Source organism: Lathyrus oleraceus, chromosome 7 (genome assembly GCF_024323335.1).
Source record: "Lathyrus oleraceus cultivar Zhongwan6 chromosome 7, CAAS_Psat_ZW6_1.0, whole genome shotgun sequence".
Taxonomy (NCBI): domain Eukaryota; kingdom Viridiplantae; phylum Streptophyta; class Magnoliopsida; order Fabales; family Fabaceae; genus Lathyrus; species Lathyrus oleraceus.
The window spans coordinates 99,355,244-99,427,027 of record NC_066585.1 but is presented as its reverse complement, the minus strand read 5'-3'; the positions used below and the strand labels follow the sequence as shown (position 1 = coordinate 99,427,027).

The following is a 71,784-nucleotide window of genomic DNA, read 5'->3' as shown; positions in this document are numbered from 1 at the left end:
TTTTTTGTTAGATTTGAAATTTTTGTATACTTTTGTAGGCAAGTGTATTTTTGAGAAAATTACTCTTTCAAACTGAATAATGAGAAAATTACTCTTTCAAACTAAACTTTATTATGATTTATTGCCGTTAGATAATAGGGACATATATTTCTCGTATAATTTGGTTTAATAAGTCCATTATTTGAAATAGATCCTATAATTGAGATGTTTTTTTTTCTCTAATCTAAAACTTCATAATCTCAAAAGGTATGCATTCATTGCCTCTGAACTATGATTGTTGCATTTGTTACACCTCTGAATCTTGTCATCCTTTTCGTGTTGTCTTGTTAAGGTAGTGATCATTTTCGTTTGTGGGTAGAATTGGTCATAATTGTTGGGGATGAGTGGTGACTGGAATATGGGTTGATCGTAGGTGGAATTGGCCAGAACCGTTGGGATGAATCAGGTAGTAGAATCATAAGATTTTAAGATCGGGATCTTGTCAAAACCCACGAAAGTCATCTATTTATCATATGTTCCATTGCACATTTTAAGTTAACCAATGCAATGTACTGCACAATCTGAAAATAATGGTTCCCAAGTTTATCTCACTGTGAACCCAACCTCTGTTCATTAATGGCAATGGACCATGCAGTGAAATTTTGGCTTCACAATTTGCATAAAGCATTTTGTACTGGCTAAGATAAATCTGCATTCAGGAGCAAGTGTAAAGTGTGTATTTTTGGTGCTATGTGATTTGAGTTTATGCATTTTTGTGTGAAATGTTAGCTAATGACCCCAAAATTTCCTTTTAACTACAAGTGAATGTGATCAAGATTGCTACGAGGATCAAATTAAGACAATCGCTTGATTCTGTTATAAAATGCTAACCCATACGTACAATGAACAACTGAACAGGTAGATGGAAGTTAATTTCTAAGTGTCTGTAGACATGAAAGTATCTTCGTCCAACAATGCTTCAAGATCAACGAGGTTATCGAATTGTCTTTGTCTTGTTTCTTCTGAATTGTTAGAACTCCAATCTTGCTTTACCTGCAAAGGGCATATGCAGAAGAAATTAAATGACGTTAACTGCTGGCATTTTGAACGTCCTGATGATTTTGCATGGCTTCAGGTGGGAATAATAGAAACATCCAAACTTTGCATTCTTGATGCACTTATTTTTGTAGAAATATAGATAAACTAGTAAAGATCCCATGCAAGATTCTGCAACATGTCATTAGAAAAATACTTCTCTTACAACATATAGAATACCTGGTTTTCTTGTATATCAGTTACAACATTCAATAGTCTGTGGTATTGGTCTCTTGCATCTGGATACTGAGCCATCGACTTCACCCTAGCAAGTGCTTTCTCCAACCTTTTCTCAGTTTGCTTTCTGCCTTCTTTCAAAAAATCGTAGTCATCTTCAGTGGAAGATGATACACCTTGTACCGTAGCTCCCTCGGAGATGGCCTCTGATTTGAATCCACGCAAACCACTACCTTTTCGACGCCAACGCAATATAATCTTTTCCACGATCCCAACCGACCAAATTATCTTCCCATCGTTTTTCCTAACCTGGTGACCTCTCACGTGAGCCTATAACAACAAGTTACAGGTTAAAATGAAAGCTTGTATTAACAAACACAACGCAAACAAAAATAGTAACATCACTTGCACATGCAATGGTTGGAAATAAATGTACCTGAATTTTTACAATTCGCTGTCGTATAATCAAAAAATCTTTTCTGCCTTTCCAACTGCGAAACTTGTTCTGAATTCGTGTTGCAGCAACATGAACAGGCTCATCACGTTGTCCAAACTTGTGCGACTTGGCATTCGCTGCTATCAGTGAAAGAGCGCGTTCATCAGATATTCCAAATTTATCAACACCATGTTCCTTTTGCTGTTTTCTCTGAAACGATTGCACTCTGAAAACTTGATGAATACGAGCAGCAGCTTGAGTTGCATTGCACACTGCAGCCAATGAATCTTTCATCGACAATTCATGTGATATTCTCTCATTGCTAAGTTGAAAAGTGTTATGTTCATGGACTCTTTGTACTATTTTTGCTCCAAAATTTTCTCCCGCTTCTCTTTTTAAATCAATAGACTTGAGTTGTGCACTCAGGAAAGATTCTGCAAGATAACCAGCAATTCCTTTGTGTCCATTTGCAGAAGCTAGGTCAGCTGGTGTTCTACCAGAAGGATGTTGTGGACATGGGTCAGTAAGTGCTCCTGGTGCTGCTCCAAGAGATATGAGGGAAGCAACTGTTCTCTCCCTGATAAAGAAAGTAAGATGTAACACCTCAATGAAAAATAAAAAAACTGACAATTATGAAAAAACTTAGGTATTTCCAACCTTTTCATCATTCAACCCAAGATGAAATGAAGCACGTCGAGTATCAACAAGTAATCATTTTAACCGTTGCTAGGCCTATTTCACATATTTTATTTTGAACTATCACTCTTGCAGAGATGTATTTGTTGATGTATTGTCAAAGTATATTGTGTTGGATTTAATAATGAACTATAAATTCAGTTTAGATGAAAAGCATTGAGATGCTGACCTGCCACAAAAAGCTGCCCAATGAAGAGCAGTCCATCCATTAACATCGCGAAAGTTCACATTCACACCAGCAACTATTGTTGGTTCCAAGGCCCAATCGTAGCCAAGAGCAGCTGCAAAATGAAGCACACCTTGACCACCTTCATCTAATACATTTGGGCCTTTTCCATCTTCGGTTGTTTTCTGAAGGAGCCATGAATATAGCTTATCTTTTAGAAGATTTTGAAGCAGCTTCTCCTGTACAAGTTCTGGAGAAAAATCTCTTTCTAGAGTATATTTCAGTATTTTTTCCCACTCATCATCCTCCCTCCCAAACAATGAACGGATTTTACTTCTCAGTTGAGATTTCTCATTCACACTAGTTGAATCTAAACTCTGAGGGAACTCTTGATCCTGCAACAACAGTTCTCCAAACCGTTTATTAAAAGTATCAAGACTGTTGCTGCTACTGTTCTCACCTGCAGTGTTGGCTTCTTGAGTACAATTGACTCGAAAATCAAATTCACGCACTTCACTGCATGCTAACCTATTAGAACATGTTACATAGAAAGGAACCCTGCCAGCCTTGTGTTGTGGAGTATGACAGCAAAGAACACCGTTCCCAATTATCTCCGCTGGCACTTCTACCTCGCCAAACATGCATGACCATTTACAGTCTTCTGCTTCATGCTGACTCCTTAAGAATCGTCCTGAAATGAGAACCTGTAAAAATTGTTATTGGACATGTGATTAGTATTTTAGTCAGCAGTTAGAAATTAGTAGTTGTGAATGCCTATAAATAGGCTTTGATGTAATCACTTGTATTAAACTTTTCCATCTGTATCATTTTACCATCATCAGCACAGTACACTTTTTGACTTTTCTCTCTTCTCCTTCCATGGATACCATGTTTTCTAAAAATTACTTTTTTATATGTAAATGATGAAGTAGATAATCAGAATATAGCTAACAGATGAACAAAAAAGTAACAGATATTACAACATAAGATCAAAACTGATGGCAAGTGCAGAAATCAAAATAGTATACCTTAATTTCTGAGTCTTCAAATGTCCAACTTGGGGAATAATCAATGATTGTGAAAAGCTGATCGTAGCAAATAGATGGATCCAAGACATAGTTGTCTAGGCGCACTTGGGAAGGAATAGTTATACCGTCAATTCCATTTTCACTTTCGATTGTATCCCAATAAGCACTGGAAGTGGATTGCTTGCTCGATTCTTCGACATCTCCTAGTTCTTTACTCATCCATCGGTTGAAACTGTCAACCTTCTTCAGACCCTCTTCTGCCACAGATACATGCAATAAACTCTTCTTTGAAGTGAAACAAATGTCTTGTATTCCATCTACTCTTCTACCGACTTCTAGATCCGATTTTAACATGGGTTCTGCTTGTAAAAGTATTTCGTGAGGGATATTTTGCATAACTTTGTGGTGTTGGTGTGGATGAAGAAGGAACTGTTCCAAGGATTGTTGAAAATCAATTTTATTAACTTCCTGCTCATTGTCACTATAACTAACCTCACATGTTGAGCCTGAACACACATTATCTTTGGGCCAACTGGATGTGCTTAAAGAATTAAAACCAGAATCCTGATCACAAGGAAAATTAAGCATTGAGCTACTAAAAGAGATTGATATAGAGAATTAAAAAGTTACATGTCTAAGAATTACTCATGCATAAAGCAAAAGCTCATTCCTTGATTCGTCTTTTATTTTTAAAGAAACATGAAACAAGTAATTAAGCAATCGGTATCAATTAAGTATTTACAGCATCAAACCAATTTGAAGCATACGTTTATTATTCAGATTACTGTATAACATGAAATAATGCAACAAATGAGTATCACATGGATATTATGTATCAATTTCACTTGCAGATATGGTTGTTTCCTAAAGTACTTAAACACACTAATATCTTAATGACACAAATTTCTTTCCAATATCAGTATAACTAGTTCAATACCTGCCAATTTCCTTTATCTTGTAAAAGACTTCTGTTCTCATGGTGTTTAGTAATGCCGATGCTTAGATGTTGCCCTATTACTTCATATCCTTGAGAAGTACTATTTGTTCTCATGTCACTGAAATGTGTTTCAGGAAAAAAAGGCTGAAAAGGCACATTATGACTTCCGACATTATTTTCGAAGATATCTTGCCATGATGAAAAGCCAAGGAGTTTTGAGGGATCATATGTCAACCCTGCATTATTAATAACAGGCAACCTTTCTTGATCATCTATCACAATTTCAATTTTACAATGAGTACGACATGTTAGGTAAGATCTTGCCTAATCATAAGGACAGCATTTATGGAATATATAAAATAACAATTAACATTGATGAACTATTAGTGTAGAATTTCGTTACAATATCATTCAATCATGCATTGCTACGTCACTAAGTTTGATTCTTACAACAGTTGCCTAAAAAGTCAACCTCTTTACCTGACATGGCAATGCATGATTAAGTGATAGAAGGGAAATCTGTAACCAATTAGTTTACACTAACTGTACATCAAAATAAATTGTTGATAACAATTTAAATTGAAGAAATTTACCTTTGAGTGGTAGAGGACAGTTAAAATCAGCAAGTTGTTGAGCTTTAATCTTCGGAACAACAGGGTGTTGCATCTCAAGAAAAGAGTAGAAATCGGAATTTGCATGGCTATTGAATGCTATAAACATTACATCAAGTTACAACATTAAAATAGACACAAGAAAAAGTGAATGAAGAACAAAAGCATAAAAAGGTAATTTAAAACGTTCTCGGGGCACAAAAGTAAAATAGTTCGAATTGTAAATAAAATGAAGCTATGCTTTAAAGACATACCTGATTCAGCCTCTTCGTAATCTGATGATGGTTGAGCACTATTTGTGCTAGACGGTAAAGAAGTCTCCATCTCTGTGTTGGGTATAGCCTTGTATGTTTGTTGAGCGTAAGGAGGATTGGATTCTTCATTATCTTTGGAACATATTAAAGTTGCCTTGGTTCCCTGATTATTTGGAGCAATGAAGCAATACAGTTTAATTTTGGGGAATACAGTACTTATGTTAGTTTCCATGTTTTAATTTCTTAGTTCATATTTAATTGTTACAATAAAAGTATATGTCATTAGTTCATTGTTCCTTAAATTGTACTAGTGATGTAAAAGTAGGAAATTCTTTTTGAGATTTTCATCAAATAACAAGTAGGCAAAAGGTGATAAAAACAGTTGTATGATTGCATCATTTTACCTTGACTTCCCGATAATGGACTAGAACAATGTGCGAGAGTTCACTGTAACAAGGTCAAATACAAAGAGCAAAAAGAGAAGCTCCAGTAAGAAGTACTTCCAGAGATAGGAACCAAGAAAAACAAATCAGAAATTTCTTGAAGCATGTACAATTAATTTAAACCGATACATGTGAAATTGTGAAAATGTGATCAACAATACTGAACCATTAATGCTTGGTTAATGCATATCATCTTCAAGCATGAACAAAATCATCCAAAAAGGAAGAAGAAAAAGAAGTATAGGTTTTCTTCATTGGCTCTGTGACATTTCCAATCTGTGTGGGACAGTGGGATGCAATGCAGAAACTTAGAAGTAGCGGAGAAATAAATAGTGTTTGGATAAACAAGTTTGTAGGCATTTATTCAATTAAAGCTTTAGCATATGGGAGCTTATGTATAAGTTGTTTATACAATTGAAGAGGAAATAAATATAAGCTTCCTTAAATGAAAAATAAAGATGAACTCCACATATACTATGTATAACTTGTTTATATAAGTTATCTGTTTCTTTCTTCTTCTTTTGTCTTAGTAATGTAAAGTCCGATTAAAAGGTAGGCAAAAGTCAGACTAAAGACCGTTTCAGCTTAGGATCAAGCTTGAGTCCTCCCGTTCGATTTGACCCTAACCACTTAAGCCCAATTATAATCCAAAAACTTTAAAATATAGAATATTAAATAAAAAGAAAACTTACTCCTCAAGCATCCAGTAAGTTCGTCTTTGAAAATTTTGATTTTGTTCTCCATGAGCGTAGTAGCAGTGCAACACCTCCACACTCCCAGCCTGTAAAAACATTATACCTCATTCAACTGAATCCATATCAATACACAGTCTACTTCCCAAAGCAGAATTGATTTTAAAACACATTCCAGAACACTAAGATGTTGGATTATTGAATCAATTTCAATACTCGCGGTCCAAAAATTTAAACCAACAGACCACTCATAAACATGTTAGTTTTTCTTATTCTGTAGCGTATGCATGACTAACCGATTGTAAGTTTCGGAAGAATTTATGCATACCTTGAGTCTCTCGTGAGCTTCCCTAACAGTTTTTCCATCTTTTTTCTTCCTCCAGTTATGTCCATCTTTTCTGAAGTATCTCATCACCTTCCGATCAAATAGGAAAAGTGAACCACCTAATATAAACCAACGAAAACATCATAATTAAGACCTAAATTCTTCTGCAGGAACCTATTATAGAAAGTAGAATCAATCATACTTGGAGGCATATTTGCAGGCTCAGAAGTAATCTGAAAGTGGTTATAATTAGTGAGAATTTGACAAATTTCAGCTGGACGCAACCATCTATATTGTGCTTCTGACAAAATTTGCTGAATATCTGTCACGATCGATATCATTTTGTTAATCAATTACAGAGGTTTAACATAGAATTAATCAGAAAACGATTATGAATAGAAATGAAGAAAACGTTACCGAATTGATTAGGTTGAAGGTAGCGATTGTTGTGAGCCATTTGGACGATGAAAACACATGCAGAAGAATGAAAAATTTGAGAAAGGAGAGAAAAGAAAGGGAAAGATAAAGGTCGAGAGTATATATATATAGTAATGGTGAAAGCTGAAATGTTAACGCGGTGAGAGAGGGTTAGAGTTACTAGGAGAGTGTGAGTGTGCTCGGCTATCATCCATCGACGCGGGAACTTTTTTTGTCAAAGTCAAATCCATACTTTGACTCAGTTTTTTCGTTGGTTAATCGCTTTTCCGAGAAGCTTCTCAGGTCATATCATTTTCTAGCTTAAATTGATGAATCAGAAAGATGCAGAGTCAAATAAAATAAGAGTTTAAGTGGGACCGAGAATAATAAATAATAAATTTCTTTTTTATAGAAGAATATAGAATAGATTTTAGTCTATTGTTTAAATAATTTAATTATAAAATATCATTCCATTAGTATATCTTAAATTGTTGGAATAATATAAAATGAATTGATAAAATAAAATATACTGGATTTTATGAGTTTAAAGGATATGCATCATAAAATAATTTTACACTATCATCTAATAAAAATGTATTATTGTATCATATCTTATAAATAATTTTAAAAAATTTATGGTCATTGATTCACAATGTATATTTTAGTACATATTCTATTTTTTTATATTATTTATTTTTATAATTTAAATAATAAAATTTAATTATCTATCATTTCATTCTATCATACCATTAATTCAAATACAAATTTAAAATATTTTTTACATACCATTAATTCAGATACAATTTAAAAATATTTTTTAAGAGTTAAGATATATGAACTTTAAGAGTCTCGGTGAAAGACTCAATGAAAAATATTTTAGTTTTTAGTGAGTCAACTCTAGAAATATTCAAAATTATTTGATATTCAATTAAGTAATTTCAATTAAACGTATAATAATTAGTTCAATCGCTAATAAATTGGTTCATAGTCTTAAATATGTTATGGGCTAGTTAACTGCTTATAGACCAAGTCAATTCATTTAAGCCTAATTTTCTTTAAAAATTCGTTGCACATTAGGACATGCCACACATGAGCATGACTCCCTCTCAATCATAAATGTTGATCTTTAGGCAATTGTCATATGCGCTCTTGTGGAAAAATTGAAAAACGGTTACAACGGTCTCTTCTATATAAATTGTCCTAAGTCATGTTTAGGGATGATTCAACTTACACATTTGCAAAGTTTTATTTCAATTTCTTGTTGTTTAAGCATTGAAGTGCTAAATTTTTATGGTTATCCATGTTTTTATGGTGTTCTTTATCATCAGATCAATCATTTTCTTTTCTAGCACAGAATAATGATGTCATATGTGAAAATTGTCTTTTGATTCTTTGAAATCTCCTCAATTGCATTAGCGAAACTACTTTTAGTTGCTATATCGGGCAACTGTAACTGCTTTATGTTATTTCATCAATGACCGTTTCAAAGTCAACTCGTGGTCAGAAAGCCACCTATGTGTGATCATCTGTTCAGATCCTTTAAGATAACATTGGATCAATTCTTTCTCCAACAAGTTACGATCTTTCTCTCCAGCAAGATCCATAGTTTTCAACAATAAATCTTTTGTATCAATCACGAGTTCCTCAACATTTTCTCCAAATAAGAATTATTGATCAAAAGCATTTGCTCCGAGAAACTCGTCTTCCTCTACCACATGTTCAATTGCATCCGCAACATGTTTAATATCCTCCAATGTACACTCTTTTTCCTCCACCTTGTGCTTCATCTTCTTCCCCTTATATTTTAGTTACTACTCCATGACATTACATGGATGATGTAATAGACAAATATGGAGAGGACAAACTACATTAAAGTCACATCATTGATGTGCTCATCTGTGTACGCTAGTTCAAATTGAGATAGAACTTGGAGAAATGCTTGTTCAGAGTCAAGGTCAACAAGTACCTCGACTTCTACCTCACTAAAAGAGGAATTAAAATAAATCTCGTAAAATGTGACACTCTTATCAAGATGTACACTCCTTCCACCAAATAGATAATAACTGAATGGTATAATCACTACCATCAATTGATTTATATCCAGGTCCGTCAAACACGTCTTTCCGTTCTACAAACTCTTGACGAATAAGGTACAATTTGAATGGACACTAGAAGGCCAACAAACCTTCACACAACTTAGGCATACTTTCTCTAAACCCCCAATCTTCTCGAGAGTCATGGTCGAGGATACCTTATTCATCTACTTGACAGTCACAACAAAAGAATTCATCGTCGTCCTCGTGGGAGAGGTATGCACCAACTAGAGTACATTTTACTTCAACTTCACGGTCTTAGTAGGATTTGAAACCCATTATGAGAACATTAAGAAAATTTTCGTATCTTTGGTGGTAGAATCGACAAAATTGAGTTGTTATTTCTTAGTCCACTAAAGAGTGATGGTCCAAACTGACCAACAGTTAAAACATGTACTATTTAGGCTAGATATAACACAAAAAATGACAAATTGGCCCATCGATATTTCATAGTTTTTATATCTTCTTTGAACTCGTGAAAGCCCTCAAAGTGCAATTATTTGCTTATTCTATTGATGAAATCACTCCAACCACAAATGAACCTTCAAGAAGAGAACAATTTTCCTTGACTAATCATCAATTGGAAAGTAAAGCGAAGTTGGTCTCATACTCGAGAGCGACAAAAGGATAATAATATAACTCTCTATCCGTTTGAATTTTTCCACCACCAACAACCAAGCTGGGTATGCAACTTTCATATCCAAACTCACCTTAACATCACAAATAGGAGCAAAAGAGTTCGAACTAACATGCATTCCCAACTGGTGATTAACACTGCCGCAAGCATACGATTGTGTGAAGTAGTATAAAAAGTTATAGAACCTCAGAGACTAATTGTTTAATTACTGATTTCTATCCTATAAATGTAAATATAGAACGTCCTAATATTTGATTGTTTTCAGTTTGACAAAAAAAATTAATAGATACAAATTTATAATGATAAATAGGACTTATGGTACATGAATCTCTGTCTCAACATACCCAATTGACTTTCCGATTCAATTATGAGAAACTAGATTGAGTTATAGAAAATAGATAAAAGTGTATAATACCTAATCACATCAGCGTATTGTACTCTCTTAGGTGAATAGTTCTTCTAGTTTCGCTAGCCTAAAATATTCATCTAAGAGTGTTGTTTTGCACAACTATAAATATGTGACTTTCTCATCCAAGTTTGAGACACCCTTTCAATGTCGTCTCAAACTCAGTTGATTAAAAATCCACTCTTGGTACTGATGCATACCCTTTAAGTATATAATCAATATCTGAACTGCCTTGGCTTTCACAAACGAGCGTAAAAAGTTTAAGACACCTAAATCTAAAATAACGTTTAACCATAATTTCTCATAATTGATTTACAGATGATTCAAAAGGGGATGTGTCATGAGACAAGTCTCGTGACCCTTTGTTCTTAATAAACTACTTACATGATTAAAAACAAAGCAAAATAGGCGTTCATATAAAAAGCGTTCATGATTGAAAATAAAAGTAAAACGATAATGATAAGTAAGGAATAGATATAACCTAAATAAAACTAAGTAGATTTTGATTAATAAAGGAAAACTCGAGTACACAATACTTGAATAAAGTTGCAGGAAGAAAAATAGTATTGAAAATAAAGCTAAATTTTGAAGATAACAAAAACTAGAATCTATAGAGTAATTGTTAAAAAGATGTTCATCATCTATCTTAGTTTAGTTTTGGTGAAGACAAAAGTTTATTAAAGAAAAAGTTTGGAATCAAGAATGCATAAGTTTATGGATATTTTTGAAGTAAAGGAAATTGATCTTGAGGCTAGGGTGTTCAATTGTAATTCATTATGTATAAACTTTAGTGCTAAAAAAATAATACTCATTTTCTTATCTAAAGTTATCAAATTATCATGCAGAAAAATATTTAAAGCAGATGCATAAAAAGCTGAATTTTTAAAAAACTGTCTTCACTTTTTAAGTCAGGTCCGTTGCACTTTTTAAGTGAATTCTGATTAACGGATTTAACAAAACCTGTTGCTGTTTGAAATTTTAAAAATTGTTTGAAATTCAAAAATCGTTCTACACTTGTTAAATCAGGTATTTGTTTAACCGACTTAAGAAGTCCTATACATAATTCAAAATGATGTGCTTTTCGTGAACCATCATCATTTTAAACTATTGCAAACCTTCATGAAAATGTCTTAAACTTTTGCATCAATTCATAGAGGTTTCTTAGGACGTTTTTAAGGCAAAATACATTAATTTTTAAATGATATCTTTTATTATTAATTTTTCACATCAATTCAAATAATTATCCAAGTGTTCATTCTTTTTACAAAAATATTGAAACTTTGTGCATAACTTTAAAATCACTCAAAAAGTTTTATAATATACTCTCAGAACTTAAGGGTTATATATATATATATATATATATATATATAATTATATATATATATATATATATATATATATATATATATATATATATATATATATATATATATATATATATATATATATATATATTGTATATTGAAATGGAAGAAGAATTATTTATTCTTGAAAATTGTCTGAGAATTATCTTTTAGTCAAAAGTATCATTTTGTTGTAAATTGATCAACAAGTATGTGGTAACAATTATTTGTAAATAGAAAGTGATGTGTTTTTTAAGTGTATGTGATATTCATCATAATGTTGCTGATTATTAGAGAAAGATTCTTTGAATTTGTTTGATTCAAAGTCCATAATTTTTGTTGGTGTTTTTGTGAAATCGAGGAAGTGGTGTGGTTCTTTGTTGTTGTTAGAAGATTGTAGGAGAATTCTCTGTGTGAGGCTCGTTCAAATATTTAACAATAGTGAAAATTTCTCACGGGTTATGAGGGGACTAGATATACCCTTGGTTGATAAGGGAAACTAGTATACATCACTGTGTTCATTTACTTTTCCGCTATTTATTTTTCTTTCTTATTCATTCATCTATTCATAATTCTAAAAAATGACAAGAAACAAGAAAAATGCTTAAAATCTCTAAAAATACCATTAAATTTGATTCACCACCTCTTAGGTTATGCACTAAATACTAATAATTGGAATCCGAGCATATTAAGGTAACACATTCCTAAAAGATCCATAATGGCTTCCACAAATCCTGTTTTTAGAGACGGTAGTAGCAACAACAAACCTCAATTGTTTTGTGGGGAATGCTTTAATTTTTGGAAAATTCGTATGAAGACACATCTCGAAGCACAAAGAGAAGAAATTTGGGATGTTGTAGAAATTGTACATTCATTCCTACAAGTGTCGTCAACGGTGTTGATATAGGCAAGATTAAAAAAAATTGGAATGAAGATTATAAGAAAAAGATTCTCTATTATAAGAAAGCAATAAACTTACTTCAAGCGTCCCTAAGCATGATAAATTCTTATGTGTCTCTCAATACACAACAACAAAAGAAATATGCGTTAGTGACCGTTCATGAAGGTACCGCTGAAGCAAAAAGATCAAGATTGAACACTCTATGTCAAGAGTATGTATTTTTCAGAATGTAGCCCCGAGAATCAATACTTAACTTGCTAAAAAGATTTGTGCATTTGACCAATCACTTGATCGCTCTTGGTAAGACTTTTTCTAACAATGAACTTAATCTTAAAGTACTTAGATCTTTGACTAGGGAATGACAACAAAAAGTGATGAGGATATCAAAAAAGAAGAGTTTATCCAAAATGACTTCCGCAACATTGTTCGAAAAACTCCAAGAGCATGAAATAGAACTTGAAAGATCGGAGAAGCATGAAATTCAAGTAAAATATTCAAAAGATATTTCCTTTAAAAAATAGATAAAATTGGACACTACCTACTTTCATCAGTGCATTGCTCCTATTAGTGACGAATAATCAGTTTGCTTTTGCACGACCGTATTATTTTTTGATGAGTCATTACTTTTGCCTAGATATATGTTTTCTCAAATTCGTCCAAGCGCTTTCGTTGTTTTGGACTAGGTTGTTTAAAAAGTTATGCTCCGGTATCGACACATATCCTTTCAAACTATGATCGATACCTGAGAACCACTTATTTTTGTAACGAAGTTGAAATGCATGAACTCAAATAATAAAATAAGTTTAATTCAAATTCTAACAATCGATAGTAACATGTCATATAATAGGTCATGAAATAATCCCCATAACCCCTAATCCATAGTGACCTACTCACTCATGGTGAGGGAAAACATAATCGCAATGATGTTCATCATTAAACTCATACCAAACAACTATAACAAGTGAACAATAAAGAAATAATGAATAATAAAACCTAAATTATGATTAAACTTTGATCCACAAATTGCTCCCTTAAAGACTTGAGTTACATAGAAAAGAGAATAAATAATACGTAGAATACTTGGAATGAAAACTGTGATAAAAGTTGGGATATTCAAACTCATAACAGGCTATGAGTTTTATAGCAAAATAGTAAAAGTGCATAGAATCCTTGGCTTAATGAGAATTATTCAGATCTGAGACAAATCAAATATTGGCTAAGAGCCACAATAAAAAGATGATCAATCTAATTAATGAAACAATGAAAACTTGACAACTTTCTCTTGCCTCCCTACTACAGGTGGCCATAGCAGGCCTTTGACTTTTGTGCCAATAAGCTTCAAAGGGGGGCGCCAAGGGTCTTATTGCTAGGGCCCGTAGCATCCCCCTGGTTTTTGTATGGGAGAAATTCATCTTTTGTCGTTTTGCCTGTATTTGATTCCTCTTTTGTCTTGGATGCTCATTAGACTCTAAAATTAGCAAGAAAGCATAAACCAAAGCATAAAACATGATAATTGAAAGTAAATAGGATGAAATACAGTAAAATACTAAGGGAAAATGACAAGAAATAACGGTGCAAAGACCACTTATCATGGGTGATTGTATCCATCCGATACTTAACCCTGAAATATCTGCTGCTAGATAGCACAATGGGCACCATTCAGAGAGATCAGCAAGTGGCTCGTGAATGCTATCTGAGCAGTCTAGAGACACCCAGAGAAGAGCCTGCATTGATTGATGTCCATCCTTCCAAAGTACAGATGCTGGCTTCGAGGGTTATGACCCCAGATTGGATGCGGAGGTGGAATGACTCACACCCATAGAAGAATTGAAGGAAGCCTAGATAAGTACTCACATTCACCAAGTCACAAAGATGAAAATTTCCTTATCTATAGGGGAAAGTGGGAGATAGTCAACCAACTTAGAAAACACGTCGACCTGTTTGCTTGGGTCCCCTCAGACATGCCAGGTATAGACACCAAAGACGTAAGGAAACAAAAGGTAGGTGAGGAAAAAAGGTCTGCCATTGATGAAGAGGTGGAAAAGCTATCCAACGCCAGATTCATCACAAAAATAAAGTACCCACCTGGCTATCCAACATGGTCATGGTACGAAAGGTCAATAACAAATGGTGCATGTGCGCTGGCTTCACGAGTCTGAAAGCTACCTTCCCTAAGGATCCACTTCGTCGCCAAAAATTGATCGTCTAATCGATCAGTCATCAGGCTATCGTATATTAAGTTTCATGGATGCCAACTCGAGATATAACCAGATCCAAGTGGATCCTCTGGATGCGCCTATTACCTCCTTCATGTCAAACCACGAAAAGTACTACTACAACGTCATGCCCTTCTGCCTCAAGAACGCTAGTGCCACCTACCAGTGACTCATGGATGCAACTTTCGTCCATCTGATTGGGCGAAATCTAGACGTATGTGTTGACGATATAATTTTCAAAACAACGAAGAGGCATAGTCGCGCTGACGACCAAGAGGATATCCTACAATCAGTAAGGATGTATGACATGTGCCTAAACCCCGCCAAGTGTTCTTTCAAAGTCCTGGAAGGGAAATTTCTAGGTTTTATGCTGACTATGACAAGTATTGAAGCCAATCCAGACAAGTGTCAAACGTTCATTGATATGATGAACCCCACTAACGTGAAGGAAGTGCAACAACTCACGAGACGCCTTGCCTCCTTGTCTCGTTTCCTCTCCTGTGCGGGCGATAAAGCTTTCCTTTTCTTCATCGCCTTAAGGAAGAAGGTGAAGTTCGAATGGACCACTGAGTGTGAGGAATATTTCCCCAAGGTTAAAGAATTACCCACTTCACCCCCAATCCTCACTCGCTAAAATGAGGACTCACCTTTATTCCTCTACCTCTTGGTCACCGAGCGGGAGATGAGCTCGGTCCTTGTACAAGAAATAGACAAGGCAAAAAGATTTGTGTATTTCACAAGCAAAGTGTTTAAGGGCGTTGAGATACATTACCAAAAGATTCAAAAACTGGCGTTAGCTGTTGTTATTGCGGTGAGAAAGTTCAACCCATACTTCCAGGGGCACAACATCCTGGTAAAAACCAACTACCTCGTCTAACAAGTATTGAGGAAGCCCGACCTGGAAGGAAATATGGTATCATGGTCAGTAGAAATCTCGGAATACGACATCTAGTACATTCCAAAAGGGATTATCAAATCTCAAGCCCTGACCGACTTTATAGCCGAACTCAGCTTGTCCACCGACGAATATCCACCTTCAAAATGGGCGTTATATACGGACGACGCCTCCAACGTAAAAGGACGAGGTGCATGAATAATGGTCGAGAGGTCGAGTGACATAGTTATTGAGCAAGCATTGAAGTTCAAGTTCACCGACAATAATAATCAAGCAGAATATAAGGCTCCCATCTCCGGTATGATCCTCTCCTTAGAAATGGGAGCCACCAGATTAAAAGCTAAAAGTGACTCCCAGCTAGTCGTCAACCAGGTCTCGGGAAAATATTAGGCCAAGGATACCCAGCTGATAAAATATCTACTTAAGGTACGAAAACTATCCTCACGTTTCCTCTCTTTTAAAGTAAAACACGTCCCCCGAGAACAAAGTTTCAGGACAAATCTCTTGTCCAAACTAGCCATCTGGAAGGTCGCGAGGTTTAATAGGACAGTCATACATGAAACCCTCTCCTCCCTCAATATCGAGGCAGAGGAAACATACTCCTTGAAACTCATCCCCGAGTCCAGTTGGATGTCGCCCATACTGCACTACCTACAGTTGGACTAACTCTTGCCAGACGAGGGAGAAGCTAGAAAGACCAGAAGAAAAGTTTCCAAGTGCACTCTACTCCCAGGAAAACATTATAGAATGGGGAAGGCTGCTCTTATGCTGAGATGCCTGGGCAAGAACAATATTGCCTTAATACTCGCAGAAGTTCATAAAGGAGTCTGAAACAACCACATCAGCGGAAAAAATCTTACTCACAAGATATTAAGAGAAGGGTATTACTGGCCCACGCTAATTAAATATAGTACCACCTTCATCAAAATGTGCGATAAATACTATAGGCATGCCAAACTTCACCACGCCCCAGCAGAGCTTCTCTAACTGATGACCTCGCCTTGGCCATTTACTAGTGAGGCGTGGATACTATGAGCCTGTTCCCCTTGGCACCAGGTCAATTGAAATTCTTGATAGTAGGAGTAAACTACTTCACCAATTAGTTAAAGGTAGAGGCAATGACTAAGATCACGACATAAATAGTGCGACACTTTTATTAGCAGAAGATTATGTGCCGATACGACCTCATCGATGCCATTGTCTCGGGAAATCAGACCTAGTTCGTCAACATCATGGTCACCGAATCCTGTCAAGAATTGGGCGTGCAGACAAAATTTGTGTCCATAGTAACACCCTCAAGCCAATAGTCAGGCCAAATCAACAAACAAGGTAGTCCTCAAAGGACTCAAGAAGAAACTGGACAACACCAAAGGTATACGGGTGGAACTACTCCATGAGATATTATCGTCGTACCACACCATGCCATATTCCACTACCAAGAAAACCCCATTTTCCATGGTTTATTGGGCAAATTGTCCATTGAGATCGAACACCATCATGGCGGCGAACCCATTTCAAAGAAGAAGCAAAAGAGATAGGTCTAAACTATGCAGAGGACTTTATTGATGAGCTACGAGAAGCCATCCATATCAGAGAGTTCGCTACCAAGCACAAGGCCACAAAAAGGTACAACTCCAATGTAAAACTAAGGGAGACGTGTGAAGGAGACCTAATTCTAAAGGAAGTAGTCATACCCACACAACATGGGATGTTGTAGCCTAACTAGGAAATACCATATCACATGTACCAAAAACTCCCTTACAGATAGTACAAGTTATAGAAGCTTGTAGGACCATTTTTACCTAGAACTTGGAATGCCCTTCATCTCTGATATTATTATAGTTAGAATTATTTGTAACTCTCTAATAAACATTATGCCCATGTAATTTTGAACAATCATTCAAGTATTTTGTTTTCTCCAAGGATACTCCCTCTTTAAAATTTCGATTATGCTGGACTTCATTAGCAAAGATCCTTGTCTCTCATCGAGGCAATATACATTATGCTGGAGTTCATAGTGAAGATCACTTCCGCCCCTCGAGGCAATACACATCGTTGGACTTCATAGCGAAGATCCCTACGGCCCCTCGAGGCGACATACATTATGTTGGACTTCATAACGAAGATCCTTGTCTCCCCTCAAGGAAATACACATAGCTAGAATTCATTACGAAGATCCTTGCCGCCCCTCAAGGCGATATACATTATGCTGAACTTCATAGCAAAAATCCTTGTTGCCCCTCGAGGCAACACACATAGATGGACTTCATAACGAAGATCCTTACCATCCCTCGAGGCAATATACATAGTTGGACCTTCGTAGAAGGATTCTATCCGCCTTCTTAACTGGAATATACTCACCTGAGGGACTTAGTGTCCCATATGGCAGAATTGTTTCCAAATAAAGATGCCTAAGAGGCGCGACTTATGTCAAGCCCTAGAGACATGATTTCTAGTCTCACTACAGGGCTCAATGGAAGTCCCCCCTGAAAGGTTAAACGCCTCATTTGAGGGAATCAATGTCTCATCAGTCGGGTTATGCATTACCGCGTCAAAGGAACTTAGATTCCTCAAACTAATTAGACTCTTGCTTTTATGGACTTAGTGTCCCCTAGGGCGGAATCGTTTCCAACAAAATACGCCTAAGAGGTGCGAACTATGTCAAGCATCGAAGACTTGATTTTCAGTTTTGCTATAAAGCTCGATGAAAGTCCTACCTGAAAGGTTAAACACCTCGTCTGAGTGACTCAATGTCTCATGAGTCAGACTATCCATTACCGTGTATGAGGAACTTAGATTCCTCAAACTAATTAGAATATCGTATGAGGGACTTAGTTTCCCCTTGGGAGGAATCATTTCGAACGAAACACCCCTAATAGGCGCGACCTAGTCAATCCCCATAGACTTGATTTCTAGTCTTGCTAGAGGGCGGATTGAAAGTCTTGCTTGAAAGGTTAAACATCTCGTCTGAGAGACTCAGATTCTCATTAGTCGGGCTACGCATTACTGCGTCTGAGGAAGTTAGATTCCTCAAAATAATTAGGCTCTCTCCTGAGGGACTTAGTGTCCCCTTGGGCGGAATCATTTCCAATGAAACACGCCTAAGACGCGTGACCTATCAAACCCAAAGAATTGGTTTATAGTCTTGCTAGAGGGCTTGATGGAAATCTCGCCGGAAAGGTCAAGACGCCTCGCTTGAAGGACTTAGCGTCCCGCCAGCCGAGCTACATGTTATTACCCAAGGAAGCCTCATAAAGGGAAGTATAAGTTTTCGGGATACTCCCATTAATCGCAGGTAAAAAACACTCTGCAATCCATCGAAGGTCTCGTGCCTGAGGGAATATGTAGTGTTATATTTGCAAAAGACCTTGCCTAAGGCGATGCTCTGGAACCGCCCTAGGAGAAGGCGACGGCATAAAGTCGCCCGAAGGGAGGTATCTCCTCGCCCTTAAGTCTTCCTCGTCCATAGAAGGAAATAAAATGTGGGATAAGGCGTGCCTTGGATAAAGACAAAGTTATAGTCATTGTTGACCCCCATCACTCTTGAAATTAGGGATTCAACTATCCATCATTTGACCGACTAGGAATTGGCATTTTCCGAGGTAACCCCAGGTCCTTGAGGCCTCTATAAAATACATTACCCTTTCAAGAGAATAAGGGGGACATATTATCAAATTATACACATTATCCACTACTCAAAGAGCATTACGCTCCCAATAGTCGTAACACATGTTCAACCTAACCACTCGCCTGCAACTTAACAACGCCGACCACCAACAGGGTGTCTCACCTCACGCGAGCTGATCCCTTAAACAATTTCAAAAATCATCGCATATGCCTTCTTGCCACTGTGAGCAAGTCTCACTACTTAAACTGTAATACACCTACTAAGGTCTTTGAACTTCTATGCCCTTACAGAGGAAATACGCTCACCCTATACTTTTTGACCACATAATATAATTTATATATTAAAATTAATTATAAACGCGAAAATTATATAATTAATATATGCGGTTGCAAAATAAAAAAAAAAGTTTGTTTATAAACAAATCAATTATTTCGAGCAAAGAGTATAAAAATTCATTTTAAGACTTTTATAAACAAAACATTTAACTTAAAATCTATATTAGTTTAGTTGATAATCTTGTAGTAAAAGACTTAGGTATGCTTGAGCTTGAGATATAAATGCTAAAAATATTCAATATTTTACTTTGAGCTTGACTTGATGCACATTGAGTTTGTTTAGGGGACAAATTAGAGTTTATAATATATTAATAATGAAAGATTGTTATTTATTTATTTTTATTAACTTGGAGCACGTTGAGTTTGTTTAGGGGACAAGTTAGAGTTATAATTTATTTTTTAATACAAAATTGTTAATAGCTAATTTTTCTCCCTTTATTATAAATTGAGTCCATGACCTCCGATTTTTTCCTTTTATCTTTAAGAAGTTCAAACCAATTGAACTACTTCTCTCCCCCAATTGAGCTATTTCTCCTATTTTAATATTTAAGTGATAATGAAATTATGAATTTAACATCTCCATAAATGACAACTAACATTTTCTATGGCCTTTTCATTGCTGAAGTTATTTTTTAAAAGGTGTTCATCACTAAAATGTCTATACAAATTAATAAATAATACTAACTCCGTTTTTTATTATAGATCGTTTTAGACCACGTAATAAATCGTTTTATAATACCAATCAATCATTAATGTTATTTTTCATATTATACCCTTAAATATTTATTATTATCTCTTCTTTCAATTATGTCAATTTGTCTTTTCAATACCATTAATAAAAGAATAATTTTATAAAACACTTCATAATTTATCTTTTTCATACCATAATATTTCTTAATAGTGTGAAAAGTCAAAACCGACTTAGAATATAAATCAAAGGAAGTAGTTAGTTAAAATCTATCATTACACTTGTTTTCAAAAGATTATAAAATCATTTTACTTACACATTTTAAAAAAGTTGTTTTTTATTTCCTCAAAAGAAGTCTGTCAAACTAAGAGTTGTGGTTGAATAAAAAGTATATCATTGAGGTATTAGTCATATTCATACCATGAATTGTAATTTGTAAACTCATATCAGCCAAACATCCAAAGCTATCAACATAAAAAAAAAACCAAAAAGACTTCAAGATGTGGCCTAAAGGTATGAATGAGACACTCAAGGAGTATTGTGAAGAAGGTGCAGAGTTCAATTTCTACTACTAACAGATTTTTCTATCCTAATAAACTAATCATTAACATTTGTCTATAAAAAAAGAGCAAAGTTTCATGATCTTTTCATGGAGTCTCCTATTCATTAAAGGATTGCCAGCTGCATAATCCAACGGACCTTCACATTGAGTATGTCAAACTGATAAAATGTGTGAATAATCAGCCAAATCTCTCGGGTCCATTATGTCGACACATTTGTGGAGAAAACTCACCTTCAATGATCAAACTATATCTGATGTTTGAATTGCTTGTATGATAATCTATCTAAGTTGATTCTACTTTGAGAACTATCTTCATGAACTCGTATACAAAGTAACTAATAGCAGCAGATGGTAACACCTGAAAGTCACAGAATTGATAAAACCATGTTGAATCATGAGTTTTTAATGATCAGACGATTACAATTTACTGACAGTATAAAAAGTCGAAACAAAAATCATATAATATTGATATCGGTTCTCAGATAGGCGACTACATGAAATTTAATGTACAACTTGCTGCACAGAACAAAGTATATATATATATATATATATATATATATATATATATATATATATATATATATATATATATATATATATATATTCCAGAGAAGATATTATACCTGCAATAAGCTGGGAGTTAATCCTGCATAGAGAGCAGGAACACCTCCTTGCTCAACAATCTTGACACAAGTCGCCAGCGCGTTCAACCGGGTTGCCTGAACTTGCAATTGAAGCTGTCTCCTTACAACTTCAAAGGGATATGTAGCAGCTTCAGAACAACAACCAGCAATAGCACCATATAATAAAGTTCTAACGGTGCCCAATTCCAGTTGTTCCAAAGCATTCAAATCCTGAGCCTCTTCTTTCATATATTGGATTCTTTTCATTCCCTCGGGCGAATGCAGATATGCTGACTTTAAAATATCGTAAACACCATAGTAGACAGCCCCTGAAGGTGCCATGCTGATAATGGAGGGTACTAAACCTTTGTAAAGAGAAAAGAAGCCCTCCGTTTTGATCATATGACGGAAGACACCAATTACACCTCCCAATGCTTCACCACCAGGTGCTACCATAACCGTCCTGATCTGAAAGAAACCGCTCTTAGAATGCAACTACAAATTTTAAGCATTCCAAATCTTCAAAGATGAGACACAATATATATCGACCATCAACAGCGCCTTTGGTATTCAATTAAATTCTTAAAGACGGGCTTTTTTAAATAAAACATGATGCAAGTTTCAAGGTTATTGTTATATAACAACGATTATGCTACAATCAAGGAGCATCCTTGAGAAATATAAATATCAATGATTGTAACTATGTGATGCAATTACAGCAAGGAATCAATTTCCATCATATCATACTTGTCATAGCATCATAATCCAAAGAAAACTTAAACACGTACAAGAAAAAAAGTAGTATCGAAGTCCATGAATTTCAACTCACAGTGTCCATGGGCAAGCAGAGCAAGGTAGCCGTAATCCCTGCAGCAGCACCAGCAACAAACCTCTCAAAATTTGTGGATTCTTCATTCCCCAACATTCTCACCAGTTTAGTTTTATATGTATCATACGCATAAAAGTTTATAGCCTTAAAAGGCGCCGTCCGAAGAATATTCACAAAATTTCCTTTCCAAAAACCTTTCAGCCCTTGAGAAACTGCAATTGTCTGAATGAGCTCAACAAGACTCTTCTGTTCCCCGCGAACAATGTATTCGAGCTTAAGTCTCTCAAGTGGTGCAACAAAAGTCCTGAAAAACCAACACAATTTACACTTACCTTCAAACTCCAATTTCATGACCCTTTTCCATAAACATATGATTAAGGTAAAATATTAAAAACTAACAGAGTCCATTAAGATATCAACATCAGAATCCATGTTGTGACAAACTATAACAGTGATTATTAGAGATTAAGAAGTGACGACCTTGAGACCATGGCGGAAAAAGCACCAGCCCAGAGATGTTTGGTCATGTTAACAGCACCGGATCCGTTAACCCGAATACTCTCCTTCTCCTTCTCGTTCTCTTGATACACACCTTCTTCCACTTTTTTCTCGTGTTGCTCCGAAACTCCATTGGATTCTCGAGTGTATCTATGGCTATTATCTGCGTCGGTTCCGTTTATGGACAGACTCAAGGACGAGAAAACGCAATTGCCACCATTAATGGCACCTTCTACCCTGAGAATCTCGTAACCGACCCTTTTTCTGATACACCAAGAAAAACATGAAACTGTGGATGAATTGGATGAAGAAGAAGAAGATGGAATTGATGTAATGAAGGATGTGGGAAGGGTGGTAGCGTCAAGGAAAAGACCACCTGGGAAGAACAAATCTGAGGGTTTGTTTTGTTTGATCAAGTGGGACATTGTTTTTGTTTTTGTTTTTGTTTTGAGTTTTTGACGTTTTGGTTGGAATGTGTGAGGAAGTTAAGAAAGGAATGAAATGCGATTTGGGTGTTGAAGGAACTATTTTAATTGAAGATTCATAGTTTCCACCGTCGCAAACTGCATTGTGTTTGGTTTGGTGACGGAGGTTGGTGTATCGTGCTTCTTTATTTAAATAATCACTTAATTATAAAATGCAAAAAACTTTTTTTTTTACTTTCCACTTTCCTAAATTTCAATTTTGCCTTTAGTGGTTTTTAGTTTCTTTATTAGTACTACTACTTTCGAGTTTTCCATTTTTAATCTAATTTTATCGTTTTTAAATGATTCTCTTTACCTAGCTTTTTGTGACTAGTACTGTTGTGCAATTCTGATGCTGCGTGGGTCACAATCACATGAGTGTGATTCACATATCAAGCGTGTTGTTAAAAGACTCTCTCTTTTATTGTTGTTGTCGCGGAAATACTAAAGTAGAGGAATTCTTGTTGTCTCGGACGCCTCCAAGTAGCAAAATCTTTGGTTTGTGGGCTTATAAGTTACGCTCACGACTAGGACGTACAACTTCAATTTTGTATCATAGTTAACAAAATTTACATACATGTGACAGTGAATTCTAATTGTTATGAAATTCATGAAAGATTTAAGAGTGTAAAAATATTTTATATTATATTTTTTTTCTCAATTTTTATTTTTATTTGAATTTAATTAATATACACGGATAATGTAAAGATTTTTTAACTGTCACTTAATCACAATCACTAATTTATTTAAAATATTTGACTTTTATTTTAAACATTTAAAAAATAATACAGACGGATGATTCTAATGCATTGACAATGTAAATTTTTTTTACACTGACGGTGACATATAATCCATCAAATGATGTATTTAATTTTAAATTAATGATATGACATAACAAAATGTTATAATTCAATCAATCACAGACGTATAACCCGTCAAATGATATGTTTAATTTTAAATTACATAATAATTTTTTTTTAATTCTATTGAAGGATGGTGTAAAATTAATTTATATTAACAATATATTATCTTTAATCTCTATATATAAATGGTTGTGATGTACTAGTAGATTAAAGTTGTAAAATAGTTTTATGCTCGGTACAACTTTAATTTACACCATCACACTGTATATCTTTAATTTACATATTCTCATTACAACTTTAATTTACACCATCACACTGTCATGTTTACAACTTTACATATTCTCAATATAAAGTTGAGCAAAATACTCTGGCGTGTGGAGAAAACTGACCCCTTGGTATATGTTTAGGACTTAGGTCCTATCACATCATTTATGATCTTCTTCAAGCAAAATAAAAACAAAATTCCAATCCTTTTCACTTCTTCTTGTTTCCACCAACTGTTCTCGTTTAACTAGTTTGATTCTCTAGTACGGCCCTACCCTGGTTCAAACATTCCTTTTCGTCTAAACTCACCAGACACAATACGCAATGATCAAACTATTTTTCTTTGCTTGATACATGTTATAATTGTGGTTGAGATAATGCCATTTTATGCCGGATATTGTTAAAAGTAGTTGAAATTTTTTTCAAATAATATACTTTCATGATACAGAAATGAGGTTGATCAAATAATTTGGATATAATCATACTGAAAATAAAATATAATATCCAAATTAAAAAAATGTTAGTTTTAGATTTAACAAAAAAAATAGTTTGACTTCCCAGACACAACTCATTTTATAGATTTGCTTGGTTCATATTAGTCGATTTTCAAGTCAACACCAAAAATCCCCGATCATCTACAAAGCATGCAACTCTACTTTTCATAGGACCTGGAGTGTCCTAAAGCAATAGGGATCCGTTGGGGGGTTATATATTTCTGGCCTTGCACTTGCATATACATTCAATCATTCATTATGAAATATTTGAAAAAGAGAAGATAACATACATCTAGGACAGAATTTAGAGGGCTTGTTTATTACCTGTATTCTTACATCCAGGGACTAATGGCATAACAAATGAAAAAATAACTATCAATCTTTTTTGTCACGCATCAAAACATTACCGCAACTTGTCCCATGCACCAATTAACTGATGGATCATTGATGTGAAAGCACACTTCCTCTACCTTCACATGACAATTATGAGGTCATTCCCAGTATTATGCTCACTGAATATGTATATCTCCTGATTCTAAGGAGAATCTCCTCTAACATGCACAACCTCCTCCCTGCTGCTCTGTATTGGATGAATTCACCGTGGGTTTTAAATTTACGTCAACCATGTCTTCCTGTTTTGTAGAAGAAAGAGTTTCCATCCCTGGCAAGGCAGAAGCAATCTTCCGAAACAAAGGCTGCAATTTTGCATTGACACAGGACAATGAGGAAACAAGAACTAACATGGGAAAATGATATGCTTGAAAATGAAAACTAGTTGGTTATGACTTTGAAGTTAATCATATCAGCATTTTGCACATTGATATTATAGATCACGTGCACCGTAGATAGTTGAGGAGCATGCTCTAATAAACCAAAAACACCAAAGCAAGTAAGAACTATGAAAGTTCATTAGTTTTCACCTTGATATTGAAGCCTGCTTTTGCACTTGTTTCTATAAACATGATTCCAAACTCTTTGGACTTGGTATCTCCTTCCTCTATAGAAACTTGCCTGTTAAGTAACAAAATGAACATGTAAGAAATAATTAGACTGTAACATTGCAATACTTGAAACTTCAAAGCCAAACACAAAGTGCAAGCTACCTGGTAATATAAAATTAGATGGTAACATCATAATGCTAGTAACTATTAATCCATAATTCACACCCTAAAGAAATTTACACTTAAGTATCTGAAACTATATTTAGTCTACCAGACATTTGCTATTCTAGATTAAAAAGAAACTCCATTATTGTAGATATCAACTTCACTGCAAATATGGTTTTTGATATGATAGATAACAATATAAAGTAGTCTTAGTAAGATCCTCTATATTTTGAGTGTTGTTTAATCAATGTATTATAATATCAAGTTGATTGTGATCAACCTTCGTGGATGTAATTAATGAATTAATTAATTGAATTGGTTATTAGGCACTCCACTGCAAGACACCAATTCTATCATATCAAAACTATATAAAGAACATGGTAAATTATTAACAATCTCTTTACCAAAAATTTGAGCAAATAAGCAAGATGCATTTAACATAATATGAAAAATCCCATATGATATTCCACAAAAACTAAACCATATCCAGTTAGAAAACTGGTTGTGAATATATAGACTGAGCTCAGAACTCAGCACTCACCTTTTCTCGACAAGATCAGTTTTGTTTCCAACCAAGACAATGATAACATCACTGCCTCGTTCTTGACGCACCTCCTCAACCCACTTGCTAGTGTTCAGAAATGATTGCCTGTCTACATTAGAACAGCTTACTTAGGGCTAATAACTAATTGAGGTTAAATATACTGGTATTTATCTGAAAAATTAGTATTGTACAGGCTAAATAACTTCCAAATCCAAATACGGAAATAGTTCAGATATAAAGAAGTTGAAAGAGAACAGACATATGCTTGAATGCAGGCACACACATCCAGGAAGGGAGGGAGAGAGATGTTCTCATGAGTCATGAAAACATAATGTGTTTCTAGAAAATATCAGAGCAGTCACTCTCACTCAAACACCAATAAATTGAAGAATGCATTCATTTGCTACAGAATCCATTTCCTCGAGTAACACACTCAGTCTTGGAATTCCACATCAAGAGAAAATCAGCAAAGATAAAACATAAAATAAAAACCTAACATCATGTTAAATAGATAATGAAATTAACATTAAAAACATTAAACTTACTAGCTACATCATATACAATAACTGCAACAGAAGAATCTCTTATGTAGCTTGGAATGAGACTTCTAAATCTTTCTTGGCCTGCAGTATCCCTGGAAATTAAATACACTAAAATCAGATATAGTAAAAAGAAAAGGTGAAACAAAAAATACCTACATAGCTAAAACACCGGTAGTAATTTTAAAAAACCGTATGCGACAGCAAAAACGGCGGCGATAAAACGATATCAGCAAATGCTGATACCGTTATTCACCGCTTTTATGTTAAAGAACAAATTGTAGTTAATTCACACCGCGACGACCGCAATCATTATTGCGACAATCGCAAAAGCTTTTACGCGATCGCAACGCGATCACGGCCGTTTATAAAACCTAATGTCTCCTCTAAAACAACTTCTTAAAAATGAACACACATATAGAAATAGACTGAGCTTGTACATATATGATTTGAAAAGGAACTTATCCTACCAAAGCTGCAAACGAACAGTTCTATCTTCAAGGTACATTGTTTTTGACAAAAAGTCAATACCGATAGTAGCCTGAAATTTTAAGACCAAAAATTTTGTAAGCAACATAGAGAAGGAAAATGCTAATGCTCAAATGAAAATCAACAAAAAGAAAATAAGGCTCAATTTAAAGCTATCTTTGTGAATGCTAATAAAAATGACAAGCATTATAAGATTTTGGAAATTTAACAAGCCTCTTAAAAATCAACACAGCTATAATAATCAAGACCTTGAAAAGAACTTATCAACGAATTTCAAGCTCTTCTACACTATCAAGAGTTTCACAGACTCAAATCACGGATCCCTGATTCCTGAATGTTCAAATTGATATAAAGCTGGTTGAATGAAAATTTAGGGATAGATAATCCAAAGTTATAATGAATCACTTGTGATCATCGATCAAAATCATACTAATTCTTATTAATCCACGTGATAGTAATAGTAACATACACATATATTAACGCATATCGTAAATGTCATATCTGTGATCAAAAATAAGAAATTAACAGAAAATCAACGCATTCAATTCCAGTTTGATTTCACCTAATAAACCATACCAAAATCAAAATCGAGATAGAGTATGAATGAAAAGGAGGAATACGGAACCTGATAGGTGGTGTCGAATTTGTCGTACATGAAACGGGTGATGATGCTGGTTTTACCAACCGATTGATCGCCTAAGAAAACGAGTTTGTATTTGGCGAGAGGTGAAACCGTCGCCATGTGTGAGAAATGGTTTGTTCTCGCTCAATGAAATTTGAGATCTGAATGAATCTCTGAAAAATGTGTTCTTCTGAAAACCAAAACAAAAGAGAAAGAGACGAAATGAAAGATGACGAAAAAAAATACACGCCATTTTCGACTGAGTCGTATTTATATATGGAGCCGAAACCGCTAACCACGTTGCCAACTTTCTTATTACCTTTTTCGCCCCTCTTCTTTCTTTAATTATTCTTTTAGTCCCTAATCGATACATAAATTAATTCATATTTTCCTAAGTTAAATAAATTATTTTAAAAATTAATATTATAATTACGAAATAATAATAATCGATTGATAGGATGTTTTCTTACCAATATTATGAAATTAGAATTTCTCCACTAAACACGAAAGGATAACAAACAATTATTTAAAAAGTAAAGTGTTTTCTTTCATTCATTTGTAGTTTGATTTGGTTGTTTTTTGAAATAAAATCAAATTAAATAAAACAAAATCAAACACTTTGTCTAGGTTTTTTTTTTAAAAAAATTATTGGATTATACATACAAAAATAGATAGATGACAATATAATTTTATATTTAATCATTCATACACTATTAAATAACAGCAAACTCATCATATTTGGACAACAATTTCTCATTTAATATATAAAATCATACGAGACAAAAGTGAAATAATAAACATAAAATACGTCAAAATATTATAATAATAAAAAAAAGGAGATGAGAGATTTGTGAAGATGAAAGAGAAAGAACAAAAAAAAGAGAGAGATTAGAGAAGAAGATGTGTGATAAAAACGAAATTGAAAGAAAGAAAAATAATATAAAAATGAAAAAAGAAAGAATATAATAGAGTGGAGATTAGAGAAGAAGAGATAAGATGCATATGGAGAATAAGGTTAAAACCCTAAGTGTGAGAAAGAGAAAATTATTTGGAATAGTAAGGTTAATGCATAATAGGTTTAGGTTTGAGTTGGATGAGAGTTAATTGAATTTTGGGTTGTAACACAATGCAGTTTGATTCAGTTTGCAAAATACAATCCGCAAATCGAACCGTCAATACTAAAAAAACACAAATAATAACGGTTGCTAAACACGTATAATAACAATTTCACGTCTATTGTTAGGTAACATGCGATTGTATGTATGTTGGTTTACACAACGGACGAATGAATGTGGTGGTATGTTAGATAGCGTGCTACTTATAACAACGGTTACAGAAACCAACCGTTGTGAAATAATATAACTCTATACGTCGGTTGTTTGTTCTAACAGTGATGATATGTGTAAGAGTTTATTATAAAATATGGGATGACTTGTTTTTCCCTGACCCTCGTTAACCATATACAACCATTCAAATATATTTTTGAGATATCAATCAGAAAAATTAAATTATTCCTGAAAAATAACTCAAACAGTCCAATGTTTTTTGAATTCCATGCATCTTTGTTACCTTGGATTTTTCGACTTGACTATAAGTATCAAGTATTAATGGGACAACAATGAATATGGTAGGTTGAAGGACAAGGTAAAATGAAGTCGAATGGAAACCGAGCTGATGCTAGATCGGAAGTCACGTATAATGATGTCGGTCGAAGTAACTCCATGTCGAAGGGCATTGTAAGAGTTCGTGGACTTAGTGAAATTGAATACTATGTTATGTTGGCTAAGGTTGAAGTTCATCATTACAATGGAAACAGTGTCGACTTGGGCATTGCATGTGGAAAATACTAGAGTGGGTTATCGTAGCATGGTTGACATTAAAGATTTTGACGTGGTAAGTAAATTCTTGATGAGCAGTAAAAATTGTTAAGATATTTGAATGGTGTTAAAAGAGCGGGAACTGGTTTAATATATACGGTTACTCGAAGACATGTGGAGGCTCGTCGAAGAGAACCGCTGCATGGGGATGAAACATGTCGTGATAAGGTTAGTGTACTTTTCTTGGATAGTTATTTTATAGTAGTATATAAAGGACTCATGTTCATTTGGGAAGGGGTCCGTAATTGTACACATATTCTGTAAACTCAAAGTATCTGCGCATTTGAGAAACGAGTGAGAAAAATATACGTATGTGTTCCACAATTTATTAATTTCAAGTCTTTTCACATTTAAGTATCTTTTATGCATTGAGTTACCTTTCGATTTCAGTTTACAATTCATGCTTCTACTTCATCTTGCATTTTGTTTTCAATCTTTATTTTGAAAATCTTTTATTCCAAATCTTGCTTCAAAGTAACATTGAAATAAATCTAAGAAGTTACCCTTCGATTTCGATACAGAATGTTGTTCAAAACCATAAATGCACATAAATATGTCCTAGGAGATTTTCGAGTTTGATCCCTTAAGTATTAATAGAGATTTGTATTTATTTACCAAATTTCTCAGTAAACAAATTGGCACACTCGGTGGAACCCTTTTTGTGTGTGTTTTTACTTTGCATTTTCGAAATTTTATAATTCTTCATTCCATTAACTTCTCATTCTCTGAGTGTGAGTGTGCATGAGATTATGGGTGATAAAATAACAAAGAGAGAATTTAGGAGACCTGTAAGGAGATATGTCAGGAGAATAACCACTCTCAAGAATAACAATGGAGAACAACCTACTAGTAGTGCTGGGAGGAGCACAGTTTCTGCACCAATGACGGAGCCCATTCCTTCGATTGCTAGTACTACGAAAATACTGTCTACGACGATTGCACTTATGACTTTATCTGAAGGGGCAGTTTTGTCTCAAATTCCTCAGAGTCACCCAGTGACTCCTAGACCATTCGTGGCATCTGATTTCAAGCCTTTTGCCATAAATTTCACAAAGCCCATGCCAGGGCATGAATAACCTTATGGAATGCCAACGACAATGATGGCTAGTTTACATAATAACCCATCAAAATTTTACGATAACATTGTGAATGCGTATTCACCAATCATGGCATCTGGTTCAACCATAAGCAACCATGGTCGAACTATGCAACCCCACGTGGGAATGGGATTTGGGTCTCAGGCAATGCATGCCTTGACAACAAATTTTATCATGGAAACACGACAACATATGGATGAGAGTAACCATGACATGGTAAATACTCTAACACAACATATGGGTACGATATTCAATCCATTGATTCAAAACATGAATCAGAGTTACCAACAATTGGCAACTCAAATGACTAGAATTGCTGGTTTTTTTGGCACTCCCCCGGTGCAGGTTCGACCTGTGGTTCAACTCCAAGTCGTTAGAAAAGTTCGGAATGAGGGGTTGGTTTTGGAGGAAAACACTATGAACCAGGGACAACAAGTGCTGCCCCAATTGGTCGAACAAGAGATACCTAGAGAGAAAGAAACGTCTACCTATTGTGATTGTTAATCGAAATCAGGACGCTGACCAAGTAGTCCATCCGGGAAATTCGTTAGGGGAAAACTTGTTGACTATGATTTTATCCATTTTCTCCCTTATATACAAAGGCTTAAGATAATACATCATGCATGCATCAGGTTTCTCGAATATGGCTCGTTGTTCTTCTACAACGCCATTATTCGTCACGTAGTAACATAACAGATTCTGATTTGCAACCTCTTTAACCACCGAGTCATCTTCCGCTTCAAAGACTTCTGAGATATAGTCGTACTCTACGGGTAAGACTGACACAATATTGTAAGCAACCTCGAGATCATTTTTTGATCCCGTGTCAAAATTGTCTATGACCATTTCGCCATTAGGATGTGCTATGGGATCAGAGCTACATTTTTACAATGGTGCCACAACTAGAAATAATCTCTACTTAACTTTTTTCTTTTTGCCATTTCCCTTATTTTTTTTTGCATGTTCTTTGTTGTTGGTGTTTGATCCTGAGGCCTCATATGCTTCTTTCTTGTTCATTTGGTGTCGGCGCCATTGTGTTCTTATCATGTGAGTCTTTCATTTATAATTTTGAGCACCATAAGAATACCTCTTCTACACGTGAGAGTTATCGTTGTAGGAGGATCATACTCCCATGTCAACTACCTTTCACTTCTACTGGTTTGAGCCTTGTTGGTTCAAAGGTCTAACCATTCTCCTTTAGGTGCGTTAGAAGGAGGAACGTAAGTCCTTTTATGGTTTCAGGCTTCCTTTGGAAGTACTGGTTCTTGTGTGGAATGCCTCTCTTGTCCAAAATGAATCAGGATGTCAATCCACCTCGTCTACCCTTCCTTGGATTTGAGACTCTGGAACTTTTAAAGCCTTTCGCATCTTCTTAATCAAACACTTCACTACACCTAGGGCATAACATGAACATGGAGCTATTTAATTTGCCTTGATTTAAAAAGTCGATGAGCTCTTTTTCTGACTTAGGGAACCCCACTTTCATCTTTTCAGTAACATCTTCTGCAGTATTCTGATTACGACAGGTTCAACAAAATGTTCCTCTTCAACTTGGAGGGGAGCATTGTAACACCCCGATAATAATAAAATAATTATTTAAATTGAGTTAATAATGTAATTATTAATTTAATTGAATAATTAGAAATTTTATTATTATTATTTTTGGATTATTATTATTTTGGGAAAATATATATATGTTGGAATAAGGAAAAGTTCTCATTTGGAAAAGCATTTCACGTGAAAACAGAACAGAGAAGCATCGTGAGAGAAAAAGGAAAAAGGGCAGAGAAGAGGAGCTGAAGAGCAAAGGTTGGAGAACGAAAGCTTGAAGCTCAAAGATTCTGCCGGATTGTCAAGGTAAGGGGGGTTTATCTCGAGTAATGGGTATTATGGGAGAATATGTGATGGGTAGTAATAAGCTGTTAATTTGACCCTAATTGGGAATTGTGAATGCTGAAAATTTGTTGGATGAACCGTGTGAGAAGTTGAAATTAAATCGGTAATTGAGTCTGTTGTAATTTTCCGATCGTATAGCTTTTTACGGAATCGGATTCGGAGGTCCGGAAGTCCTCCAACGGCGGAAAATGCGGAGAATTCTGCATTCTGCCTTTGAGTTAGCGCAGGAACAGCTTCTGTCTTGCGTTAACCGGTTAACCCAGGGTGTTAACCGGTTAACACTGTGTTGGATTATGAATATGTGCTGTTTTGTCTGCGTTAACCGGTTAACCCAGGGTGTTAACCGGTTAACACTGTTGTCATTTCTGATATTTGGCTGTTTGTGCTGCGTTAACCGGTTAACCCAGGGCGTTAACCGGTTAACACTGTTAAAAATTGAGACAGAAGGCGTGTTGTGCTGCGTTAACCGGTTAACCCAGGGCGTTAACCGGTTAACGCTGTAGCAGAATGGAAAAATTGTTGTTTTAACTGTTGTGTACCTATGTGAGAGTTGGCCTATGTTGCCTATGGTGTAATAGGGATTAATTCCCGCTGTTTTGAGTAGGAGATGTAATATTAGAATGTACTAATATTGTAGTGGTTGTTTGGCATAATCTGACATGCTTATGTGATGAAATATTGCTGATGTATAATGATGTATATGATGCGGTGAACGTATATATTATGCATGATGTTGTAAATGTATGCAGTTGTGAATAGACTATTCGATGGCGTAGAGTGCGAGCATGTGTCTATTCTTGAGTTGTTGTTGATGTTGTATTGCTAGGCGATTAGCATGCGTAGTTTAGCCTTTGGGGCTGTAGCTGATTCCCATGGTGAGGAATTAGTGAGTTGTGAATCGTTGTTGATGTTTGCATACTAGATGATTAGTGTGCATAGTCTAGCCTTTGGGGCTGTAGCTAATTCCCATGGTGAGGAATTAGTGAGTGAGTCACTAGGTCTCAAATGAGTGGGACTAGTGAGCTTAGTAGCCGTATCTGGAGGGATCGGTGAGCTTGAACTATATGTTCGAGAAGAGACGGTACCGCATTTCATGGAGTCTCATTGCATAATGAATGCATGGCATAGCCTGTGGGGCTGTAGCTAATTCCCATTGTGAGGAATTAGTGAGTAAATCGTTGTGTTGTGTTGTTGGTGTTGAATATGGTTTGAGGATTATACATATGATATATATTATTGTTGAATATGATGTTTGGACGGATATTGCCGTTGCTGAATGCGTAGTCTGGTTAGGGTGAATTGATGTGTGATTTACTTAGCATTACATGTTGTTCTATAATGCTTATTATATTGATTGAGGAACTCACCCTTACAACCCATTTTTCAGGTAACGAGAAATGAATTGAATAGAAGCTAACGCTTGGAGTCTATAGTAGTGTCCTATGGGTCATGCTCTGGTAGATGTAACATCGGGAGGGAACCTTTTCGTTGTATTGTTGGAAATTGTCGAATTAGTTACATGTATGGTGTTACATGTCTCATGCTGATGTTGAATTCTATTCCGCTGCGTATTATGCAACTGTTTTATTTGATAAATAAATGAGCATGACAGGATGTTTTGATAAATGTTGTGAAATGATTGTGTGACACCCTTCGGGGCATAATTACTCTGATTGATAGGTTATTATATTAAATTAAATATTTTGGGGTACTTAGAAGGGTGTTACATTAGTGGTATCAGAGCATAGTCGGTCGTGTCGAGTCGTAATTATTCTGTTTTCCCTGTACGGGATAGGTGTTGTGTAACCCTATCAATACTTATTGTTTTAGTTTGTTGGGTTTTCAGAATAGAGATGGCTGGAAGAGGTAGAGATGATGCTGCAATTGCTGAGGCTCTGGGTATGCTAGCTGGAGTACTTGGAGGAAATCCAAATGTTGTAGGAATGGGAGCTGCTCGTCAACTGAGTGAGTTCCAGAAGAACAATCCTCCAATGTTCAAAGGAGCATACGATCCAGATGGTGCTCAGAAGTGGTTGAAGGAGATTGAGAGGATCTTCAGAGTAACTGAGTGTGCTGATAACCAGAAGGTCAGGTTCGGTACACATATGCTGTCAGAGGAAGCTGATGATTGGTGGGTTGCTACCCGCACTGAGTTGGAATCTGCTGGGAATGCTGAGATTACTTGGGCTGTGTTCAGGGAGAGATTTCTGAGGAAGTATTTTCCAGAGGATGTCAGAGGGAAGAAAGAAATAGAATTCTTGGAATTGAAACAGGGTAACAGGACTGTTACTGAGTATGCTGCGAAGTTCACAGAGCTGTCAAAGTACTATACTCCCTATAATGAGGCTGCTGGAGAATTTTCGAAGTGTGTGAAGTTTGAGAACGGGTTGCGTCCCGAGATCAAGCAGGCGATTGGATATCAGAGGATTAGAGTGTTTTCTGATTTGGTTGACTGTTGCAGAATTTTTGAACAGGATTCCAAGGCTAGAGCAGAGAGCTATCAGCAGAGGGTTGATAGGAAGGGTAAGAATCAGATGGATCGTGGAAAACCGTATGCAGCTGGCAAAGGTTTTCAGAAGCAGAGTGGGATGAAGAGGCCTAGTGGGGGAGACTCTAGTGCTCCTGTTAAGTGTTATAGATGTGGTCGGGCTGGACATCGTGTTCACGAGTGTACCAGTGCTGAGATGAAGTGTTTCAAGTGTGGGAAAGGTGGTCACTTGGCTGCAGAGTGCCGATTGAAGACTGTAACTTGTTTCAACTGTGGAGAGTTGGGTCATATCAGTCCCCAGTGTCCTAAGCCGAAGAAGGAGAATCAGTCAGGAGGCAAGGTTTTTGCTCTATCAGGTTCTGAGACTTCTGCAGATGATCGTTTGATCAGAGGTACGTGTTATATTAATGGCTTTCCTCTTATAGCTATTATTGACACAGGTGCTACTCATTCTTTTATATCTGTGGATTGTGCTGTGAAGCTTAAGTTAGAGATATCTGAGATGCGTGGAAGTATGGTGATTGATACTCCTGCAAAGGGTTCAGTGACTACTACTTCGGTTTGTTTGAGTTGTCCTTTGAATATTTTTGGTAGAGATTTTGGGATAGACCTTGTGTGTCTTCCATTGGTGCAGATTGACGTTATCTTGGGTATGAACTGGTTGGTGTTTAACCGAGTTTCTATCAATTGTTTTGATAAGACTGTGATATTTCCTGAGGTTGAGGAAGGAAAGAGTTTGTTTCTATCAGCGAGGCAGGTGAATGAGGAAGTAGCTGATGGGGCAGAGTTGTTTATGCTGTTAGCGACTTTGGAGGCTAAAGATAAACTGATGATTGGCGATCTAGCTGTGGTGTGTGATTTTCCTGATGTGTTTCCGGAAGAAGTGAATGAGTTACCGCCAGAGCGTGAAGTTGAGTTCTCGATTGAAGTGGTACCTGGTACTAGACCGATATCGATGGCTCCGTATCGTATGTCTGCTGTTGAGTTAACTGAATTGAAGAGTCAGTTGGAAGATCTGTTGGATAAGAAGTTTATTCGTCCGAGTGTGTCACCGTGGGGTGCACCAGTGTTGTTGGTTAAGAAGAAGGAAGGTACTATGAGGTTGTGTGTGGACTACAGGCAACTGAATAAAGTGACGATCAAGAATCGGTATCCCTTGCCGAGGATTGATGATTTGATGGACCAGTTGGTTGGTGCAAGTGTATTCAGCAAGATAGATTTGAGATCTGGGTATCATCAGATACGAGTAAAAACTGAAGATATTCAGAAGACTGCTTTCAGGACGAGGTATGGACATTATGAGTATTCTGTAATGCCTTTTGGTGTGACTAATGCGCCTGGAGTATTTATGGAGTACATGAATAGGATTTTCCATCCGTACTTAGATCAGTTTGTCGTGGTGTTTATTGATGACATTTTGGTGTATTCGAAATCTGAAGAAGAGCATGCTGTCGCACCTCGAAAAAATGGGGATACGACTTCAAAGCGAAGCGCGATCGCACGCTCGCAATGATGGACTGAACAGAGTCGCCACCGAACTTTATTTATTCCTAAAAAGGAAAGGGGAAATATCGATAAAACCCAAGACAAAAGAAAGGATAAGATATGGTCATCGCAACCAATATCAGGGTTCGGGAGTCGATTACGCAAGGGGAAGGTATTAGCACCCCTCACGTCCGTTGTACTCAACGGGAACCATTAGGTCAGTCGTGTGCGTTAATGTTAGTTTGAAACGATAGGCTTTTCAAATTATTAGGTGGGAAAGAAAGAGTAAAAGAGAGGAAGATGTTTTTGGATTTTTTAACGAAGGACTAAACCTAAGTTTTTTATTAGTGGGCCTGACAAGATTTACAAATCCTGCTCCTACGTATCTCAAAAGAGAAATCAAGGCTTACGTAGTTCTGGGTAGAAAAATGTTTGTTTGTTGGTCGATTTTAGCGAAAGCTATATTGTATTAATCGACGAAAACATTGTTTTACCCAAAACAGATGAGGAGTGAACGCATACCACACATCGAACGGATTTATAAATCTACATTCGGAAAAGCGTCATTTATCTCTACTCAACAATCGTGGTCGAAACATTGTTTTGTATCACTTAAGACAATATATCTTTCGTTTATGAAAAAGGTTTTTGATTAGTCGCACGGCGGCGAGAAAAAAGGGTTTAATTGGTTAGATGTATTTTGAGTGATGGCGAGAACTTGGATGAGCGAGATATACATCTCGAATCCTAGCCTCAGGAGTGCATGGTATACACCATGTTCCATTTCCATCTTTATTAAAAAAGTTAAGATAGGAATTAAGTATTTTTGGAATTTGATTGAGAAAGGGTTTGAAGAAACCTCATTGACAATTTTAGGCGATGGCGAGAGTTAAGATTGGCGAGGCATACGTCTCGAATCTTAACCTCAGGAGTGCGCGGTATACACCACGTTCCATTTCCATCTTTATTGAAAAAGTCTTGAATATGAATTAATATTTTTTGAGTTTTTATTATGAAAATGGCTTGACGTTGAATCAAGCGTTTGATGAAAATTCGAAAGAAATGGAATAGAATAGGAGGGAGAAATGGATTGATTTGTTTATTGAGAAAAATACTCGACGTTGGATCGAGTCATATTTTTTGTATTTTTGAAATTGTTGATTTTATTCTTGTGTTAGTAGCTAATTAAACAACCAAACAATAAAAGAAATAAAAACTACAAAATTATTACACATTGGGGAAGTGGGGTACATTTGTCAAATGGGGATTAAAACAATCATGAAATAAATAAAATCGGGCCAAACAAATAATGCATGAGTGTAAGTGCAAGAGAACCGGCTCATTGTAAGAAAGCCCAAGAGTAAGCTATGTGAGGTCGGTGGCGATGCTTAAAAAGCAATCGACTTACAAGGGTGTGAAAAAGGGCTCGATATTAAATCGAGAAAAGTATGATTTTTATAGTTTTAAAAATGGTTTTGCATGTATGATGAAATTAATAAAGAAGCATGGACATAAAAAAGTATTAAAAGAAACAAAGTGCTAAAAGATAGTGGAATACTAAAAAATAAAATGCTAAAAAAGAAATGAAATACTAAAAAAGAAATACTAAAAATGCTATCTACGAGTATCGAACTCACTCCACCTAAGACTTAAATACCACTCCTCTCCACCAGGCCACTTAACAACTAATTGATATTTTAATGCTAACTTAAATATATAAACTAAAATAAATTAAAAAAATAAATAAAACTAAAAAAACTAATAAATAGGAAACTATTTGACTACCCTAATTAAACCTAATTAAACAAAATAAAATAAAACCTAATTAATTAGTATTTTACTCTAAACCTAAATCTAATTTAAATTTTTAAATATATCCTACAAAATCTAAACTAATATTATTTTAAAAAAAAGATCTAAACTAACATTATTTAAAAAAGATCTAAACTAAAATTATTTAAAAAAAACTAAACTAAAAATTATTTTAAAAAAATCTAAACTAATATTATTTAAAAAAATCTAAACTAATATTATTTAAAAATTTCTAATCTAAATAACTATCCTATCTAAAATAAATTAGGGAAAGAAAATTAAAAAAGAAAAGAAAAACAGACTTCCTCTTCTAGCTCGTGAATCCTTTCCTCCCAATCTCACTCCCTCTGCATCGCTCTCCACTCTCCGCCTCGAACTCGCTCTCAATTTCCTCTTCTCACCAAAAACCCCTCAATCCTCTTGCTCTCAAATGAATGCTCCAGAAAGACTTAAAAAAAACACTCACCTCCGGTAGCGGTAATGACGGTGATGATGGAGTTTGGAAGGGTGTCGTGGCTGACGGTGAAGGATCCGCGGAGGAAGATTTCGGGCCTTTTCGGTTTGTCCGTTAACTCCTTTTTTCAATTTTTCGTTGTGACTAGGGTTTTTTTGAATCGCCTCCGCCGTCCCCTTTTCTCCCTCTCACTCGCTTCCTTTTATCCTTGCGCATTAGGGTTTCAGTTGGTGTGTAAAGGCTCAAAGGAGAAAGCTCAGAAGCGCTTTTTCGGATGCTCAGAAGTGCTTTTAGCCCGTTTGATGATACAAATTGGGAAAGGTAATCTGCGCTCTTGCTTTTTCTTCCTCTGTTTCGTCTTGACTCCATTTTGGGTATTTCGGATTTTACTGCTTTGACTGATTATTTCAACTTTTACCGCAGTGAAAATTTTGAACATCTGTTTGATGAAGCAGGTTGAGGTTCAAGGTGTACTGGTTGCAGATAGCTTGACTTGGTCGAAAATACAGGCGGTTGATGCTTCAGCGATGAACACCGGTGGCTACGGTTTAGATTCGTGCTCCTGAGGCCAAGTCACCAGCCAACCACTTCCGGTAACCATCTTTGTCCTTTTCCAAATGAGTCGCTTCTAGCTTTGGATTTCTCTTTTTTATTGCAAACTGCAGCAAAGTAATTCTGGTTTTCTTAGTGAAAGTGTAACATATGAATCTTTCCTATCAGTGGCATCGCTAGTTGCCTGGAGAGTTTCTTTTGCCTTCACCCACTCGTCATTTTTCAATTCCAGCTCAAACAGCATAGATAATGCATTTGGACTCTTGTCATTCACTTTCAGGGCATCATTAACCGGCAAGGTGTCCATGGCTCCACGGTAATAAGCTGTAGTAATAGTTCTGAATCTCTCTAGGCCGGCTGTATCCCAGGTTTGCAACTTAATGCGTTTGCCATCAAATTCAATGGTTATTATCTCGAAATCAACTTTATGTTTTTGTTTTTCTTATTCTTTCTCATTTATTTCTTGTGTAATATGATTGGGAATGCAGTGTACGAGTATATATTTCTTTGTGTCTGGCCTCTGGGAGCAAAAGTTCAGAACCTCGTTGCAAAGCTTTTGTGCAGATTCATCATCAGGTACAGAATCTCTTCCCTTGCATCTTATCTTGACATGGCCAATCCCTTCCTTTGTCTAATCTGATAATGGATAGTAACCGAGTAGTATTTATCAGATCAAACGCTAAACCAAATTCTCTACCTAAAGCTCTCTGTTGAAGAATTGCTTGCTTGTTACTGATACCGTTGTGGTTAACATTGTGCAGGCAGTTTGTTATTTGTTGCAGAAAACAAGTCATAACAGTTTGGAACCGTTGGTTTTGTGGAAAGGTATTGGTCAAAGAGTTTGGATTGTGATTGTCGGGTTAAAATGCTACTGCAGTAGGTGCAACAGTGGCAGGCGGTGTTGCTGCAAGTAAAACATTGCTAATGATGCTCCTTAAATTGCAAATAAACTTGGTGAAGACCTTTGTAAAGTAATATCGCGAGAAGAAGTCTTCAAGTTAACAACGGTATGCAACGATAATTACAGTGTACACCGCAATTTTGCCCTTTTTATGAGCTTTGAATTTCAATGAAATTTGATATGTTCTCTTTTGTGAGGGATTTCTCCATGTGTCACAACCAGTGCATTCATCTTGGCAGGTACATAAACTGTGGGGCCTCTAAGATCTTCACCAACCTAGAGCCTAGAATCTGGGGCCGAGAGGCTATCCTTACCAACCTCTTGTCTTTGCGATTTGGCCTACTGTCTGAAACACTTCGAATGAGAGGTGACTAATCAAAAATTCTGCAGGATTCTTATGGTAAGTTTGATATATTTCCATCAACTTCTCAAGGCTCTCCTTCTAGCAGATATCTCCTTATTCCAAAGTTTTCTTTCAGTAGCTTCAACCATTAGTTTCAAGGAAACATGCTTCAGGTTTGAACTGCAAATACCACAGGTTACAGTTCCTTTGTCAACATAGCTGTGATGACTATATGCTACAGCATCTTAAGCTCTGGCATCTCAGGTAAATTTCTAACCGCATTCTAATTCGGCATCAGTGTTGGTTGAAAACTAGTTAGTAACTATGACATCTGCACCATAAAGCTTCAAATTTATCACATGCCTTAAATCTATTTGAGCATATTTGGTACCGGAGAGCACATTCAGATCTAACCGTCGAACTATCTGTCATGCAGGAACTGAAGACCGAGTGGTTGCAAGGAAACAAAAACAGGTGGCTTGAACCAGCCTGGGCAGAGAGGATTTGTATAACATGGATACAAAGGAGTCTTCCGCCAATGTGAACAGCAAAATCCTTCATACTCACGAGTTCAAGTAACTAGTGGAAACTACCTTCAGCAGCAACAACAATACTTTCATATGCAACTGATGTGTAAATCCGTGGCTATGAGCATGAACTGCTCCTCCCTTATTATTTGTTAACTTTGTCACTTTGTAAACAAAATTGATTGGTCATTCTTGATTCTAGTAAACTATAACAAGTTGATCAATTTTCCTTCTTTTTTGTGAAGGTTCTATTAGGAACTGGAAAGCGATGTTGAAAACCTTCTGTTATGATATTGATTTGTTATCATGTGTTGTAGAACTCTTTTTTTGGAGTGAATTATTGGGATGCTGGAATTTAGATTCTTGATGGAATTTTGATTATTCATTAAGATTGTATTTGTAGGATTTATGTAATAGGATGAACTTGCATGAAAATGTTGAGAAATGCAATTTGGAACATGATTTTTTTATTATTTATGAAAATGTTGTAATGCTATTTTGATTTTGAAATGTACTATGGATATAAAAATGGATTTTTTTTTTAGAAATAATCCAAGACTAATTTAAATATCAATTTAAATAATAATAAAAAATCAGTAGAAAACCCAATCAAAATCAAATTAATCCAATAATTTGTTAAAATTACTTTTGACATCAATTCTAACATCTATTTGAAAATTAAAATCAATTAGAGATTTGAATCATTAGTAAAGATAACAATTAAAATTAAATTGAAATTTGGCTTTAAACTTGATTTGAAATTAAAATCAAATATTGAAAAATTACAAAAGTCAAGTGATTAAAATCCATTTTATACCGATGAATGTATGCAAAAATGCAAAAATAAAAGAAAAAAATGGAAAATTTCCAGGGTCAAAATCGGGGTATGACAGTTGCCCCTATTTAAGCGTCTTCAACTAGAGAATATGAAGCAGGACACTCTTCATATGATCATAGTGGGAGATGATTAAATACTAAGAAGACCCGGATTTTGATCCTGAATCCCCATGACATGATGTGATATGATATGATATGATATGATATGATATGATATGATATGATATGCATGATTCTTTTTTTTTGTAATTTTATCTGCTAGGGATATGATGGACCCTTGACAGGAGATGCTACTAGACAGACCCAACTGTGGGGAAAGCTGATGATCCACAGGGGGACAGACAAACGGTAAGAAACAACTTGCTGGGAAAACAGTCCTGCTGGCGAATCAGACACACACTGGGGAGTATTCAAAGTGAGATTTGATAAACGGCACTTAGAATACAACCGAATAAAGAAAAAGATGCTATGACAGGTTCATATAAGACCTGACAACGCTGGGGAATAATCAAGGAGAAAACTCTTCAGAACAGGTTCATGTATGACCTGACACCGGAATAAGGGTTCAATGACAGGTTCGTACATGACCTGAATGGTATTGAACAAAGAATCTTCAGAGCAGGTTCAAGCATGACCGGACCCCGGAATAAAAAGGTTCAATGACAGGTTCATATAAGACCCGAATAGGATTGAACAAAGAATCTTCAGAGTAGGTTCAAGCATGACCGGACCCCGGAATAAAAAGGTTCAATGACAGGTTCGTATAAGACCTGAATAGGATTGAACAAAGAATCTTCAGAGTAGGTTCAAGCATGACCGGACCCCGGAATAAAAAGGTTCAATGACAGGTTCGTATAAGACCTGAATAGGATTGAACAAAGAATCTTCAGAGTAGGTTCAAGCATGACCGGACCCCGGAATAAAAAGGTTCAATGACAGGTTCGTATAAGACCTGAATAGGATTGAACAAAGAAAGGAAAAACTCTTCAGAGCAGGTTCAAGGATGGCCTGACCCCGGAATAAAAAGGTTCAATGACAGGTTCGTATAAGACCTGAATAGGATTGAACAAAGAATCTTCAGAGTAGGTTCAAGCATGAACGGACCCCGGAATAAAATGGTTCAATGACAGGTTCGTATAAGACCTGAATAGGATTGAACAAAGAAAGGAAAAACTCTTCAGAGCAGGTTCAAGGATGGCCTGACCCCGGAATAAAAAGGTTCAATGACAGGTTCGTATAAGACCTGAATAGGATTGAACAAAGAATCTTCAGAGTAGGTTCAAGCATGACCGGACCCCGGAATAAAAAGGTTCAATGACAGGTTCGTATAAGACCTGAATAGGATTGAACAAAGAATCTTCAGAGTAGGTTCAAGCATGACCGGACCCCGGAATAAAAAGGTTCAATGACAGGTTCGTATAAGACCTGAATAGGATTGAACAAAGAAAGGAAAAACTCTTCAGAGCAGGTTCAAGGATGGCCTGACCCCGGAATAAAAAGGTTCAATGACAGGTTCGTATAAGACCTGAATAGGATTGAACAAAGAATCTTCAGAGTAGGTTCAAGCATGAACGGACCCCGGAATAAAATGGTTCAATGACAGGTTCGTATAAGACCTGAATAGGATTGAACAAAGAAAGGAAAAACTCTTCAGAGCAGGTTCAAGGATGGCCTGACCCCGGAATAAAAAGGTTCAATGACAGGTTCGTATAAGACCTGAATAGGATTGAACAAAGAATCTTCAGAGTAGGTTCAAGCATGACCGGACCCCGGAATAAAAAGGTTCAATGACAGGTTCGTATAAGACCTGAATAGGATTGAACAAAGAAAGGAAAAACTCTTCAGTACAGATTCATGACCTGATACCGGAATAGCAACAAATGGACTCTGACCGTAAGAAATGGACTACAACCACCCTTTAACGGATTTTGCCAACAACAATTGGACTTGAAAATGACCGGGAAAACCGGATGTTGGTTTAGGGATACCAAAGACAAGCTGGAATTAGAGGTCAAAGGATCTAGGATCGACAACAAGACCTGGGTCAATGCAAAATGAGCACGAAGTACATTTCGGCTATGCATGATTTGAATTTCCTTTTATGCATGATATATGAATGATCATGATTATAAGAATGCTGACACTGGGCAGATTAGGAGTTTGTAAAGGCTTTTTATGGAAGCTCATGATTCCTCAACACCGAGAACTCAAACAAATATTTTATGATAGATGTTGTCAAATGAGGATTCTATCCAGCTTGATAGCCACAACTTAGCCAATGGATCCTTTTGAAGGGTTAACGAATCGTGCTGCATAATTCGGGCACTCGTCTTAAAACTCAATAGTTGTTGACGTGTGACAGAATTTGTTTGAGCAGTTTGAAAGCACGAAGAAAGAGGTTCTGCCCCAGTTTGTGGCTCACCTTGCCCCAGTTTTGTTGGGTCTTTGGAAATGTTCACCTTGAAAAGGGGTTTGGAAACAACTTTCCATGAGACTACCTCGAGATGGCTTACCCCAAGTGTTTGAAACTTGCAATGGTCCGAACTTGACTAACCAAATGTTGGAATGGTAGACTCTTGATTGATTGTCCTTTGGATAGCTGGACTCATTGAGCTCCGAGGTGGTTTGCCCCGGACTAAGTCTTGAAGCAAATTATTCTTGGCTAACTGAACCATGGAGTGATTGGACTTACTGAACTCTGAGGTGGCTTGCCCCAGTCTGATTCTTGAAGCAGATTACTCTTGCCTTAAGGACCCTTAGAGTGATTAGCTCGAATTAACTGATGCTCAAAGTGATTTGCCCTTGACTAGACTTCTTTCACTCCATCAAGTTCTTCAACTGTATATTGTTGGAATTTCTTTGACGCTAAGTGTTGACTTGCAAATAAGATTGTTCATTCAAAAATGGTAATTTTAATTCCATGCTTATGCAAAAATTTGAAATCAAAGTTTATTGATATGAATGGGTGAAATACAGTGAAAGAATCGTTGATAAGAACACAATGGTGATCAAGTCATTCACAGTATGCAAGTTGGTGCTATCAAATGATTAACAAAAATCGTTTGGAGTCAAGTTAACACAACCTTGTTATAGTATGCTTTCGAAATAAACCCTGCCTCAATTAGGTCTTTTAAGGGTTGTAACGTGGTCTGGTTCACGGTTTTTTTTGAAACAAAAGGATATAAGGCTCAAAATTTATTTTTACCCCCCTTCTTCTTGATGATCTCCAGTTCCTACGTTCAGTTAATTCGATACACGCATTCGACTTCCAAGAGGGTTGGAAGATGTGATGGGGGTTCAAGACGAATTCTCTTGAAATGACAGTCACCTTATTTTGTTTTTGTCGAGGATTTAATGACCTCTTTTGATTGATTTTCTTTATCCCTAATTTTGCCTGGACCGCTTCTTTGAAGCTTTTGGTCCATCGGGATGCCCTAACTTTTGCCTAAGTCATCTTGTGGTATTGACCTAGTGGGCTTTTTTCTATCCTCTTTTTTTTTATGCGTGTGACTGCCACATTATTGATGGATGAGGATCAACCAACACTAATTTCATCTTTTCTCAACTTCTTCGACACTTCAACATGTGCACGAAGGATGACACGTGGTTGAACCTAATTGGAGGGTGTTCATATGGACAATTTTTTGAAAGATCGGATGCATGATCAAACTATCTGAACACAACTACCCTGCCCCAGGTTAAGATTAAGGGTTTTAGATCCGAAATAAACACCAACTTCTAGGCTCAAAGTGGTTGACTAGGGATTAACTCCTTATCTCTTCAGTGTTTGGGGATTTAAAACAATGCCTTACATCATCGACAAAGTTTTCTTCAAAAGCATACCACAACAATTTCAGGTGTTCCGTTTTCATCATCCTCCCTCCAATCTTTGTTAACACAACAGTTTGATAAACAAAAGTGAATGAGAGGAGAATTTTTGTTTTTTAACATAAATGAAAAACGAGTGAATACGAATGGATCAATTCAAAAGATGCATAAACATTTCATTAATCTTACCAATTCAAATAAAACAACAATGTTTAAAAGCAAATAACAACCAACATGCAAAGAAACTACAAAAGAAGTGTTGAAACAACCAAATGATTGCCAGCTTTAGGGAATTGATTTCTTCAAACTTGAAGATTTGGATCAACCAGCTTTTTGACATTGACACGATGATCTTCAAATTCTTTTCCTTCATTCTCATCGTTGAACGCAACCCTCTTGGATCCACTACTCACTTCTCCTTTTCTTTCATTGGTTAGGGTCGCGACATTGGAAATCCAAGACGGTATCTCAATGCTCTTACCAGGAAACAATGATAGCTCACTAGCCATATCCCTGACATCTTCCTTGTGGTACAAAACCTTGAGGGGTATCAAGGATCCTTTCCCTTTATCATTACCTGGCCCAGAAATCAAGGTATATGTACTTGAGCCTTCCTCCTTGAGTGTTAGTGACCCTATGTCAATCAATCTTTGCAGCTTGAGTTTAAAACTCATACATTCCTCGATGGAGTGCCCCATTGTTCCAGTATGGTATTCGCACTTGATCTTCGGGTGATCTTCTTCAAAGACTAAGCTCTTCTTGTTAATCAGTTCTCGTACCAAATATTTTAGCGCACAGCAAGAATCTAGGTCATGTCCCAATGCCCCTTTATGGAATTCACACGTTGCATTTGGATTGTACCATGGTAGGTCTGGTGACACAGGCGTGAGAGCTCGAGGGGTCACCAAAGCATTCTGGATCAGTAGCGGGTAGAGCTTGCTATATGGTACCGGAATCGAGTCATTGTGATCCTGGTTCTTCTTGCTCTGATTCTGATTTTTGTTTTGAACCTGACTTCGGTGATTTTGAGGAGCAATAGCCAGAGGATGTTGATGATGACGCCTTGAGGGAGGTTCATATACTGGTAAATGAGGAGTTGCCACATAACATTTCCCTTGACTTGGGGTAACACCAGATGGATGTGGCGTAGTAGCTCTCTTTGTTGCAGCAGTGTATATTGGGTGACCCTCTTTTCTCAACAAGACTTGCAGGGTTTCCAAGACCCATCTCATTTGGCTCTTCAAAAGGTTAAGTTCCTCCTTTAGTGCTTCTTGGCTTTTCCTTAGCTCGTCCATCATCCCCTGAGACATGGTTCTTTGCTCTTCGTGTGTTGAGAATCACTTTGCTTCACGGACAAAAGATGGATGAGTTTTTTTTGGTATTTTGTCTGGAGAATGACATGCATTATGATGCGATGCAAATGCAATGAATGAATGCAATGCAAGCCATGCATATTTGTGTTTTTTTTTTTTTATACACGGGCTCAAAAGTCCGAGGTACTGATAAATTTGATTGCTTTTCCAAAACGGGGTTCTCACCGGGTATGGTCTAGGGCTTTGTTACAAAGGATCCCCAGAGTCATTGATTCACAAGAATGTTTGACGCTTACGGGAAATACTTCCCGGTCGTCAACTCCATCGAGGGAATCTATTCTGGGTGAGGTTCTCGTACCGACCCTTACGAAGTATACACCTCGCGAGTCCGTACTACGCAACCATCGACTGGGTTCTAGACAGGGTACTCAGAGTCCTGGATTCAAAAGACTGTTTGACGCTTACGGAAAATACTTTCCGGTTATCAACTCCATCTAGGGAATCTATTCTGAGCGAGGTTCTCGTATCGATTCTTACGAAGCATACACCTCGGGAATCCATACTACGCAACCATCATTTCTAGTTGGCCAAAGGTTTAATGTTCTAAAAGGTCCTTAGAGTCATGGACCCCTTTGAAACATCGCCGCTTACGAGGTATACACCTCGGGCGACAATATTTGCAAAAGGATCTACTCTAAGTGAGGTTCTCGTACCGACTCTTACGAAGTATACACCTCGGGAGTCCGTACTACTCAACCATCGTCCTATCTTATGTTTTTTACTCTAGACTCGGGTGTAGAGTCCTTCCCACATGGTTTGCAATCAAGATCCAAGTACCAACAATCACGATAGAATCAATATTCAACAGATATATCGATATAATAATAAAGATAATAACAAACAATAAATAAGGAAAAGCCACACAATTAAACAAACAAAGGCACACAAACGTCCTAACTAGGCTTGACTCGCTTAGGGACTAGATTCCCCAGCAGAGTCGCCATCTGTCGCACCTCGAAAAAATGGGGATACGACTTCAAAGCGAAGCGCGATCGCACGCTCGCAATGATGGACTGAACAGAGTCGCCACCGAACTTTATTTATTCCTAAAAAGGAAAGGGGAAATATCGATAAAACCCAAGACAAAAGAAAGGATAAGATATGGTCATCGCAACCAATATCAGGGTTCGGGAGTCGATTACGCAAGGGGAAGGTATTAGCACCCCTCACGTCCGTTGTACTCAACGGGAACCATTAGGTCAGTCGTGTGCGTTAATGTTAGTTTGAAACGATAGGCTTTTCGAATTATTAGGTGGGAAAGAAAGAGTAAAAGAGAGGAAGATGTTTTTGGATTTTTTAACGAAGGACTAAACCTAAGTTTTTTATTAGTGGGCCTGACAAGATTTACAAATCCTGCTCCTACGTATCTCAAAAGAGAAATCAAGGCTTACGTAGTTCTGGGTAGAAAAATGTTTGTTTGTTGGTCGATTTTAGCGAAAGCTATATTGTATTAATCGACGAAAACATTGTTTTACCCAAAACAGATGAGGAGTGAACGCATACCACACATCGAACGGATTTATAAATCTACATTCGGAAAAGCGTCATTTATCTCTACTCAACAATCGTGGTCGAAACATTGTTTTGTATCACTTAAGACAATATATCTTTCGTTTATGAAAAAGGTTTTTGATTAGTCGCACGGCGGCGAGAAAAAAGGGTTTAATTGGTTAGATGTATTTTGAGTGATGGCGAGAACTTGGATGAGCGAGATATACATCTCGAATCCTAGCCTCAGGAGTGCATGGTATACACCATGTTCCATTTCCATCTTTATTAAAAAAGTTAAGATAGGAATTAAGTATTTTTGGAATTTGATTGAGAAAGGGTTTGAAGAAACCTCATTGACAATTTTAGGCGATGGCGAGAGTTAAGATTGGCGAGGCATACGTCTCGAATCTTAACCTCAGGAGTGCATGGTATACACCATGTTCCATTTCCACCTTTATTGAAAGAGTCTTGAATAAGATTTAAGTATCTTAGATTTGTTGTAAAAATGACTTGACCTAGATCAAGTATTGATGGACGTTTAAGAAAGATTTGAATGAGTGTTTGAGAAAATAAAAAGGATAAATTTGGATGAGGGTTTGAAAGAAAACAAAGTGGATAAATTTGGATGACGGCGAGAGTTAAGATTGGCGAGGCATACGTCTCGAATCTTAACCTCAGGAGTGCGCGGTATACACCACGTTCCATTTCCATCTTTATTGAAAAAGTCTTGAATATGAATTAATATTTTTTGAGTTTTTATTATGAAAATGGCTTGACGTTGAATCAAGCGTTTGATGAAAATTCGAAAGAAATGGAATAGAATAGGAGGGAGAAATGGATTGATTTGTTTATTGAGAAAAATACTCGACGTTGGATCGAGTCATATTTTTTGTATTTTTGAAATTGTTGATTTTATTCTTGTGTTAGTAGCTAATTAAACAACCAAACAATAAAAGAAATAAAAACTACAAAATTATTACACATTGGGGAAGTGGGGTACATTTGTCAAATGGGGATTAAAACAATCATGAAATAAATAAAATCGGGCCAAACAAATAATGCATGAGTGTAAGTGCAAGAGAACCGGCTCATTGTAAGAAAGCCCAAGAGTAAGCTATGTGAGGTCGGTGGCGATGCTTAAAAAGCAATCGACTTACAAGGGTGTGAAAAAGGGCTCGATATTAAATCGAGAAAAGTATGATTTTTATAGTTTTAAAAATGGTTTTGCATGTATGATGAAATTAATAAAGAAGCATGGACATAAAAAAGTATTAAAAGAAACAAAGTGCTAAAAGATAGTGGAATACTAAAAAATAAAATGCTAAAAAAGAAATGAAATACTAAAAAAGAAATACTAAAAATGCTATCTACGAGTATCAAACTCACTCCACCTAAGACTTAAATACCACTCCTCTCCACCAGGCCACTTAACAACTAATTGATATTTTAATGCTAACTTAAATATATAAACTAAAATAAATTAAAAAAATAAATAAAACTAAAAAAACTAATAAATAGGAAACTATTTGACTACCCTAATTAAACCTAATTAAACAAAATAAAAGAAAACCTAATTAATTAGTATTTTACTCTAAACCTAAATCTAATTTAAATTTTTAAATATATCCTACAAAATCTAAACTAATATTATTTTAAAAAAAAGATCTAAACTAACATTATTTAAAAAAGATCTAAACTAAAATTATTTAAAAAAAACTAAACTAAAAATTATTTAAAAAAAATCTAAACTAATATTATTTAAAAAAAATCTAAACTAATATTATTTAAAAATTTCTAATCTAAATAACTATCCTATCTAAAATAAATTAGGGAAAGAAAATTAAAAAAGAAAAGAAAAACAGACTTCCTCTTCTAGCTCGTGAATCCTTTCCTCCCAATCTCACTCCCTCTGCATCGCTCTCCACTCTCCGCCTCGAACTCGCTCTCAATTTCCTCTTCTCACCAAAAACCCCTCAATCCTCTTGCTCTCAAATGAATGCTCCAGAAAGACTTAAAAAAAACACTCACCTCCGGTAGCGGTAATGACGGTGATGATGGAGTTTGGAAGGGTGTCGTGGCTGACGGTGAAGGATCCGCGGAGGAAGATTTCGGGCCTTTTCGGTTTGTCCGTTAACTCCTTTTTTCAATTTTTCGTTGTGACTAGGGTTTTTTTGAATCGCCTCCGCCGTCCCCTTTTCTCCCTCTCACTCGCTTCCTTTTATCCTTGCGCATTAGGGTTTCAGTTGGTGTGTAAAGGCTCAAAGGAGAAAGCTCAGAAGCGCTTTTTCGGATGCTCAGAAGTGCTTTTAGCCCGTTTGATGATACAAATTGGGAAAGGTAATCTGCGCTCTTGCTTTTTCTTCCTCTGTTTCGTCTTGACTCCATTTTGGGTATTTCGGATTTTACTGCTTTGACTGATTATTTCAACTTTTACCGCAGTGAAAATTTTGAACATCTGTTTGATGAAGCAGGTTGAGGTTCAAGGTGTACTGGTTGCAGATAGCTTGACTTGGTCGAAAATGCAGGCGGTTGATGCTTCAGCGATGAACACCGGTGGCTACGGTTTAGATTCGTGCTCCTGAGGCCAAGTCACCAGCCAACCACTTCCGGTAACCATCTTTGTCCTTTTCCAAATGAGTCGCTTCTAGCTTTGGATTTCTCTTTTTTATTGCAAACTGCAGCAAAGTAATTCTGGTTTTCTTAGTGAAAGTGTAACATATGAATCTTTCCTATCAGTGGCATCGCTAGTTGCCTGGAGAGTTTCTTTTGCCTTCACCCACTCGTCATTTTTCAATTCCAGCTCAAACAGCATAGATAATGCATTTGGACTCTTGTCATTCACTTTCAGGGCATCATTAACCGGCAAGGTGTCCATGGCTCCACGGTAATAAGCTGTAGTAATAGTTCTGAATCTCTCTAGGCCGGCTGTATCCCAGGTTTGCAACTTAATGCGTTTGCCATCAAATTCAATGGTTATTATCTCGAAATCAACTTTATGTTTTTGTTTTTCTTATTCTTTCTCATTTATTTCTTGTGTAATATGATTGGGAATGCAGTGTACGAGTATATATTTCTTTGTGTCTGGCCTCTGGGAGCAAAAGTTCAGAACCTCGTTGCAAAGCTTTTGTGCAGATTCATCATCAGGTACAGAATCTCTTCCCTTGCATCTTATCTTGACATGGCCAATCCCTTCCTTTGTCTAATCTGATAATGGATAGTAACCGAGTAGTATTTATCAGATCAAACGCTAAACCAAATTCTCTACCTAAAGCTCTCTGTTGAAGAATTGCTTGCTTGTTACTGATACCGTTGTGGTTAACATTGTGCAGGCAGTTTGTTATTTGTTGCAGAAAACAAGTCATAACAGTTTGGAACCGTTGGTTTTGTGGAAAGGTATTGGTCAAAGAGTTTGGATTGTGATTGTCGGGTTAAAATGCTACTGCAGTAGGTGCAACAGTGGCAGGCGGTGTTGCTGCAAGTAAAACATTGCTAATGATGCTCCTTAAATTGCAAATAAACTTGGTGAAGACCTTTGTAAAGTAATATCGCGAGAAGAAGTCTTCAAGTTAACAACGGTATGCAACGATAATTACAGTGTACACCGCAATTTTGCCCTTTTTATGAGCTTTGAATTTCAATGAAATTTGATATGTTCTCTTTTGTGAGGGATTTCTCCATGTGTCACAACCAGTGCATTCATCTTGGCAGGTACATAAACTGTGGGGCCTCTAAGATCTTCACCAACCTAGAGCCTAGAATCTGGGGCCGAGAGGCTATCCTTACCAACCTCTTGTCTTTGCGATTTGGCCTACTGTCTGAAACACTTCGAATGAGAGGTGACTAATCAAAAATTCTGCAGGATTCTTATGGTAAGTTTGATATATTTCCATCAACTTCTCAAGGCTCTCCTTCTAGCAGATATCTCCTTATTCCAAAGTTTTCTTTCAGTAGCTTCAACCATTAGTTTCAAGGAAACATGCTTCAGGTTTGAACTGCAAATACCACAGGTTACAGTTCCTTTGTCAACATAGCTGTGATGACTATATGCTACAGCATCTTAAGCTCTGGCATCTCAGGTAAATTTCTAACCGCATTCTAATTCGGCATCAGTGTTGGTTGAAAACTAGTTAGTAACTATGACATCTGCACCATAAAGCTTCAAATTTATCACATGCCTTAAATCTATTTGAGCATATTTGGTACCGGAGAGCACATTCAGATCTAACCGTCGAACTATCTGTCATGCAGGAACTGAAGACCGAGTGGTTGCAAGGAAACAAAAACAGGTGGCTTGAACCAGCCTGGGCAGAGAGGATTTGTATAACATGGATACAAAGGAGTCTTCCGCCAATGTGAACAGCAAAATCCTTCATACTCACGAGTTCAAGTAACTAGTGGAAACTACCTTCAGCAGCAACAACAATACTTTCATATGCAACTGATGTGTAAATCCGTGGCTATGAGCATGAACTGCTCCTCCCTTATTATTTGTTAACTTTGTCACTTTGTAAACAAAATTGATTGGTCATTCTTGATTCTAGTAAACTATAACAAGTTGATCAATTTTCCTTCTTTTTTGTGAAGGTTCTATTAGGAACTGGAAAGCGATGTTGAAAACCTTCTGTTATGATATTGATTTGTTATCATGTGTTGTAGAACTCTTTTTTTGGAGTGAATTATTGGGATGCTGGAATTTAGATTCTTGATGGAATTTTGATTATTCATTAAGATTGTATTTGTAGGATTTATGTAATAGGATGAACTTGCATGAAAATGTTGAGAAATGCAATTTGGAACATGATTTTTTTTTATTTATGAAAATGTTGTAATGCTATTTTGATTTTGAAATGTACTATGGATATAAAAATGGATTTTTTTTTTAGAAATAATCCAAGACTAATTTAAATATCAATTTAAATAATAATAAAAAATCAGTAGAAAACCCAATCAAAATCAAATTAATCCAATAATTTGTTAAAATTACTTTTGACATCAATTCTAACATCTATTTGAAAATTAAAATCAATTAGAGATTTGAATCATTAGTAAAGATAACAATTAAAATTAAATTGAAATTTGGCTTTAAACTTGATTTGAAATTAAAATCAAATATTGAAAAATTACAAAAGTCAAGTGATTAAAATCCATTTTATACCGATGAATGTATGCAAAAATGCAAAAATAAAAGAAAAAAAATGGAAAATTTCCAGGGTCAAAATCGGGGTATGACACATGCTGAGCATTTGAGAATGGTTTTAGGAGTTCTGCGAGAAAAGAAGTTATTTGCTAAACTCTCTAAATGTGAATTTTGGTTAGAAGAGGTTAGTTTTCTTGGTCATGTGATTTCAAGAGGTGGTGTTGCTGTTGATCCTTCTAAGATAGAAGCGGTATCTAAGTGGGAAGCTCCTAAGTCTGTTGCTGAGATTCGAAGTTTTCTTGGTTTAGCTGGTTATTATAGGAAGTTCATTGAGGGATTTTCTAAGTTGGCGTTACCGTTGACGATGTTGACTAGAAAGGGGCAAGCGTTTGTTTGGGATTCAAAATGTGAAGAAGGTTTCCAAGAGTTAAAGAGAAGGTTGACTACTGCTCCTATTTTGATATTACCGAGTTCGTCGGAATTATTTGAGGTTTATTGTGATGCTTCATTGTTGGGTTTAGGTGGTGTGTTGATGCAGAATAAGCAGGTTATAGCTTATGCTTCGAGACAGCTGAGGGTTCATGAGAGGAACTATCCTACGCATGATTTAGAGTTGGCAGCTGTGGTATTTGTTCTGAAGTTGTGGAGGCATTACTTGTATGGATCAAGATTTGAGGTTTTCAGTGACCATAAGAGTTTAAAGTATTTGTTTGATCAGAAAGAGCTGAATATGAGACAGAGGAGATGGTTAGAGTTTCTGAAGGATTATGACTTTGGTTTGAATTACCATCCGGGTAAAGCAAATGTAGTGGCTGATGCGTTGAGTCGGAAGTCATTACATATGTCTATGTTAATGGTTAGGGAATTGGATTTGATTGAGCAGTTTAGAGACTTGAGTTTGGTGTGTGAGAGTACTCACAATAGTGTTAAATTGGGAATGTTGAAATTAACGAGTGGTATTCTGGAGGAGATCAGAGAGGGTCAGAAATCTGATATGCTTTTGGTTGATAAGTTGACCTTAGTGAATCAAGGTCGAGGTGGTGAATTCAGAGTTGATGAGAATGGTGTTTTGAGATTTGGTGATCGGGTGTGTATTCCGAATGTTATTGAGCTTAAGAAGAGTATTCTGGAGGAAGGACATCGTAGTGGTTTGAGTATCCATCCTGGAGCTACGAAGATGTATCATGATTTGAAAAGGTTATTTTGGTGGCCGGGAATGAAGAAAGAAATTGCAAGTTTTGTGTATTCCTGTTTGACTTGTCAGAAGTCAAAGATTGAGCATCAGAAGCCGTCTGGGCTAATGCAACCGTTGGCTATTCCAGAGTGGAAGTGGGATAGTATCAGTATGGATTTTGTTTCTGGTTTGCCGAGGACAAATAAGAATTTTGAAGCTATTTGGGTGATTGTTGATAGATTGACGAAATCGGCTCATTTCATTCCGATCAGAATGGATTATCCGTTAGAGAGATTAGCCGAGTTGTATATTGAGAAGATTGTAAGCTTGCATGGTATTCCGTCGAGTATTGTTTCGGACAGAGATCCTAGATTTACATCGAAGTTCTGGGAGGGTTTGCAGAAGGCTTTGGGAACTAAGCTGAGATTGAGTTCTGCATATCATCCGCAGACTGATGGTCAGACTGAGAGGACGATTCAGTCACTAGAGGATCTTTTGAGAGCTTGTGTTTTAGAAAAGAGAGGTGCGTGGGATTGTTATTTACCGTTGATTGAGTTTACCTACAACAATAGTTTTCATTCGAGCATTGGTATGGCACCGTTTGAAGCTTTGTATGGTAGGAGATGTCGGACACCTTTATGTTGGCATGAGTCCGGTGAGAGTGCTGTGGTTGGACCGGAGATTGTTCAACAAACTACGGAAAAGATTAAGATGATTCAGGATAAGATGAGAATTGCTCAGAGTCGTCAGAAGAGTTATCATGACAAGAGGAGGAAGTCACTTGAGTTCCAAGAGGGAGACCATGTGTTTCTTCGTGTTACTCCGATAACTGGTGTTGGTCGAGCCTTGAAGTCGAAGAAGTTGACACCTCGATTCATTGGTCCTTATCAGATTTTGGAGAGGATAGGAGAGGTAGCCTATCGTATCGCTTTACCGCCGTCGCTTGCGAATTTGCATGAGGTTTTTCATGTGTCTCAGTTGAGGAGATACATTCATGATCCGTCGCATATAGTCCAAGTAGATGATGTACAGGTGAGAGATAACCTGACTGTTGAAACATCACCTATGAGGATAGAGGATCGAGAGTTGAAGCAGTTGCGGGGTAAAGAGATTGCCTTGGTGAAGGTAGCTTGGGGAGGACCAGCAGGTGGCAACGTGACTTGGGAACTGGAGAGTAAGATGAAGGAGTCTTATCCAGAGTTGTTCGCTTGAGGTATGTTTTCGAGGACGAAAACTCTTTTAGTGGAGGAGAGTTGTAACACCCCGATAATAATAAAATAATTATTTAAATTGAGTTAATAATGTAATTATTAATTTAATTGAATAATTAGAAATTTTATTATTATTATTTTTGGATTATTATTATTTTGGGAAAATATATATATGTTGGAATAAGGAAAAGTTCTCATTTGGAAAAGCATTTCACGTGAAAACAGAACAGAGAAGCATCGTGAGAGAAAAAGGAAAAAGGGCAGAGAAGAGGAGCTGAAGAGCAAAGGTTGGAGAACGAAAGCTTGAAGCTCAAAGATTCTGCCGGATTGTCAAGGTAAGGGGGTTTATCTCGAGTAATGGGTATTATGGGAGAATATGTGATGGGTAGTAATAAGCTGTTAATTTGACCCTAATTGGGAATTGTGAATGCTGAAAATTTGTTGGATGAACCGTGTGAGAAGTTGAAATTAAATCGGTAATTGAGTCTGTTGTAATTTTCCGATCGTATAGCTTTTTACGGAATCGGATTCGGAGGTCCGGAAGTCCTCCAACGGCGGAAAATGCGGAGAATTCTGCATTCTGCCTTTGAGTTAGCGCAGGAACAGCTTCTTCTGTCTTGCGTTAACCGGTTAACCCAGGGTGTTAACCGGTTAACACTGTGTTGGATTATGAATATGTGCTGTTTTGTCTGCGTTAACCGGTTAACCCAGGGTGTTAACCGGTTAACACTGTTGTCATTTCTGATATTTGGCTGTTTGTGCTGCGTTAACCGGTTAACCCAGGGCGTTAACCGGTTAACACTGTTAAAAATTGAGACAGAAGGCGTGTTGTGCTGCGTTAACCGGTTAACCCAGGGCGTTAACCGGTTAACGCTGTAGCAGAATGGAAAAATTGTTGTTTTAACTGTTGTGTACCTATGTGAGAGTTGGCCTATGTTGCCTATGGTGTAATAGGGATTAATTCCCGCTGTTTTGAGTAGGAGATGTAATATTAGAATGTACTAATATTGTAGTGGTTGTTTGGCATAATCTGACATGCTTATGTGATGAAATATTGCTGATGTATAATGATGTATATGATGCGGTGAACGTATATATTATGCATGATGTTGTAAATGTATGCAGTTGTGAATAGACTATTCGATGGCGTAGAGTGCGAGCATGTGTCTATTCTTGAGTTGTTGTTGATGTTGTATTGCTAGGCGATTAGCATGCGTAGTTTAGCCTTTGGGGCTGTAGCTGATTCCCATGGTGAGGAATTAGTGAGTTGTGAATCGTTGTTGATGTTTGCATACTAGATGATTAGTGTGCATAGTCTAGCCTTTGGGGCTGTAGCTAATTCCCATGGTGAGGAATTAGTGAGTGAGTCACTAGGTCTCAAATGAGTGGGACTAGTGAGCTTAGTAGCCGTATCTGGAGGGATCGGTGAGCTTGAACTATATGTTCGAGAAGAGACGGTACCGCATTTCATGGAGTCTCATTGCATAATGAATGCATGGCATAGCCTGTGGGGCTGTAGCTAATTCCCATTGTGAGGAATTAGTGAGTAAATCGTTGTGTTGTGTTGTTGGTGTTGAATATGGTTTGAGGATTATACATATGATATATATTATTGTTGAATATGATGTTTGGACGGATATTGCCGTTGCTGAATGCGTAGTCTGGTTAGGGTGAATTGATGTGTGATTTACTTAGCATTACATGTTGTTCTATAATGCTTATTATATTGATTGAGGAACTCACCCTTACAACCCATTTTTCAGGTAACGAGAAATGAATTGAATAGAAGCTAACGCTTGGAGTCTATAGTAGTGTCCTATGGGTCATGCTCTGGTAGATGTAACATCGGGAGGGAACCTTTTCGTTGTATTGTTGGAAATTGTCGAATTAGTTACATGTATGGTGTTACATGTCTCATGCTGATGTTGAATTCTATTCCGCTGCGTATTATGCAACTGTTTTATTTGATAAATAAATGAGCATGACAGGATGTTTTGATAAATGTTGTGAAATGATTGTGTGACACCCTTCGGGGCATAATTACTCTGATTGATAGGTTATTATATTAAATTAAATATTTTGGGGTACTTAGAAGGGTGTTACAAGCATAGTCCACTTGCATCGAAGCCTTGGGTTTCTCTCCGAACTGCATCATGCCTTCCTTGAGTGCCTTATGTACCAAGTCTAGGAAAGCACACATTGAGAAGTTTTATGACCTAAAAAATTGTGGTACTTACAAAAACCTCTCTTTTTTCCTTTGCTCTACTAAGGAACTTTTTAGGCCCCAAGGCACTATAATCTACTCATTGGTGACCAACAAATCAAAAATATCGTCATATTTTGTAATATCAAAAGTATATGTCTTAGTAACGAACTTCTCGTTTTTGTCTGGTTCAACAAGATTTTTCTCGTTCGACGGTTTTAATAATTTACAAACATATGGAGGACATGGCTTTAGTTCTTCCACATGGACCTCACTCTCTTTGATGTACTCATCGAATAAGTCAGACTCCAAATAATCATATGTTTCTACATAGCAACTTTTAATTTTTTGTTAGATTTACTCGATCTGGCTTCTCAACTTTTAATTGCTCGACTTGGAAAACTCTATCCAATTGGGCCATGCCCATTAGATATTGAGTGTATAACTTCTTCTTAATGGAATAGTATAAACCACCTGCGGCCATTTCGATCGACTCATATTCAGGGACTTGTGTAAAACACATTGCCTTGAGAAATCTGGACCTGTTCAAGTAGTCATCAATTGACTCAGGTGTTTGACACCTAACACTGGCAAGTTCCTTAAGGCTAATTTTTTACAGGCCCGTGTAGAATTGTTCATGAAACACTCTCTCTAGTTGACTCCAACTCTGCATGGAATAAGGAAGGAGTATGGTGAACCACGTGAAGTCATTTTTAGTCACAGAATTTGGAAAGTATTTCATCTTCAATCTCTCATTATTGGTTATATCACGTGCCTCAGTTTGGTATCTAGCAGCATGTTCAATTGTAGACTAATTTATTTCATTAGCAAATTTGGTAAATTTGAGGGCTTTCCATCCTCGGGTAAGTTATTTCTGTCGCACGTACTCTGATAGTGGTGATACAAAGTTAGGCCTATTGAGGACAATGTTAAGGATATTTTGGGCTAGGATCTGTTCGACCACGTTCGCTATATTGTTTTGCCTCCCAAAGTTATTTTGTTGGACATTTCTAAGTAGTTGGCCGACATCTTGTTTCTATTCACCATTATTGGCTTGGGTTGTTTTGGCCTATGTACTCCTCATCCTCTCTATGTATGAGAAGTTTTGTGGATCAAAGTCTCACTTGTTGCTGCCATAGGTTGACAGGGGATTGCCCATTGTCAAGTGTCTATATTTGCACGGCATTTGAGATTTGAGGAGTTGGCATCGCTTGGACTTGAGGAGCGCCGAAGAAATCGACTATTTGACCCATCTGATTAGCTAATAGTTCATAACTTTGGTTGGTGTTCTGAATTAGGGGATTGAACATCGTAACAATCTGTTGGGTCAACATGTTAACCGTTTCCTGGTTACTTTTGTCCATTTGTTGTCTTATAGACATAAGGGATGTTGTATTAAATGTCGACATCGTTTGGGGAGCATAATTTGATCCTCCCAATAGTGGTGTCGTTCGACTGAGATTAGTTATTATCGAACCTGAGATAGGATAGGGGTTATATGGTGTCACAAGAGTTATTGTGTTATCTGCATAAGTCAATGCACTGGACTAAAGATCTTCCATCATCATTGTTGGCATACCATATGGGTTTTCTCTGTTGCCCATAGGAAGTGGATAACTTGAAATAAATGGTAGCCTATGATCCCCCAGAGTTGTTCTTAAGACCGTGGGGTTAAAAGGGAGATTCCCTAGTTGTGGTGGGGGAATTTCCCCTTATGTCGATGTCGACGAAATTGGAGTCGATGACACCATGGGAGCAGTCGTTTCAACAGGGGTCAAAACAACCACATCTCCCGTCGTCGATTTGAATGGTTGTTCTACCATTTTGAGAATTATTCTGTGAGTTAGAGGTAGGGTTATCCGTAGATGAACATGTCATCTTAGGAAATGCTTTTCCACTTCTTAAATGCATGCACGCACAAATACCAAGAACATTTAATGCATGAAGAACAATTTAAAAAAAAAACACAATAGTTGTAAATTCAAAAATAGCATAAAAGTTCCACTGGGCGTGCCAGTTTGTTTACCCTTATTTTTGATAAATAATCGTTAGTCTTTAGAAGTGTTACTTGTAGGATCAACTAGTAAATCCTAAGACATATTATGCATAAATTCTTAAAAGAGTATTTGATCATTTGTTGTAAAAATAAAAAATAGACCTTAACTTTATAAGGAAATAAAGAGAATAAATTGTAAATAAAAGCAAGAAATTTCGACTATGTCGAGATCCTTGTAAAATACAAGGTAAAAAGACAAATAAATTGTTGGAAAAATAAAGTGAAAAGTAATAAAAAAAACTTTGCTTAAATATGTAAAGAATGGTGTGCAGGATCATACATGTTTACTCACTGACTCGCTTCTCACTCTTCTTTGGTACTTTGAGTTTTTGTAATGATATTATCACCCTGAATCCTATATATATATATATATATATATATATATATATATATATATATATATATATATATATATATATATATATATATATATATATATATATATATATATATATATATATAATAATAATAATAATAATATACATCAATAACTACCTACAACGACTCTATTCCCAGCGATCAACACGTATCTCGTTGCATGATTTTCATCCTTATAGATTGCTTCCACGTGTCTTCAATGCATGAATAAGATCAAAAAATAGTTACTTAATATGATTTCGTCGTTTCGCTCTAACCGTTGCCGTCGACCATCGGTCTTTATCAAATCCATGAGACCTCAAGCTTACATAGTGTGAGAAAATACACTAAATTCCCATTTTCAGGTTTAACATAGCTTCTTAGTCGCCCTATGCTAAAGATCATTCTTGTCGAAATCAAACATCACTATTTCACTAAGTATTTTCTGAATCTCTTTCCCTCGTGTCGAGTTCATAACGTCGAAAATCCTATGCTAACAGTTGGACAATGATCCATTAATATAACATAGTTATTTGTGTGTTCATGATGTGTTGTGTCGTTCTAGGAAAGGTCAGAGAGTGATCTAAATGTGTATCTCTACAACACTAAAAACATATATTTTAGGGAAATGGGACAAATGACTAAGCCTCGCTTGTAACTCTAAAGCATGTCCGCTTTTACTTTGAAAGTCCTTTATGGTTGTAGCTACTTATCTCTAAGAAGCTATTCTAGTGAATATCTCTATTCTACTATTTTCAACCACTTTTATCATGAAATTCGTTTGTTTATGGATCTCTTTCAATAACAAACTTCTATCTTTTTCTAAGTTGATCAATCAAAGAAATTAACAACACATGATAAAACAAAGCATTAACAACACATCACTTAACATAAAAACTACATTATATCAACTTTCCATTGCTCAACAAACAAGGTTTTAACTCATGATGAGTTGAGTACAAACTACAATATTGTTTTTTAAGCTAAGCATTCTCAAATACAAAGTAGAAAAGAAATAACAACCTAAGAATAATGTCTTTTCTTCTTGCAATGGTTAATCAATAAGAGACAACTTCTGTCGCACCAGGATTCAGCAGTCAGCACTAGAGACGGCGAGAAGAAGAAACTCCATTTTCACTCAACTTTTTCCTCACTGATTCTTCTACACGAAATGTTTCTAACAATTGTTTAACTCTTTCTTCAGTCTTCACAGGTTGCTTTTATAGGCGCTTGAGCTAGGGTTTTGCCATTTGTATTGGATCATGGGCGTGGGAATAAATCAAATCAGACCCAAGATAAAATTAACAAAGTTCCTTCCTTTTCTTCTCCTTTCCACATCATAAAAATCAGGTACAAAAAATTATGGGGGACAAGGTGTAACGTGGCAGACTGCAGGTACAGAGGTGCAAGTGACACTTGTCCTTTTCCTTGCAAGGCTCGCATAGTGGGCGTACTATTTACTATCTTTTTGTCTTCTAGCGCCTTTGATCTTATCCTTTCAAATCAATCCTTCTTCCAACACAGAATGTTGTTATGTCTGCCCTAGGAATACAATTGTTGTTTCTCTTTTTTCTCTTTAGCTGTTTCTAGCCTTTTGCTTTTCTTTGACTCCTAGATGTTGTCCCTGACTGTCATGTTCGAGCTCATCAGAACTACCTTGCACAAAACAACAAACACATAAAAACTACAAAAGAGAGCACCTATTATACTCTTTGCAAACTACTTTAAAAAAATGTAAAATGCAATAAATTTGACTATTAAATGATAAAACGCAAAGTTAAAACTAAGAAATATAACTTATAATAACTGAGTGAAGAATTTAGTTAGAATTGGCACATTCCAAGCTTTTATATATATATATATATATATATATATATATATATATATATATATATATATATATATATGACAGCTAGCTTGTTAATTAAAACGAAAACAACTATCTATTCATCAAACTCCAATTAACCAATGAAAATAGATGACTTGCTAAGCATGTTACACAATGGAATACAAGGAAAGGGATGACTTGCTGAGCAAGATACATGAATTGTTCATACTATTGTTATTGATCGTTGCAGATGCATCACATCCTCCAAATAATTGTTTCCTTCTTCAATGGGGTTTCTACTACTTTCGGTCTTCGATCTAAGTTCATCCCAATCAAATTCTTTTTAAAATAGGAATAATAAGCCATTCCATTCCAACATCCTATAAAAGTGGTAATAAATTACATCTTAAGTGTATAGAAACTAATCTTATTTATATTGATACTGCATTTTAATAGTTTTAGGATAAAAAAGAACTATACAAAATAATTGAATGTAAATAACGACGTATACTATTGTGACCCACATTTTGCCAATTGTTTCGCACTTTATATGACTTAAGGGGGACACATGATGGCCCAGATCCTTCATAACAACTAGACATGGATGTTGCTATGTTTAGGTTTAAAAATAAATAAAGAGAAAAATACAGTATAAAAAGTTTTTTCATTGTAAAAACTACTTTGTGGGTGGGTCAAAAACTACTTACATTGTAAATTTTGTTTTTATGATGCAACTGAAGTTTTATACAAAAGTTAGTAACATTTCAGCAAATGCTTACATATGCACAACTCATTTACTGACAATGAAAGCCTTTAATGTTAAATGTTTCAAATTCAAGAGAAAATCATATCAAATCAAATAAAGACACTGAACTCAGAGAAAACCACGTCGCATGTGTATACATGGCTTAACTTAAACATCTGTACAATCATAGCATTATGATGATAGAATTTCATTGAAGTTGATGGTCTAGAAAGAAAGAAACAACTCAACAACCGTCTTAACTGCAGTTCTACACTGACCACAGAACAGTTCTTAGCATTAACTTATAGAACATGTCTGGTTTCTTATATCATTCAGGATAGTCCTCAAAATGGAGTGTCTATCCCAAGCTTGCTACAGTTAGTTCAAGAATCACCATGAAATCACTTCAAGTGGCCCAAACACCAGACCCTGAAAATCAGTCTGACAGAACTGACCAAGTTTCAGATAAAAGCATAGTTATTCCCAACAAACATGTTACTATAGCTGATAGCATCAAAAGTGAACATTCAAGGTACTGTCAGATATATAATCCTATATATTTTATGCAGCTAAAAAGCCAGTTAAAGATGATTATCCTCCATGGCTCCTACTTTATCTTCTTACCCCCATGCTTTGAGACTAATTACCACTAGTTCTTTTTGTATGAATGATTCTTTGTTTGTTCTTTGTAGGTTTGTTGCTCCTCGAATCCCAACCGACTATTCAATTGAAGTCCAGGAGACCACTTATAATGTACACAAGGTATCATAAACACCATAGCGTAAAGCTTTATAAATGCAGAAAACCGTTGATCTTCTGATTTATCTCAGTAAAATTCTTCCAAATAGTATCATCAGCAGTGTACATGAAGGACAAGATAGTGATATCATTATAACACTGTCTGAATTAGATACTGACTGGTGAATAGCACAATTCTGTCAATAGAGCATAAACCATTTATTCTTTTCTTCCTAGTGCGTGTGTGTGGTGTGTCCATGTGTTTTTTCCCTACCACCCTTTTGATAGGGAAAGAGGGGAAAAAGTCCCTCTAGAGGTAGACAGAACATACAACATGGATTGGGAATCAAACAGGATCATTGTTTTAATTTGGTTTAATGTTTTCATGATTTTGTAAAAATAAAATAAAATAATACTAAAGATAAAAAGAAATCCTCCATAAAAGCAAGCAAAACAGAAGAAAATTGGGTCACTGTTTTTATTTGGTTTAATGTTTTTATGATTTTGTAAAAAAGAAAGAACTAGTAAAGGTTAAAAAAATGTCTTTACCTTACCTTAGCAAACTTTCTTTAAAACAAGAATTAGAAACAAAACATGGTCAAGTTGTTGCAATTAAAATGCATGAACTGAGAGTAAAGATAAAAAAAGAAAGCAAACTTTGCATGCCGCAACTTAGTTTTTCTTATGTTGCCTACTTTTTTTGTGTAACAGTACCCCTTGATATCGAAATGCGGCTACATAGGAAGGTTGGAAGCTCAGCCTCGGAACTCAAATTCTGGCAATGTGCTAAAGCTTGAAAGCTTTCCAGGTGGATCTGAAACATTTGAAACAATTTTGAAATTCTGTTATGGTCTGCCTATAGACTTCAACTCAGATAATGTAGCTGCACTAAGATGTGCATCAGAATTCCTAGAGATGACTGAAGAACTAGAAGATGGCAATCTCATTTCCAAGACGGAAGCTTTCCTCACATTTGTCGTGCTTTCTTCATGGAAGGACACGGTTACTGTTCTGAAATCTTGCGAAAATCTCTCTCCGTGGGCTGAAAACATTCAAATTGTTAGAAGATGCTGCGACTCTTTAGCTTGGAAGGCTTCTAAAAATGAGCCCACGGGTGAGGATACAGCATCGATTCAAGATAGTTGGTGGTTCGATGATATGGCCACCTTCCGTATTGATCATTTTATGCGGATAATTTCAGCAATAAGAGCGAAGGGAATCAAGTCAGAGACCATTGGTAAATGTATCATGCAATATGCTAAGAAATGGCTACCAGGAATGTATGAAGAGTTGGAAGGGCTAAAAGGATACGGGTATGGGAAAAGTAATCTACAGTTCACTATATTTAGTACGAACAAACAAGAGAGCACTAGACATAGCAAGGAGCAAACAACTATTATTGAAAGCCTAATAAGCATCATTCCTCCTCAACAAGAATCTGTCCCATGTAAGTTCTTGTTGCAAATGTTAAAGATGGCAATGATGTACTCGGTATCGCCAGCTCTCATTTCTGACCTTGAAAAGAGAGTTGGCGCGGTGTTAGAAGATGCTGAGGTGAATGATCTTTTAATCCCAAGATATCAATATGGAGATCAAGGAATCATGGTCAAGTGAGTATGGTCAATTCATTTTTTCTATTCTTTGAGGCTAATGAAAATTTCCAAAGACACTAATATCTATCTTTTCTTTTTCATTTGCAGCATGCCTAATTCACCTGAAGACTGCACAATGCAAGACATAGATGTAGTGCAACGGATCGTTGAATACTTCTTGATGCATGAAAAACAGCATATGCAACCGCAACAAAAATCTGGAAAATTCAATATCAGCAGGCTCTTGGATAATTACCTAGCCGAAGTTGCAACAGATCCAAATCTTTCAATTACGAAGTTCCATGTCTTAGCTGAACTGCTACCAGAATATACTCGATCCTTCGATGACGGTCTATATAGAGCCATTGACACTTACCTAAAGGTTAGCTTTTCAGTTCTTATTTTCTTGTGTTTCAGGTTTAAAGTGATTTCAAAACAAAGTTTTGACATTTGATATTGGCATTTCGCTAGACCCATCCGTCACTGACTGACAATGACCGAAGAAGACTCTGCAAAATAATGAACAGTGAAAAACTCTCACTTGACGCATGCATACATGCTGCACAGAATGATAGATTGCCTCTAAGAACTGTTGTCCAGGTAAATTTCCTGGATCTCTGGAACTTAGTTTGCAGTTATTTAAGCTATTAAAAGACGATCACCAACAAAGTATTCGACGCAGGTTTTGTTTGCGGAGCAAGTAAAGATGAGGGCAGCAATGCAAGAGAAGGAACCAGCCCAAAGTGGAATCATCTCAGAACAGGAAGGAAACCAAACATCTGCTACTATTGACATTAAAACGCTCAACGCAGAACTCGAGAATGTAAAGTCCAAGATGGTGGAACTGCAGAATGACTACTTTGAGTTGCAAGAAGAGTATAAAAAGTTAAGCAACAAAGAAAAGCCAAAGAATCCATTAGGCTTGGGTATAAATTGGCGGAAGATCAAGAACTCCTTTCATGTAAGACCAGGAGGAGGAGAAACTAGAGATGGACGAGATACACCCGCATCGCCACACCCCTCTCGACGTAGATCAGCCCCGGGAAGAAGGGTCTCCGCGTCTTAAAAGTATTTCAACTTATAAAATCCTTTTGCAAGAGACATCCATATACTATTTTTTTTTATATGAAATAATGTTTATTTGTTTAGTGACTAAATCACTTCAAAATCAAAGTACATAAATTTCATTAGCTGTAGAAGGGAATCGGTTTTTTTAGCTTACATAAACTTCTTTTATTCAACTGGTTCTGTATCTAGCAAAGAACTTGAAGCTTCAGAATTGTGGAAAAAAAAATGTGAAAACTTGCATGATTGTGTCTGTCTAAGACCAGAGTTTTACAAAAATATAAGAGTAACTCATAAGTTACTAAGATAAGTCTCATTTACACACACATACACACAAACAAATTAAAAGTGTTTGAATCCTCTCTTGTTTAATAAGATCACCAGAAATCGTTTAATATGCTTAGCTAATGGATCAGAGACGTGTTTTAATCAATTAGGAACATTTTTACATTGTATAATCGATTATCTCATTAAGGTTAATCGATTATCACTTTTGTAACACCTATAATCGATTGGAGATGCTCATTATCGAATAGGAATAGTGTTGAATCAAAAATTTCCAATTTGAGCTTAGATCATTTATCATCCCTAGCCATTAGTCGATTATCAGCATTAAGAAACTCATTGATCATTTTTCTTTTTAAGTTACATTTCAACCTATAAATAGAGGCTTTCTACCTATTTTAAAATACACTAGAATTCATATTTTTACTATCCCATTCTTATTTTCTACTCTCTTCCTCTCTCTTTTTTACATTTTTTCACTAAAATATGTCTTAGGTGCCATGTGAGTGAAAAACACTTGTGAGAAAGTGTTTGTACTGGTGATGTGCTAATTTATTTTATCAAGAGTTCAATTCACTTGACTTCCTTTTTTGGTTCTAGAGATAAACTTGTGAAAATATCTTGTTGGTTCTTGATATAAACCTGTGAAAATCTCTATTTGGTTGTTAAAATTAGTCGATCAAAATCTCTATCAGGTTTATGATCTCATCCCAAAAAAATATCTATTTGGTTGGGGGATCAGTCTGTGTAAAATCTCACATATTTCTTATAAGAACATTTGTAGGCATAATCTATAAAAGCTTAAGTGTCAATAAAAAACTCTCAAGAATAAATTATTGGAGAGGAGCATGCCAAGTTGTTCGATTGAGTCTCTATAAATCTTGGTGCATTCTTATAACTCTCTCTCTCTCTCTCTCGCTCTCTCTCTCTCTCTCGCTCCTCTCTGCCTCTCTCTCTCTCTCGCTCTCTCTCTCTCTCTCTCTCTCTCTCTCTCTCTCTCTCGCTCTCTCTCTCTCTCTCTCTCTCTCTCTCTCTTCTCTCTCGCTCTCTCTCTTCTCATATATATAGTATATATATTATATAATATATATATATATATATATATATATATAATATATATATATAATATATATATATATATATATATATTATGTTGTTTATTTTTCTTGTTCTTTAAATTTACTTCCTTTCTATTTTCTATTGCATTTCTCTGTTCAACTATTATACGGACACATTTTGTTATTTTAAGTAAAAACTCTCAATAAGAATAACTCCTAAGTTACTGAGACAACTCTCTCTCTCTCATATACACACACGCTAAAAATGTTTGAATCCTCTCTTGTTTTATAAAATTACTAGAAAATGTTTTATACACTTAGCTAATGGATTAAGGATCTGTTCTTATCAATTAGAATCATTTTTACATGGTACAATAGATTATGCTATTAGGGTTAATCTATTATCACTTATGTAACGCCTGTAATCGATTGAAGATCCCCATAATTGATTAGTAACCGTGTTGAATAAAAAATTTACATGTTGAGCTTAGATAATCGATTATCCCTAGCCAATTATCGATTATCAGCATTAAAAAGCTAATGGATCTTTTCCATTTCTACCTATAAATAAAGGGTTTCTCCTTATTTCGAAATACACCAGAATTCAGATTTCTATTATCCTACTCTTATTTTCTACTATCTTCCTCTCTATTCTTTACATTTTCTCACTAAAAGTTGTCTTAGTGCTTTGTGAATGAAAATACTTATGAGAAAGTTTGTATTAGTGTTGTGCTAAGTTGTTTTTTCAAGAGTGCAGTTCTCTTGACTTCCTTGTTTGGTTCTAAAGATAACCCTATAAACATCTTTGTTTGGTCCTTTAGATAAACCTGTGAAAATATTTGTTTGACTCTTGAGATTAGTCGGTCAAAATCTCTATTACGCTCGTGAGATCAGGCCAAAAAAAGCTTTGTTAGGTTAGGGGATCAATCAATGTAAATTCTCTAATTTTGATTTTAAATAGGTGTGTGAGAATAATTTGTAAGAGCTTAAAAGTTAGTGAACAACTCTCAAGAAGAAATTATTAGGAGATGAGTAAGCCAAGTTTTTCGGTCGAATCTCTATAAATTCTAATGCAATCTCTCTCTCTCTCTCTCTCTACTTTCTGTTGTTTATTTTTTCTATCCTTTAAATTTACTTCCTTTCTATTTTCTGTTGCATTTCTTTGTCCAACTACTGACACATTTTGTTATTTTAAGTAAAAACTTTTTAATTAATTATGAATTTTAAATATCACCCCCCCCCCCCCACCTCCCTTCTTGTGTTTGGAGTCATTTGTTAAACAACAACATCTCACACTCATTTTAAGTTGATATACTTTCATACACAATATGAAATTCTAAGTGTTTGAGCGTAAATGAATTTTAAAAAAAAAACTAAAAATAATGAAAATTTTATGTATATATTATGAGGAAAGGAAAAAAAGTGAACTAGTAAATATGGTAAAGCACTCGTGGGAGTGGTTGTTGTTATTATTGAAATTAATTATCAGGGCATAAATAACAAAATAATATAACTAGAGACAAATAACACTAATGGACACATGGCAATTGATCCCCCCTTTGGTGCAGGTAAGGAGAAGCCTAAGAAAGAGAAAGGAAAATAAAAAAAATTCCACTTGAGTGAGCATAAAAGGGGACAACAAAGAAAGTATTGGGGGTGGAAAATTTTGTAATCAATTTTATCCATCTCTTGTAATTCAGTTTATGGAGTAGTACTCACCATTATCTTTTCCTTTCTGTCCTATCATTAAATTCCTTCAAATGACATTTTAGCCATATTTGTTGAATTTCGCAGTGATACATTCCTAAGTTGTAACCTCTTTAATACAATTTAGCGAAACCATTCTCTGCATCTCTATTATTCTCTACCCAAAACATCAAATCTTACTCCTCACCAACTCCAAAAACCACCATCTAACTCACCCGAAAACCCTAATGTCAAACAAATCACGCCTATAGAAATCCTCCTTAGTCCTGAGAAAGATTTGTGTTACTATTTTGATGCCAAATTCACAATTAGTTGCTACAAGTAGATGACGATGATATTAGTGATCACACTTTTCACCCTCCCGAGCAAACTCTTACCATTGAAGAGCTAAGTTCATCCATGGAATATCATCTCTCACTCAATCCTCTATATGGATCTATTGAGGCAAGTACCATGTGTTTCAAAGGGGATATTCAGGGTGTTGAGATTCAAATTTTATTAGATAGCAGAAGTTCAGACAATTTCTGGCAACCAAGGATTGCTCACTATCTTAAAATTCCCATTCATTCTGCAGATAAATTTCCAGTACTTGTGGATAATGGTAGTAAATGGAACTCTAAGGGATATGTTCCATACTTACCAATTTCTTTACAAGGCCATATGTTACATGTTCTGGTATACTTAGTCTCTTTTATAGGTGCCAGTTTGGTTTTGGGTGCATTGTGGTTGAAAACATTAGGTCCACACGTCGGCGATTATGATGTCTTGTCTATTAGATTCTATTTGCAGAATTCTTTCATAACATTCCATGGTGATAAATCACCCTTTTTAGGTCAAGCTCAATTTCATCACATTCTTCGTCTTCATAACACTCACTCCATCGATACTTCATTCATGTTGCAATTCAGTACTATTGCTTATCACGGCCCAACTACCATATATTTGTTGTCTGATTTGCTAGCAGTTTTGTAGAGCTTCCTTGCATTTTTTACGGATGTTTTTGGCGAACCTAAGGGTCTGCTGCCACCCCGTGAACAGGAACACACTGTGCTAGTTGATCTTATGCCCTAGCATAGGAAGTGAATATGAGATTTTATTGAACATTCTCTCTGATAAAATGATAATCTACCTCAATGTATTTTTTATTTTATGAAAGACCGAATTTGATGTAATATGCATGGAAGTCTGGTTATCACACTACAAATTCATAAGAATATTATTCTCATATCAATTCACAAGTCGTTTGAGCCATAGCCATGTATTCTGCTTCTGCACTTGATCTTGCTACTACATTTTGTTTCTTACTTTTCCAAGAAATCAAATTACCTTTGAAGAATACACAATATCTCATGGTAGACTTCTGATCCACTTG

General features: G+C 36.1%; 4 protein-coding genes and 1 long non-coding RNA gene across 14 annotated transcripts; 2 read left to right on the top strand and 3 right to left on the bottom strand.

Moving 5' to 3' along the window:
• Positions 1–762: 762 nt before the first annotated feature.
• On the bottom strand, positions 763–7,570 carry LOC127107829 (calmodulin-binding transcription activator 3). Of its 2 annotated transcripts, XM_051045159.1 has the most exons (13): positions 7,257–7,570; positions 7,042–7,161; positions 6,843–6,958; positions 6,515–6,603; positions 5,784–5,826; positions 5,380–5,542; positions 5,108–5,224; positions 4,515–4,750; positions 3,578–4,141; positions 2,553–3,253; positions 1,688–2,264; positions 1,255–1,581; positions 763–1,032 (listed from the first exon to the last, which is right to left on the bottom strand). In XM_051045159.1, the coding sequence occupies exons 1-13, from the start codon at positions 7,465–7,467 to the stop codon at positions 916–918; spliced, it is 3,381 nt and encodes a 1,126-aa protein (XP_050901116.1). In that variant the 5' UTR covers positions 7,468–7,570; the 3' UTR covers positions 763–915. The 2 variants fall into 2 exon arrangements, with proteins under 2 accessions (XP_050901116.1, XP_050901117.1); XM_051045160.1 differs by lacking the exons at positions 5,784–5,826; positions 6,843–6,958; positions 7,042–7,161; positions 7,257–7,570.
• Positions 7,571–20,769: 13,199 nt separating this feature from the next.
• Positions 20,770–23,553, bottom strand: LOC127101317 (probable mitochondrial adenine nucleotide transporter BTL3). The gene is made up of 4 exons (XM_051038693.1): positions 22,893–23,553; positions 22,413–22,716; positions 21,584–22,051; positions 20,770–21,318 (listed from the first exon to the last, which is right to left on the bottom strand). The coding sequence occupies exons 1-4, from the start codon at positions 23,333–23,335 to the stop codon at positions 21,244–21,246; spliced, it is 1,290 nt and encodes a 429-aa protein (XP_050894650.1). The 5' UTR covers positions 23,336–23,553; the 3' UTR covers positions 20,770–21,243.
• A 1,682-nt stretch (positions 23,554–25,235) lies between these two features.
• On the bottom strand, positions 25,236–28,543 carry LOC127101318 (ras-related protein RABH1e). The gene is made up of 6 exons (XM_051038694.1): positions 28,299–28,543; positions 27,655–27,725; positions 27,191–27,279; positions 26,643–26,754; positions 25,916–26,006; positions 25,236–25,690 (listed from the first exon to the last, which is right to left on the bottom strand). The coding sequence occupies exons 1-6, from the start codon at positions 28,413–28,415 to the stop codon at positions 25,547–25,549; spliced, it is 624 nt and encodes a 207-aa protein (XP_050894651.1). The 5' UTR covers positions 28,416–28,543; the 3' UTR covers positions 25,236–25,546.
• A 10,684-nt stretch (positions 28,544–39,227) lies between these two features.
• Positions 39,228–53,931, top strand: LOC127107469 (uncharacterized). Of its 9 annotated transcripts, none has more exons than XR_007795733.1 (9): positions 51,097–51,377; positions 51,492–51,593; positions 51,696–51,865; positions 52,105–52,192; positions 52,313–52,400; positions 52,586–52,831; positions 52,965–53,125; positions 53,208–53,332; positions 53,505–53,931. It is a non-coding gene; the product is annotated as an uncharacterized LOC127107469 (long non-coding RNA). The 9 variants fall into 9 exon arrangements; XR_007795730.1 differs by having other exon boundaries at positions 53,205–53,332; XR_007795731.1 differs by lacking the exon at positions 51,097–51,377 and adding an exon at positions 39,228–39,509 and having other exon boundaries at positions 52,965–53,332.
• Positions 53,932–64,079: 10,148 nt separating this feature from the next.
• Positions 64,080–67,509, top strand: LOC127102519 (BTB/POZ domain-containing protein DOT3). The gene is made up of 6 exons (XM_051039882.1): positions 64,080–64,499; positions 64,660–64,729; positions 65,417–66,315; positions 66,406–66,679; positions 66,769–66,897; positions 66,980–67,509. Exons 1-6 carry the CDS (start codon positions 64,363–64,365, stop codon positions 67,361–67,363), a joined length of 1,893 nt encoding a protein of 630 aa, XP_050895839.1. The 5' UTR covers positions 64,080–64,362; the 3' UTR covers positions 67,364–67,509.
• Positions 67,510–71,784: the final 4,275 nt, after the last annotated feature.

What these genes read in the sequence shown, in the direction of transcription:
- LOC127107829 (XM_051045159.1), bottom strand. Translation starts at nt 7,467, where the DNA reads ATGATAGCCGAGCACACTCACACTCTCCTAGTAACTCTAACCCTCTCT. An exon ending in AAGCTCACGAGAGACTCAAG is followed by an intron (nt 6,604 to 6,842) that starts GTATGCATAAAT and finishes ATGTTTTTACAG; the next exon opens with GCTGGGAGTGTGGAGGTGTT. An exon ending in AGCGAATTGTAAAAATTCAG is followed by an intron (nt 1,582 to 1,687) that starts GTACATTTATTT and finishes TTGTTGTTATAG; the next exon opens with GCTCACGTGAGAGGTCACCA.
- LOC127101317 (XM_051038693.1), bottom strand. Translation starts at nt 23,335, where the DNA reads ATGTCCCACTTGATCAAACAAAACAAACCCTCAGATTTGTTCTTCCCA. An exon ending in TTTTCCGCCATGGTCTCAAG is followed by an intron (nt 22,717 to 22,892) that starts GTCGTCACTTCT and finishes TTGGTTTTTCAG; the next exon opens with GACTTTTGTTGCACCACTTG. An exon ending in TCTGCTTGCCCATGGACACT is followed by an intron (nt 22,052 to 22,412) that starts GTGAGTTGAAAT and finishes GGTTTCTTTCAG; the next exon opens with ATCAGGACGGTTATGGTAGC.
- LOC127101318 (XM_051038694.1), bottom strand. Translation starts at nt 28,415, where the DNA reads ATGGCGACGGTTTCACCTCTCGCCAAATACAAACTCGTTTTCTTAGGC. An exon ending in ACTGTTCGTTTGCAGCTTTG is followed by an intron (nt 27,280 to 27,654) that starts GTAGGATAAGTT and finishes TTTAATTTCCAG; the next exon opens with GGATACTGCAGGCCAAGAAA. An exon ending in TATTGTATATGATGTAGCTA is followed by an intron (nt 26,755 to 27,190) that starts GTAAGTTTAATG and finishes GTTCTAATGTAG; the next exon opens with ACAGGCAATCATTTCTGAAC.
- LOC127102519 (XM_051039882.1), top strand. Translation starts at nt 64,363, where the DNA reads ATGAAATCACTTCAAGTGGCCCAAACACCAGACCCTGAAAATCAGTCT. An exon ending in CCACTTATAATGTACACAAG is followed by an intron (nt 64,730 to 65,416) that starts GTATCATAAACA and finishes TTTGTGTAACAG; the next exon opens with TACCCCTTGATATCGAAATG. An exon ending in CTCTAAGAACTGTTGTCCAG is followed by an intron (nt 66,898 to 66,979) that starts GTAAATTTCCTG and finishes TATTCGACGCAG; the next exon opens with GTTTTGTTTGCGGAGCAAGT.